We start from the raw sequence: 72,089 nt of genomic DNA on the forward strand, positions 1-72,089 counted from the left end.
CAGCACCATTATTTTGGAATAAATAGCAAGCCCATTATTTTGAAATAAATGTGAAATAACGGGCTTTCTTACCCTGACTTCTGTAAACCTCATTGTATGAGGAGTAAGGGGAATTGGAAAAGAGTGCTCTATTTTGAAATAACTACACTGCTAAGTAGACAGTGCCAAAAGTCGAAATATAAGCTATTTCGACGTAAGCTATGCAATTAGTGTTGCTGAAATTGAATAGTTTATTTTGAGTTTAGCCCTTTGTGTAGACTTGCCCTCAGAGGCCAGTCTCCAGCCTGAACTCAGATGTACAGTCAGCAATTTTATAGCTGTGTATTCTGAATCTTGAGTCAGCTGACTTGAGCCAATCAGGGCAATGTTGTAGATCATTGACTGCAGAACAGACATACCTCTGATGAGTTTCTTAAAGCCTTGGTTCCTAAACATGCAAGCTTTACCTTTAAATAAAAAAGGAAAAAAAATCTTGTCATTTTTGTGGCTAGAAGTTGAAGAATATTAATGATCAGAATATATATATATATAAAAAAATAACAAAACCCAACCCAAAAACCAACCCTGCTGTCAAAGAAACCTCCCACTTTGTTAATTTAATTATTTCAACCCATTTTGTCACTATTGAGAATGAGGCTTGATTTATTTTTGAAAGTGCAAGTTGGCAAAAGTCCTTGTGTCCAATCAGGCCAGACTACACAAAATAAACTGCTACTAACAAATAATCTATATACCAAAAATTAGTTGTAGAATTTGGCAAATGTTTTTTTAATATATTTGCAGAAATTTTGATCTGTAAACAATATCAAGAGAAAAAATATGGAAAAAGCATATAATAAATATTATACAACTTATTCACACTGCTACAATTTGTTCACGTGTGCTTAAGAATAACATGAATAAAATGGGGGAGAAAGAATGAAACTACAAATGAGGTTAACTATACATAAGACTTAGGAGCAGTTTTATTCAGTGTCCCTAGCTGCATGTGCACATCACTTATCATGATTAAATACACTCTCAGTTGTCCTGATCTACTGATGAAGAGTGCAAGGTAACAGGTATTATTATTAAATTGAACTCTTGTGCTTTTTAAGAAACCAGTTCTCAGAATCTTTAGTTACACCTTAGCTTTATCATGTATATAGTAATAGTTGCATCTAGTAATGTCTCTTTTCACATCAGAACGTTGGTGCATTCTCATTACTGATAAGAAAGAAATAGGTGTTTATGTATATACAGGAAAACAACTTTTCTTCAGAGTAGTGCAGAAGAAGTGTACTGGGCCCATAATCAGGAGATTAATTGCTTTTAAGCATCCACTGCTAATTTATGTTTGGCCTTTATTATGCAGGTAAGAGTAGATGATCATAACCACAGAACAAAAGCACCGCTTATTGAGATTTTCAGGACAATTGCATTCAAGTAAGGGATCCAATATTTGAATGGAAATGACAAGATCCTGTTTTCTTCAATCAAGATCAATCAAAAATAGCCTGAGATCACTAGGACAACATACAGTATCAGTTGCTACAAAATGTGATTGTGTCACACAATATGACCCTAAAGTCATACAAACACAGAAACCATGGTGTTTGGCAGGGCATTATGAATTTATTTTTAAACGAGCTGACTCATTTTTTAATAAGTTGCCATTTTAACACTGAATTGCTAAGGACTTTGGATTGTTGACAATTTTCAAGTTGTCGACAGTTTACAGTTCTTACAGGTTCTGAAGCACTTCCCCAGGGACAACTGAAGAGACCAAAATGATTTCAGAGGTTAGTATTTTTATGTGACACTTGTCCACTTCAACATTACTTTAAAATATGCACAGTATAATTGGTGGCCATTAATAATACCGTATTTTCCGGCGTATAAGACAACTGGGCGTATAAGACGACCCCCTAATTTTCTAGTTAAAAGATAGGTTTTCATCTTATACTCGCTGTATAAGACTACCCCCCTTAAGAGGCCAACCGGCAGCACCCCAGCGCCCCCGCGCCTCTGAGGCTTTGCCAGAGCAAAGCCTCAGAAGTGCGGGACCCCGCTGCCGCTTCGGCTTTGCTCCCGGTGCCTCTGGTCTGCTGGGGACCGTCTCCAGCAGACCAGGGAAACCGGGAGCAAAACCTCTGAGGACGCCGGCAGCGGGACAGCAGCGGCACGCCTGGGCTGCCCCACTGCCGGAGCCCCTCCACGGCTTTGCTCCACGTCCCCCTGGTCTGCAGACCAGGGAGACGTGGTGCAGCTTTTCTCACCCCGGAGTACACGGGCGGCGGGACCACGAGGTCCCGCAGTCTGTGTCCTCCGGGGCGAGAAAAGTCCCGTTCGTACCTGCGAGTCGGGGACTGCCTGTATACCCGGCGTATAAGACGACCCCCGATTTTTGGGGGATGTTTTTTAGCATAAAAAGTCATCTTATACGCCGGAAAATACAGTAAGTTTATTTTAAGTACACACACACACACACACACACCAAGTAATTATTTTTCTTAAGTAACTTCAAAAACTCAGCAAAAATCAAACTACTATAATTAATAATACATATAAAATATGACTTTGTTTCTTGCATGAACTCCTCATCCAACCCCAATATACTTGATAGGCTCATGAACTGCCAATCATAGTTAATCTGAGGTGAGGGTGTGGTAAAGGATTGATCCAGGACACTCTCTGCTAATACTAGTCTCTAAGGCTAAGCATTATATTCTTTGTACATATCAAACTTCCAAATATATCAACAAGTTGACTCTCAAGTGACTACATGTTGCTTGATCTCATATTGAAACGAGAGGAAGAAAAAAACATATCTTTGTTCTGTGGAAATCTTTAGTTTGACTTATTGCTTTCAAATCACATTTTCGGCTTCATAAATACTTATTCCAGGAGAGGAAACTACAATATTTTGTGAACAGTTAGGTGCTCTCCTAACTGACTCTCTAAACATTTGGGCTACTTCTACACTGCAGGCTTCTTGCACAAGAACTGTTTTGCGCAAGAGCAAATCCACACTGCCATGTGCTTTTGTGCAAGAGATGTGCTTTTGTGTAAGAGCATCCATGGCAGTGTGGATACTCTCTTACGCAAGAAAGCTCTGATGGCCATTTTAGCCATAGCGGTTTCTTGCGCAAGAAACCCCTGTTGCCCGTCCACACTGCCTTCTTGCGCAAGAGCGCTTGCACAAGAGGGCTTATTCCTTGTAGGGGGAGGAATAACTCTTGTGCAAGAACACGTGTGCAATGTAGATGCTCCGCAAGTTTTTGCGCAAAAGCAGTTGTTCTTGCACAAGAAGCCTGCGATATAGACATAGCCTTGGAGTTTTACCCGTGACTGCCTCGAAATATTGTGATATTGCATTGTGTGGCAGCAAAATGCTTTGTTTCAAACACCTCATACTAACAGCAGTTTTGGAAGAGAATGAGCTAGTGTGATAGGGCAGAATTATTTCTCACAGTAATCTCACATGGAATGCTCGAAGTATTATTTGTTGCTTTAGAGGTAGGCATTTAATATTTTATTCTTATGTACCAAAGTGTTTTGTTTAATGGGTAGCTGTTACAACACTGAAATCTCTACTACAATACATAGGTTCAGCTGCTTGCAGTATATTAACAAGCAGCCTTGGAATATGCTGTATCACACTAATACCATTTTCTGAGTTCTAAAATACTTCTTCAAATAATTTCTGTTATAATTTTATTTACTTGCCCTTACATATTCTGAGTCAATTGAAAACCACGGTTTCAGTGTTTTCATAAGAAATGGTGTTATTAAAATGTGGGATCCAAACAAACAAGCAAGCAAGCCAAACCAGCACTTGATTTCCAGGAAGTCTCTGACAAAAACAATACGTTTAAAAATAAAGTCAAGGAAAGTGTGCTGTGGGTACTGCTTACAGTTTATTATCTGCAGCTTCATATTCAAGTTATTTTATCAAAGACCTGGAGCTGTAGCAGTAAAAGATAATGATTTCTACAGCTTCCCAGTCACATGATCACACAGGTTCCTCCAGATGTCTCAGTAAATGAAAAATGTTGCCCGTTACTTAAAGTAGTTCCATTTAAATCTCTGGGCAGATTGGATTCTCCACAAAGAATCATCACACAAATTATTTTCCCTGTTGCTTTCTTAATTCTTATCTGTCATAACACTATAGTTGAAGAGGGGTTAGAGGTGAGGGAGGGAGTTTTCCTTGCACTGTACATCTAATTCTAGTGTTTTCAAGACTGACATAAACCAGAACTTATCTATATTCATGGTTAATTAAAATCTAAATTCCGTTCAGTCAGGCTCTGGCTTAGAATTTTCCAATAACGAGAGAAGGTATAGAAAATGTTCCACTTCTAAAATAAGTTCCCAATTAGGACTCGCTGGCAATCAAATATTCTACTTTATATTACTTTTGCTACCTTACATTCTTACATACACCCATGCACAAAAAACTTCCATTGATGTTTTACTTTTTTCCTTTTGTTTTCATAACTATTTATATATAATTGCATTTTGCTTGTAAATGTCTTTTTCCTGCCCAAAGGGAGTAAAAACAATTTGTGTGTTAATTTTATCTCACTGGTTTTGTTCAGCTTCAGTAGGTCTGTGTATAAAAGAAGAGATTTACATTAAAAAAAAGAATACATGCAACCTGTGTTTGTTAATGTAAAGAATATTAATTGTGGAATGTTGCTAATTTTGCAATAATTCAGGTACAATATACCTACCCATATATAGGTGTGGAGAGTAGGCAGTTCAGTGTTTCTCTCCCACTCTGCCCCACAAGATATTGATTTTATTTAGATTCTGCTGTCCCCTACAGAATAATTGAAAGCATTTCTGATTTTACATACCTTCGGATTGTTGTCCATTCCTTTTGTGACATTGTCCAGGTCTATAAATGCAGGATTCTTGTAGTCCTCTATGGATCCAGAGCTATGTTTATTATCTCTACAGTGGTTTGAAGTCTTTTACATAAGTTAACACTCATAAAAAGCTTACCACTTTAAGTGATTTATTGCTAAATAAAAATGGAAATGGTAGCTGCTATTGATTTAATGAACCTCTAAACTGTAGTGTCTACCATAGTCTAAATGCTCAAGGAGAGTAGAAAGGAGATTCACTAACCTTTTAGTGTCAGGAAGTAAACCATTTTGATACCTTATCAACTGCTAGACGTGCAGTATTCTTTCTATACTTATTGACTGTGGAAAACAGCAGTAGATAAATACAGCACTGCAGTCATGGGTCTAATGGAAAACAGATTGGCAATAAGATTGCTGGGATTAGAAAGCACTGTTTTCATATAAATCGTACGCTTTAGCTTACAGATCACAAATGCTTCAGTCTACTCTGAATCAGAATATTTATTTCAATTGATGCTTCTTAATTATTAATTAATCAGATCATACTATATAGATATGTGCCTAAAGGAGACTCTGCACATAGATACGTTTTGTCTGTCTCCTTTTTTACCATTCCTCCTATCTGTGGGCTCATGGATAGCTCTCCATCATTCAGTAAACCATCCATAGGGAGGGGACCATCCCACACATCCTCACCAAATAACCCTTTGGGAAAGCCACAGGAACATAAGAACATAAGAACATAAGAACGGCCGTACTGGGTCAGACCAAAGGTCCATCTAGCCCAGTATCCTGTCTACCGACAGTGGCCAGCACCAGGTACCCCAGAGAGGGTGGACCGAAGACAATGATCAAGCAATTTGTCTCCTGCCATCCCTCTCCAGCCTCTGACAAACAGAGGCCAAGGACACCATTTTATCCGCTGGCTAATAGCCTTTTATGGACCTAACCTCCATGAATGTATCCAGCTTCTCTTTAAACTCTATTATAGTCCTAGCCTTCACAGCCTCCTCTGGCAAGGAGTTCCACAGGTTGACTACAAGCTGTGTGAAGAAGAACTTTCTTTTATTAGTTTTAAACCTGATACCCATTAATTTCATTTGGTGTCCTCTAGTTCTTCTATTATGGGAACTAATAAATAACTTTTCTTTATCAGCCCTCTCCACACCACTCATGATTTTATAGACCTCTATCATATCCCCCCTAAGTCTCCTCTTTTCTAAACTGAAAAGTCCCAGTCGCTTTAACCTCTCCTCGTATGGGACCCGTTCCAAACCCCTAATCATTTTAGTTGCCCTTTTCTGAACCCTTCCAAGGCCAAAATATCTTTTTTGAGGTAAGGAGACCACAGTATTCAAGATGTGGGCGTACCATATTTTTATACAGGAAAGTTTATACAGCCCAAGCATGTTTTCAGTCTCCTTAGGTGCCTCCCTCAAATGAGGAGTCTCCTCATGGGGCAGCTTTTGGACAATCACCAACCTATATTACATAAGAGCCAGATGCTGGAAGGGAAGAACAGAACCCAGTGATAACAGGGGCTATAACATTCTTGTCAATGTGCGTAGGCCCCTTTGGATCTGCGGAGAAGGATGCCCCAAAATAGAATCCACTCAGTACAAGCTCTGCTGCTCATTACAGAGCTATTTTGGACAAACTCACAAGGAGGCTGTGGACAATTTTCCTGCCCCTCCTCAGAGTTCTCATGGGAGAGTAATTTTTTTAAAAAACACCTTGCTTTTGGATATTTCTTTTTACCATAAGTGTTCCAACTAGAAAAAAAATAACAAATAATAATGTCTAGTTCTTATACTCCCATAATTCTTGCAGTGATTTTCAGAGGTCTGTATCACTATTCACATTTTAAATATGGGAAAACTGAAGCACAGATTGGTGAAGTGATGAGCCCACAAATCACATGTAGGACAGTGACATAGCAAAGAACAGAATGAAGGTGTTCTGCAGTGTTACTTTGGGTTGGCTTAGAGTGGGACTCAAGTTCACTACAGAGTTACAATTTACACGGAAATTACTCAGTTAGACGTATCAGACGGGTAGCGGAGTTAGTCTGTAGCTAGAAACACTTAATAAATAATGAATAGTCTGGCAGCACCTTAACGACTAACAAAACATGTAGAAGGTATCATGAGCATTGGTGGGTACAACCCACTTCATTCATACTATCCATTCATCTGAAGAAGTGGGTTGTACCCACAAAAGCTCATGATACAATCTACATGTTTTGTTCATCTTTAAGGTTCTGCTATGCTATTTGTTGTTGTTTGTTCAGTTTAAAGCAGTGCTTCATCTCTTTCAGTTCTCATTTTTACATCTAGCTGATCAATGGGCTTTCTGCCCTCTTACACTGGACACCAATTAGTAGTCACTTTGCTGCTTATGTAAGCGGGGGAATGGTCCCGCTATTGTGGGGAACTTTCCTGGCTTCTATACCACCCCGGTGAAATGGACCAGCGAAAGGATCTGAGTCCCCGCTCCCACTTCCTTTACCCCATGGCCTCCCTGATCCTGAGGGCTCCCCCTCCACTCTCCTGAGTAGCAGAGCCCTCGAAACCCCAACAAGGCTGGGCCCAGGTTTCCTGGGGCTTAATCCCCGACCTTGTAGTCACTAGGGGCAGGAGTTAGGGTGTCCCCACTCCGAGGTGCTCTCTTTACACTGCAGGCCTTCTTGGCCCAGTGATCACTTCATAAGGTTCAAAGCAAATACAATTTATTAAACATCAACTGATTAAAGAGAATAGAATAAGAAACAATGAGAATGGTTAAATGAGAACACACATGACATAATTTTCTTGGCTGGTCCAAGACTGTGGAATGAAATCCCCAAAGAATTAAGGGTCATTGCAGATCTCACCACCTTCCATTCTATGTGCAAGACATATTTCTTTGATCTTTCCTTTTTTAACAAGGCCAATAAGCATGTATTTAAATAAACAAAGAAAAACTCCTAAGAAATCCTACCCTTCTTCTTCTGGAGGGAAAGAATAAGTGAACAGTGTGTGATATTTGGTTTTTTTTACCATCATCCTTTGCTAATTTGAAAATATAAATCTTGTATAATGAGACTTTGTCATAGATACACTTTAATATGATGAAACACAGCTTTTCAATCTGAGAAGGCTTTTTCACACATTAAATGTTTGGGGTCAGACAGCCATAACAAGCAGTATACCAATAAAAAATTTAAGACACCCACTTAGACATGATTTTTTTTATTTGAAACTGCATTACTGTATGTCAAATTGGCGCACTGAAACATTTTTATATGAATACAGCAATTGCAGGATTACATACAACTGCAATAGCTATTAATGACAAACTAAGTCAACTTTATGTGTGTAATAAACAATATGTGCACAAGAAGCTGATTAGGCATAAAATGTTTCTATGCATTTGCAATATTATTTTATGAGGTAAAATGCCAATTTCTGGTGCCAGTATAATGACAATAGGGATGAGCTTCACTCAAGGGGAGATTCTCTATGGTTCAATGCTTGAGTAAAGAGTAGAATTCTTCTATAAGGACAAGATTCTTGGCTTCAATGCCTTTTTTCCTCTTGTCTGATGCTTATGGTGGCTCTTGCTTCAATATCTTCACTGTATCTTGCTGTACTTAGTAATTTTAGCCAACCATTACTTGGTCATCCCTCTGCTCCCACTTATTTCTTCAGTTTGACATCAATGCCACCATGAAAGGAAAAATAGAATTATTTTCTATTGAATCTCATTCGGGGCATGGCATTGCCTAGAATTTTCTGTCTTGGCAACGTACTGCCATACTAATCTTATGATAAAGGAACAAAGAGTAATTCAAAAACCAATGCTCATCAATCAGAGGTGCATGCTTCCATGGATTCTCATTCATATTCTATTAAGATCAAGTAGCTTGTGGATATCTGAAGAATCACTATTGATAGTGACAACAGATAAATATAAAAAGGAGGGGGCACTTGGAAGTGGCAATGGGAGGATGATTGGCACTGTTAGGGCAGCATCCAAAAGTGTAAGTGTTTGCATGATCCTCTCAAAGACTTATCCTGAGCCAGCTCTTTGCTCACAGCAGCACAGGAGTTTGTTAGCCCTCAGGTCTAGTATGCACCAGCAATTCTATCCCTCCTCCCAGCACACTTTCCTATATCCCTATAATTGTCTGTTATTCCTGGCTGGCAAGCACACTAACTACTCCCTCGCACAAGACAAACTGTCTTTGGTGCCTTCCACAGCAATGATAAACACTTCACTGCATCAATACTGCCCTGCTATTGTGGCTATATTTTTTACTTGTGACTTTTCTGGTTTCTTGCTGAGGTATTCAGCAGCTCTAGAAAAGGGTCAAAAGCCCCTTTGGTCTGGCCGGTCAGGGAATCATAGCCATGAGGCGTACAGATAGTTCGGAATGGCTTGCTAGTTCGAACTATCTAGCCCGTGCCGCGTGTAGCCGCGCGGCATGGGGTTCGAACAAGCCGGCATTTAAAAAATGGCGCCGGCCGGCTTATGCAAATGAAGCCCGGGAAATTCAAATCCCGGGCTTCATTTGCAAGTGCGGTATGCCTACATTACCCCGCTAGTTCGAACTAGGGTGGTAGTGTAGACATACCCTATAGGAAGTGCTGTCAGAATGGATCCATGTTGCTTCCTCTCATAGTCCCCAGTAGACAGGGTGGCTGGCCTTTCTCATCTGTGGGACAGCTTCTAGGGGTGTGTGAGAGTGGAGGATAATTCAGACCATCTCTGAACTTGCTCTGACTTATGCCAGAGAGTAGGCCCAGAACATGTTCCCTTCATGAATTTGAGGAGCTAGCTCAAGAAGTTAGGGTATGTCTACACTACCCTCCTAGTTCGAACTAGGAGGGTAATGTAGGCATACCGCACTTGCAAATGAAGCCTGGGATTTGAATATCCTGGGCTTCATTTGCATAAGCGGGGAGCCGCCATTTTTAAAACCCCGCTCGTTCGAACCCCGTGCAGCGCAGCTACACGGGGCTCGAACTAGGTAGTCCGGACTAGGATTCGGACTACCGAACTACCTAGTTCGAGCCCCGTGTAGCCACGCTGCACGAGGTTCAAACCAGCGGGGTTTTAAAAATGGCAGCTCCCCGCTTAAGCAAATGAAGCCCGGGAAATTCAAATCCCGGGCTTCATTTGCAAGTGCGGTATGCCTACATTACCCCGCTGGTTTGAACTAGCAGGGTAGTGTAGACATACCCAGAGCTACTTACATTTTTTTACATTTAAAGGGAAAAGAAATCAGGACTACATTTGGCCATGTGTCTTTTTGATTATGCTGTCTGACAAGTGATGTCAATTTTAAGATTAGTAAAAAGAAAATAGAGTACTTGATGTGCACTTGAATTTTTTTTCAAAGTTAAAACCTTAAACCAGAGCAAATGAGGTGTACATGACATGAAAGGTGGGATTTGGAAGTTAGAAAAAGAGGCACAGACCAGGAGGAGTGGCCAAACGTACTGAACTCTGAGCAGCACATAATAATCTTCAGAAGTTTGAGAGCAGCAAACCAGGCAAAACCTGCCCCATGAGGCAGTGCCTGCCAAGTTGCGGGGCTTCTTCTCCAAGGCCCACCAAAGGGGCTAGCACCATTATAGCCTCCCCTGCAGTACAGAAGCCCCTAGTCCACCCCATCACACAGGGCAGAAGTTCCCTCTGCTCAGTTTTGTAGGCAGTAAATGGGGGGGGGGAGGAGGGAGACGTGCAGGTGGGGCTTTGGGAGCCACACTGTAACTGTAAAAGTGTCACATGCAGTTCACAAGCTACAATTTTGTACACCTGTTATAAACAGTGAGCTGATCTATATTTTAATAACAATCTACAATATGATAAAGTACATGGAATCACTACAGGAACTCAGTCCCACAATATAAGACCATTATTTGGAACAGAAATCATTTATTTTTAACATAAGCTTCTTGACATGTTCTTTTAAGTAGTAAATTTGAGCTGGGAGGTGTGATTCCCTACTTGTGTCAATATAGCCATGCTAGCACTGCTTGAGTAGCACCTAAAATAGCAACATGTCCAAGTTAGCACAGGCAGCCACTAGAATGAACTAGCCTGAGTACAATCCCATTTAACCCCTGGGTATGTATTCTGTCAGCAAACCTGCTGTTGCATGTGCCATCATGGACACACTGCTATTTGTAGATGCTAGCTTAAGCACATTTGCACAAGTAAGGTAATCACATTTCCCAGCTCGTATTTAGACTTAGCTGTAGTTAGAGGTGTGCTTTTTTTCTCCTTAAAGCAAATGATCTTGTGCTGAACTCTCTCTTTTTCCTTTTGCTGCGTGCAATACTCATAGGTTATTATTACAAAGCAAGAGCTGAATTAAGAGATAATTTCAACGTAAAAAAATGAGCAGTTTTCTAAAAAGAAGGAAGCTATGTTATAGTTCTTTTTTCTTTTATTTGAATTTGATCCCTTCTTTTGTGGCTAAAGGCTATTTAACATTTTCTAATTAGGACTGTTGTATACTCATTAGAATTCACAGCTGTGGTGGCTGAGTGGTTAAGGTGTTGGACTAGAAATCCAATAGGGTTTCCCTGTGCAGGTTCAAATCCTGCTCACAGCGAGGCCTGAGTTTTATTGGAATAAATTGCCAAGGGAGGTGGTGGAATCTCCCTCTCTGGAGATATTTAAGAACAGGTTAGATAGACATCTGTCAGGGATGGTGTAGGTGGAGCTTGGTCCTGCCTTGAGGGCGGGGGGCTGGACTCGATGACCTCTCGAGGTCCCTTCCAGTCCTATTATTCTATGATTCTATGATTCAAACGTCAAAATAATTGACTAATTACAGTACATCAAAACAAACATGAATTGTTTTAGATACTACAACCAAAAGAAGCAAAAATAGTGAAAACAAATCAAATCCTGAGGATACTTTTTGAACTTACGTACTTTGGTTTCACAGTAAGTATACTAAATCGATATCACTGGATTTATTCATGACTTGTGTGACATGGTATAGCTCTATTTCTGTATGTTGTATTTTAAGTGTGTCAGAAGTCTGTTGTCACCATACCATAGCAGCCATTTTGTGTTCAGTATTCTGCAGTCTATTACAGAAGGGACATATGCACATGAGGCATATTCTTATGTACACTTGACTTTCCTTGTTTTTGCTATCTAAACTTAATATGATTCTGATTCAAATTAGCAAGACAAGGTGTGTCTTACCTTTATTGGATCAACTTCTGTTGGTGGAAAGAACAAGTTTTCAATCTTCACAGAAATCTTCCTCAGACTTGGAGAAGATAACTAGATTCTCTGAGCTAAATGGAAAGTAGGATAAGCATAAGCAGTTCACTGAAGTTGTAGAAAACCACTTAAATTGGCATTGGCAATGAACAATTGAGCTGTGATAAGACAAGAGAGGGTTAATAGGAATCAGAGTGAGTTATAAATTATTTTACAGCCCATTACAACAAGAGCCTCTGTTAAGTCCATGGTTTTTACTGTTATGCATTTAAGTCCCCAGGCTTGTCTTTTTTTTGATGACGTTGTGCATGTTTCCATCAAGGACAAGGACCGAGAGGTCAGATATTGAGTCAACCCTTTGTTCGTCTCTCAGAATCTTGCTGTCCTTAACAGAATCTTGCACAGCATCTTTAAGCTTATGCTAAACAATCTTTCCTAATTTGTATTTAATTTGGACACACCGGTTATTTTCTCCCAATCTTAGTAATATCTCGGCAAAGCTCAAAAACTTGTCCTTTCTGCAGATAGCATCTTTTTTTGGAGCAAATTTTTTCTCACCTACCTTGTCTGTCTCATATCCTGAGATCAACACAGATACAGCAATCAACAATTTGGAGAAGCATAATTTATTACTAGTATAATAGATGAATAGAGTTTAAGGTTGGAAGGGACTTGCAATGGGGTGGACTCACCACCATGATGACTCTTGCAGGTCGTTCTGGGAAATAGCTCAGATCTTCTGCAGGAACAGTACTTCAGCTGTGCCCTTCTTGGTTCCTTCCCCTTTTCCAGGGGACCAACAATCCATAGTGCTGCCACTTTCCTCAGCCACCAACTGCAGATCAAGGTCTGTCCCCTCACCTCAGGAATAAACTGCAGTCTGGACTGGCCACTCTCCTCATTGACAAGTGAGTGCAAAGAGAGGGAACTCAGCCCCAACCATTAGTGAGCCTTTCTCTCATTAAGCTGTTCTGTTCAAGCTCTCTCTGGTCTGCTTTAACCTCCCCTCCCCCCTTTCCAGTATGGGGCAACCTTTCCACCACTGAACTATTAAGTTATTTAATTTAACTTTGTATCACAGACTATAGAATTTCATTCAGTGACTCTTGTATGGAGGACCATAACTTGTTTGACTAAAGCAAAATCTTCCAGAAAAATGTTCAGTGTAAGTGTTGTTACTCCTTAAAAACTCAGCAGTTAGTTAAGTTTCAAGGTCTTGTGGGTTGATTCTTCTTGGAGAAGAAATTGATTATGGATATTTCTTTGACCTAGTTGGACCATTAAAAGACTGAGCCCAGGGAGAACTTCAGGACATAGAATCATAGAATCATAGAATAATAGGACTGGAAGGGACCTCAAGAGGTCATCGAGTCCAGCCCCCCGCCCTCAAGGCAGGACCAAGCTCCGTCTACACCATCCCTGACAGATGTCTATCCAACCTGTTCTTAAATATCTCCAGAGAGGGAGATTCCACCACCTCCCTTGGCAATTTATTCCAATATTTGACCACCCTGACAGTTAGGAATTTTTTCCTAATGTCCAATCTAAACCTCCCCTGCTGCACTTTAAGCCCATTACTCCTTGTCCTGTCCTCAGAAACCAAGAGGAACACATTTTCTCCTTCCTCCTTGTGACACCCTTTTAGATATTTGAAAATCGCTATCATGTCCCCCCTTAATCTTCTTTTTTCCAAACTAAACAAGCCCAGTTCATGAAGCCTGGCTTCATAGGTCATGTTCTCTAAACCTTTAATCATTCTTGTCGCTCTTCTCTGTACCCTTTCCAATTTCTCCACATCTTTCTTGAAATGTGGCACCCAGAACTGGACACAGTACTCCAGCTGAGGCCTAACTAGTGCAGAGTAGAGCGGCAGAATGACTTCACGAGTTTTGCTTACAACACACCTGTTGATACAACCTAGAATCATATTTGCTTTTTTTGCAACAGTATCACACTGTTGACTCATATTCAACTTGTGGTCCACTATGACCCCTAGATACCTTTCCGCCATGCTCCTTCCTAGACAGTCGCTTCCCATCTTGTATGTATGGAACTGATTGTTCCTTCCTAAGTGGAGCACTTTGCATTTCTCTTTATTAAACCTCATCCTGTTTACCTCTGACCATTTCTCTAACTTGCTAGACATATTGGACTTATACCACAGAACTGGGTGTTTGTGATTGTAGGTGACTCAAACAGAGAGCTGAATCAGTAAAGATTTGCCTGACAAGCATAGTGGCCAACAGGAGGAATCATGAGCTGAGAAACTGAGGAAAAACTGAAAGCACACACACACACACACACAACCAGAGGCACTCACACAAGGTGAGTACCACCATCCGAAAACAAATCCAGAGTGGGTCATTAATCTTACCTAAATATATTCAGAAAACTACTCATTGAGTGTTTCAAGTCTCACCAAAATTAAAGTTACAGAAAAAAGGGACTAAAAATTAAAAATAGCACAGATATGTAGTAGCATGTTCCACCTTTGTTATCTGCAATGAAACAACCATGGAGTTTTGTTTCAGTGAGGAGAGAGGAAGGGGCCAGAAAGCAAGGGAGACAGAGAGCTTGCATGGCCCTGGAGAAAAAGTCACAGGAAACAAGGGTCCAGGGCTCCGCTACCCTGCATCATTGTACCTCTGAATTTTATATCAGTATAAAATGTTATCATGCCAGTGTGATGGAATTTTACAACCACTTTGCATTAGGTGTAAATGCCTGTGTAAAGTGCAGGACAATGGAGTATCAGGTATTTAAAGTGAAACCATGGCCCTACAGAAGTTAATGACAAAACTCCACTTGACTCCTGTGCAGCCAGGATTTTGCCCTCACTATTTACGATTTGTCACACTTCAAGATTCTGTTCAGTAGACTTTATTTTCCCCATTCAATACTTTTCATGGGGATTGGAATATGGATGATAATTTAGGTTGCCTCGGTTAAACTTTTATGTTACGTAACATCTTTATTAATTATCAGATCATGAGATGCCATAGAAATTGGGGATCAGTTAAAGAACACAGGCCCTTTGGAAATAGAGCCCTATGATTGTGCACCCACCTTATTGCAGGGACCTTAGAGAGAAATATTGATAAACTTACTAATTTAACTTCCAGATGCTACTAAATGGGGTGAAACAGCAAATATCAGCCAGGACACACAACTACAAAGACTTTGAGAGAGTCAAAATATTGGTATAAAAGTTAATTTAATATTAATATTCAATAATATCAAATACTGAATTTGGTGAGAAAGAACTCAAAACACACATTATATAAAGACTTCCTTGCTATGTCTTCAAACATTATGATAGGTGCCAAATTAAGAACCAATATAAAGAGATACAGATGTACCATGACATCATCTCCCATGAAAAGCCACTCACTTGAAATTAGCCTACATCAAATACTAATATGTGTGCAATATGAGATAATGATGCTATAATGGCTGAATGGACTGAAGAATTAAATCTCTCTCTAAATGATTGTGTTAGTGGGTGAGCAGAAAGGAAGAGATGGAGCAGACAATTTTTGGAACCACATAATCATCATTGTCGTCATCATAGAAGAGGAATAAGAAGGAGTAAGAAAGAAGCCAAAGCAGTATGCACAAGACTTCTCTCAAATGTTTTGTTTACATTATAAACTGAAGCAAAGCAAAGAACAGCAATAGTAAAGTCTGCTACTGGAATAGTAGCAACATCAGTACTAAGTAATGTCCATCCTTTCTCCAATAATGAAGCAGAATTGCCTTCACTGAATTCTGCTCTTTGAAGGGAAATGTCACTGTAAAAATCTGTATCACCATTTGTGCCTTTCTTACCAGTCTGCTCTACATGCAGCTGGATTGATGAAGGAACTTCAGTCACTCATTCGTGTCATTTTTATGAGTGGCTTACTCATTAGTCAGTTTATGGGACGCTGTGTCAACTTCAGTTCCTGGTCTGAGCTGCTGGTAGACCTAATGAAAAGTATTTTTGGTATCACAGGAACAAACTGGATGGATGAAATGAGAGTTTTGCTGTGTCCTGGCAGTGAAGGTAAATTGACTCAGTGACATTACTATGATGACTATTCTTCAAAACTTCATTTTGAAGTTGCTTACTTCAAATGGAAGCTTTCGGCATCATGCAATCCTAATTTTAAAGTGATGTTTCAAAATAACTTTCCAATCTAAACTTGTTTAGAAATAAATAGGGAAAAATGATTTAGTTAGAAAAATGTAAACATGCCTACACTTTTTTACCTGTCCACTGAACAGAAACACTAGATCCAGTCCAGTCTTAGGCTATGTCTAGACTGCAAGCCTCTTTCGAAAGAGAGCGTCTAGACTGAACGGAGAAATTTTGAAAAAGCGGCTTGCTTTTTCGAAAGAAAGCATCCAGTGAGTCTGGATGCTCTCTTTCGAAGAAGCCCTATTTACATTGAAGAACGCCTTCTTTCGAAAGAGGAACTTTCGAAAGAAGGCGTTCTTCCTCGTAAATTGAGGTTTACCGCCATCGAAAGAAAAGCCGCGTTCTTTCGAATTAATTTCGAAAGAACGCGGCTTGAGTCTGAACGCAGGGGAAGTTTTTTCGAAAAAAGGCTACTTTTTTCAAAAAAAACCCTGAGTCTGGGCACAGCCTTACTGAAGACAAAGGCTAAGGACAATGTGGTCGAAAGGTCATTTCTTGTAAGCATTTCTTGTGACTTCTAGTTTTTGGGCTAGTCCCAGGACCAAAATGATCCACGGTATAAATCATAGCAGACCAATCTGGACTATCCATGTGATTTAGTGCAGTCCATCCCTTGCTCTGTCTTCAGAGACTGAAGAGGAGGAAAGCATAGAATAATTAAGGTCCTATCTTGTGTTTGTACTTGTGGAATTCTGTCCACAACCAATTGTAGCAACAAAGGGATAAATATGCCTCTGGAGCTTTGGCTAAGGCCAAAATCTCTCACTTTTTTTGAGTCATCTTCCTTTCCCAAAATAGTTGGCAGCTCCCACTTTGCAAATTCTATACGCTATGTTGATCTCCATAAAATTTTTAAAAAGGTTCTCAGTACAACTCCTCAGTACAAGTGGTGAGAACTTCCTATAATTCTGTTTGTATGGTACCTAGGATAATGATAGACCAAGAATGGATTCTAGGCACTAAAACAATAGTCAACTGTGTAGCCCACATAAAGAGAAGAAACTCAGCCTTGCACTCTGAGAAGTACAGGAAATGTTGCTCATTATTTCCTGGAGATTCCCCAAATATACTGAAGAGGCAGGTATAAATCAGAGCTGTTGAACCTTTTGTCATTTCCTGTCTCCCTTCCACTCTCTGTAATGACCAATGAAACTGGCTGATCAAACAGGAAGTGAAGAAGAAATATATTACACCTCTTAAATAGGTGTGCAGTCTCTAACTACTAAACAGAACAGAATGTGCATACAATAGCTAAGGCTATGTCTAGACTGCAGGCCTCTTTCGAAAGATCGCGTCTAGACTGCAGGCGGATCTTTCGAAAAAGAAATCCGCTTTTTCGAAAGAGAGCACCCAGCGAGTCTGGATGCTCTCTTTCGAAGACGGCCTCTTTACATTGAAGAACGCCCTCTTTCGAAAGAGGAACTTTCGAAAGAAGTCGTTCTTCCTTGTAAATTGAGGTTTACCGCCATCGAAAGAAAAGCCGCGTTATTTCGAAATAATTTCGAAAGAACGCGGCTTGAGTCTGGACGCAGGAGAAGTTTTTTCGGGAAAAGGCTACTTTTCCCGAAAAACCCCCTGAGTCTGGACACGGCCTAAGATGTGCCTAAAGAATCTTCAAGGAGGGAATATATGGAATTAAATGCAGATTGCTTTTAATACACCTGAAGCTGCAATGGGAATTATGTATATCCCTAGATGGGATGTGTAAAAGTTCCACTAGCAAAACATGAATAACTACTCTGTTTTTTCTCATGTGTACATAGTACCAAGAAAGACAGAGGAAAAATTGTTTGAAGACAAGCAAAAGAGCATAGCAGGGGTTGTAGGTTATTATATCTGAGGACAAGGCTAACTCAATTTGGCAACGCACAAAGGTAACTAATAGAATTGTCAATGAGATGAAAAAGTGAGCAGTGAACTGCCACCTCCTTGTGATGTATGCAGATGAAAGATGGTTTGAGTGGGCATTAGGAAGGTGTTTCATGGCTTGCAAAGAAAGTAGAGGGTAGTCACAAGCTGGATGGAACAACAAGCTAATAAAGTAGATAGAAGGTATTTGGATAGGAATGGGTTCAAGGCTGAAGAGAAAGGTGCTTCCTGTTGTAGCCCTTCATTCAGTAGTGGACTAGAAATGGCTAGTAAATGTGTTTGCAATGCATTAAGTGTGCTTGTCACTTAATATGATCTTTGCTGCCATCACATGGTTCACTCTGTTTATGTGTTATACCCCTTCCATCATCCTGGGTCTGTGTTGCCTATTTAAGTTGTAAAGCTTTTTTTGGCTGAGGGGGACAAGGATTGTCTACTACTGTATCTGTAGAGTGCTTAGCACAATGCATCCCCATTTCTTAGTTGGCCCTGAGGCACTACTATGATAAACATGGTTAACTATAACATCTTTACCTAGAGGGGGAAAAATACCATGGTTCCGGCCCCATCCACGGGCACTTATAATTTAGGTGAGAAACAATATGGTATGAGGCGGGGGAAAGCTCCACTTGGGAAAAGCAATGGTTGTAGAAAATAAAATTTTCAGATTTGTTTCACAGGGATATGATTTGGTTAGATTAGGAAGATAGTGGGGGCCTAGTTTATGTAGTCTGTTTCCATCACATTCCTGAAAAATACTCAATCTGTATAGAGGTGTACACGGCAAGACATGGTCCAATTGATTTTCAGATTATGATTCTTTCTTCAATTTATTCCCCTGGCTTCTTTGATTAGTTTTAGATATTAGAAAGCAAGATATAATTCTCAACAGTTTTGGACATAAATCTTTTACTCTTAAGACAGCTGTGAATTCCTCCAAAGTCAAATAAAGCCTTAAACATCATCTGTGCTAATATCCTTTGACATCTAATCACATCAAGGAAAAACTCCTTTTAACAATAATATATAAATAGCAGAGTTTTCCATTCTCCCTTTAGTCCTCATCCAGGAAGGATTCTTATTAGCTTCAATGGGAGCTATCAGCAGGAGACATCCTAATGAGCTATTCAATGTTTAGATTTTGTGCTTATGTGAAGTGGGAGACAGAGAGAGGGCAAATAGTACATGTGACCTCCCGCAATCCTTACCGTCCTTTCAGTCATCTGGTACAAGTGCAATCCTGAGGCTCATGGAAACAAAGGAAGTGACCCCATCTTTCACACGGTAGAGCATAACCCAATAAAGAAGAATGAAAAAGAAGTTGAGGTTATGCCCTTATAAGAAAAAAGTTTAGAGTTTAAAACTAAAGTGAACCTGCATGTTTTTGAGCCAAGCTGTAGAATATCAACTGCCATCAATTTGTTAAACAGACAGTTCAAAAAGCTTATAGGAAGAATAGTATTTGCTGAGACGTTCTATGAAGTTTTAGAGTGCTGTCTACAGAAACAAATTGGTTTCATCCTTACCCTGGCAAGATATAAGAAGAAAATACAGTTTTAGAGGGATTCTGTACCATGAACTCTTCCTTGTTTGAAGAGAGATTGCATATGCTAACACCAACATATAATGCTCCCACTGCAATGTCTTGCCAATTTTGTTGTAAATAATATTGCTTTCCAACACATAGTATTGACATTAAAACAGATTATTTGTGTGAACTATGATTTTTTTTCTAGGAAAGTTTTCATATGATTACCATGAAGAGATACCTGACTATGATCTAGGGCAGTTGTTCTCAGTAGGTCAGAGGGCTCCAGGTATACAGAGTTCCCACATATTTCCTCTAGAAAAAACAAAATGGTATATCAAGGAATTTTGTTAAATAGCCACCAAGGTATTTGCTGAATATTCTTTCTTTGCTTGTTTATATATATTGTTTATAGCTGCAGTGACCACAGTTAAAGTTGAAAAGCAGTTTTTATTCTCTATTTTCAGTTTATTATAATTGTGTGCTACCATTTACTATGCCTAGTTTCCGTTAACATTGGAAGTTACAAGCCAGTATTATTATGAGATTTAGCAATTTTATTAATTCTATAAATGACTGAATAATTATCTCTGTATGAGTCACTGGGAATTTTGAGGTAAACTGACCTTACAAGATATTCAATGCAATCATACCTTCATGCTCCATTGTTTATTTAAGACTTTCATTGCATTTTTAAATATCCAAACAAGTAAATCATGTCAGCACCTTTCATAGTTATATTGATTAGAGACAGAGTAACAACATATGTACAATAAGTCTTTGTTCAAAACAATTAGCTGTACTCACTCTGACAAAGGTAATTAATTAGCTAGATTACAATAGGCTACATTTGCATCCAAAGATCATTATATCTACATCTTAGTATTATTGATTCAAGAATGTTTGAAATGAAAGACTACTTCCCAAATATTTCATCCTCTTGCCATCTTTTTCATCTGCTGATTGTTCGTATTAGAAACAAGGCCTATGAATGTAACCGCTTACTGAAGTCCAACGGGATTACAATTTCTCATTCATACAGTATTAATTTAACAGCTATTGAATGCATATCTTCTGTGACTTAAATTGCAGTATGGTGTGTCACTATCTTTCATAGCATCTTCCAAGTAAGCTATATTCCCAAATACTTAGCTCTGAAAGTAAACAAATTCAATTAAATAGAAGCTGAAAGATTTAGCTCTTAAAGTACAGCCCTTACTCCAATTTGTCTATTTTTGTAGCACTGAGCCAACTGAGATAGTGGTGGATAAACTATTCCACATAACAACCTTTTGTTGCATCCTGGAAGTAAATGGTTGAAACGAGGCACCAAATTAAATCACAATTTGGTCCTTGATCTGCTCTTGGGACAGAATATAATTGCACTCCCCCTCACACAAGACTTGTGGCAGTCCCATATTTGAACCCTATAGCTTTAGCTCTTTTTTATTGATACCATTTAAGGTTTTGGAAGCAGCATCATGCAAAAAAAAATCATACATAGTATGTAAATCAGTTAATATGCTGCCACTCTGTGGCAGCAGATGGTGAAGTAATATTATTTAATTTGAAACACATTATTCCTATGAAGACATCAATTCTCAAAAGCTTAGTGGAAAAATATGAGAGAATAATCTGCAGAAAAACGGGGCTATTGTTGAAAACTAGATGCATGAAAGAACTCTGAAATTCAAATACTACACATAATATTTACTAGGCTTGCATTCAGACCAAAAAGAACATACCCAAATTAAAATAAAAAATTGACACAAAACATATTCTATCAATTAAAGAAACCAGATGAATTCAGGGGTAGGATCTGATGGCAGAAATATGGGAAGAGAATAATGTCTGGGAAAGGAAAGAAGATGCAATATATATGAAAATACTGGAGGGCCCAGAACCAACTATAAAGTTTTTTGCATCATTTTCATTTCTTCTTCTAACTGTAAAGTATTTCTTTATCTCTGTGATTATTTTCCACTTTTTGGATAATAGGTAGGTTGGATTGCCACTGGCTATTCTGACTCTAGCACTCTAAAGAAACACAAATTAAATTTGTCTCAAGGGTACATAATTTCTCAAAATGGATTGATAAAAAAGTAAACTATAAAGCATAATATTTTAGTGAAAGACAAGATTTTCCTACTCACCAAATTTAAATTTGTCCTCAAACTCCTTAGGGAAAGACAGATGGGTTCAACTATCCTCAGATGATCAGAGGAGAGAGAAATTTGTGCCAAAGTAGTTGGTAGCATATGACTAGATGCATAGATTAGAGCCAGGCTATATTTCTGAAATGCAGTAATGAAAATGAGGTCCTGCTAATGTTTGAATTAGAATTTTAGAAACGATCTATGCCAACAATACTGGGAGGGATAGACATTAATAACAAGCAAAAAAATTATGTGGAACCCTAGGAAAAAATCAGGTCTCCATTACAGCATTGTGAAAATCCCTTATATTTGTTTTCTGATACCTGTCAGGTTAGTTTTCTGCAGTATATTTAGTGATGTTTTATTATACCACTCGGGCTTGGGCTCTGGCTTGGGCACTGGTGGCTATAGTCTAAAGTTCCACAGCATTACCTCTGCCATTTGATTCAGATCTAGAACTGATAGGAACACTAAAAGACCCAGGAAAATAACGCATACAATTGTATGTACGAGGTCTAATATCTGTTATCAGTTTTATTAACATTACAGCAAAAGTTATGAATATCACAACATATACAAAGCCTAGTTATATCAATGTGCCAATTATCATAGAATCATAGAGCTGGAAGAGACCTCAGATGGTCATCAAGTCCAGCCCCCCGCCCAAGGCAGGATCAATCCCAACTAAATCAACCCAGCCAGGGCTTTGTCAAGCTGAGACTTAAAAACCTCTAAGGATGGAGATTCCACCACCTCCCTAGGTAACCCATTCCAGTACTTCACCACCCTCCTAATGAAATAGTATTTCCTAATATCCAACCTAAACCTCTCCCACTGTAATTTGAGACCATTGCTCCTTGTTCTACCATCTGTCACTACTGTGAACAGCCTCTCTCTCTTTGGAACCTCCCTTAAGGAAGTTGAAGGCTGCTATAAAATCCCCCCACACTATTCTCTTCTACAGACTAAACAAACCCAAATCCCTCAGTCTCTCCTCATAGGTCATGTGCTCCAGCCCCCTTATCGTTTTGGTCACCTTCCGCTGGACCCTCTCCAATGCGTCCACATCCTTTCTATAGTGGGGGACCCAGAACTGGACACAATACTCCAGATGTGGCCTCACCAGAGCTGAATAAAGGGGAATAATCACTTTTCTGGATCTGCTGGTAATGCTCCTCCTCATGCACCCTAATATGCCATTAGCCTGCTTGGCTACAAGGGCACATTGTTGACTCATATCTAGCTTCTCATCCACTGTAATCCCCAGGTCCATTTCTGCAGAACTGCTACTTAGCCAGTCAGTCCCCAGCCTGTAATAATGCTTGGGATTCTTCTGTCCCAAGTGCAGGACTCTCTACTTGTCCTTGTTGAACCTCATCAGATTTCTTGTGGGCCAATCCTCTAATCTGTCCAGGTCATTCTGGACCCTATCCCTGCCCTCCAGCATATCTTCCTCTCCTCCTAGCTTAGTGCCATCTGCGAACTTGCTGAGGGGGCAATCCATCCCCTCATCCAGGTCAATAATAAAGATATTGAACAAAACTGGTCCAAGAACAGATCCTTGGGGCACTCCACTAGAAACCACCTGCCAACCTGACATCAAGCCATTGATCACTACCTTTTGGGCCTGACATTCTAGCCAGTTTTCTATCTGTCTTACCATCCATTTATCTAATCCATATTCCCTTAAATATTGGTAAGAATATTATGGGAGACCGTATCAAAAGCTTTGCTAAAGTCAAGGTATATCACATTCACCGACTTTTCCAAATCCACAGAGCCAGTTACTTCATCACAGAAGCTAATCAGATTGGTCAGGCATGACTTGCCCTTTGTGAATCAATGTTGACTATACCTGATCACTTTTGCCTCTTCCAAGTGCTTCAAAATAGATTCCTTGAGAATCCCCTCCATGATTTTTCCAGGGACTGAGGTAAGGCCAACTGGTCTGTAGCTCTCGATTGTCCTTCTTGTCTTTTTAAAAGATGGGCACTTCATTCGCCTTTTTCTAATCATCCGGGATCTCTTCCGATCACCACGAGTTTTCAAAGATAATGGCCAAAGACTCCACAATGACATTTGCCAACTCCCTCAGTACCCTCGGATGCATTAAATCCAGGCCCATGGATTTGTGTATGTTTTTCTAAATAGTTCCTAACTTGTTCTTTCCCCACCAATGGCTGTCCACCTCCTTCCCATACTGCATTGCCTAGTGCATTTGTTTGTGAAGACAGAGGCAAAGAAAGCATTGAGTACTTCAGCTTTTCCCACATCATCTGTCACTAGGTTACCTCCCTCATCAAGTAAGGGCCTCTCTGATTATCCTCTTATTGCTAACATGCCCGTAGAAACCTTTCTTGTTATCCTTCACATCCCTTGCAAGTTGCAATTCCAATTGTGCTTTCGCCTGCCTGATAATTCCCGTGCATTCTTGAGCAATATATTTATACTCCTCCCTAGTCATCTGTCCAAGTTTCCACTTCTTGTAATCTTCCTTTTTGTGTTTAAGCTCATCATGGATGTCCCCGGTAAGCCAATCTGGTCGCCTACCATGTTTGCTTTTCTTGCTGCGAATCAGGATGGTTTCTTCCTGTGCCTTTAGTAAGGCTTCTTTAAAATACTGCCAGTCCTACTGGACTCCTTTTCCCTTCATGTTAGCATCCCAGGGGATCCTGCCCATCAGTTCTCTGAGAGAGTCAAAGTCTGCTCTTCTGAAGTCCAGGGTGTGCATTTTGCTACTTTCCTTTTTTCCTTTGGTCAGGATCCTAAAATCTACCATCTCATGATCACTGCTTCCCAGTTGTCACTCACCTCTACTTCCCATACTAGTTCCTCCAAGTTTGTGAGCAGTAGGTCAAGCTGCACATGGCCCCGGTCAGTTCCTTCAGCACTTGTACCAAGAAGTTATCCCCAACATTCTCCAAAAACTTCTTATAGTCAGACCCATATTTTCCTGGCTAATGGTAGTGTCTGAGAAGTCTTATGGATTGAACATAAACAGATGGATGCTGTTGTTTCCTGTAAGAGAACTCAACTTTCCCAATCTGGGCACCTTCTTTTTGTAATGTGACAAGAAAATTTACCCAGAGTTTCTCAGGTTCTTAACTCAATTTTTTTTTAAATGAAATGAAAATGTACATGCTTTATTTGAATCATTGCTCTTGAGTGGGTCTGGAGCTGAGGGGTTCAGTATGCAGGCTGCCCCCGAGGAGAGGACTACCCCATCCCTCTCTCACCACAGCAGCTTGAGTTCAGGTGAGAAGTACTTCTCCATGACTACTGCAGTTCCAGCAGGCACAGCTTGGGAGGAGGAGTGCATGGACTCCAGCTAGAGCAGGTCCATCTGCTCCTGCACTCCCCAGCCAGAGTGAAGAATGCAGAAAACTGTTAAATTTCCCTTGTAATGTACCCATATGAATCGGAGTGGGAGGGAGAATGGGTAAATGTCACCCCTCCATCTTCCCTAAAGGGTGCCTTGGGGGGGGGGGGTTAGGGTGAGGGGGAGAGAGATTCTGTTCTCAGGTCCAAGTAAATCACTGCAAGACATCAAGAATGACCAAAAGCAGTTGAAAGGCGAAGCCATGTCACAAGGGAGCATGTGCAAGGGCATCATGCTATGACAAGCAGGAAAATTCATGGACCAAATTATGTCCAGTCAAATCACTGGAACTCCAGCTAAATCAGCAGGTTGCAAGGATAAGAGTGTAGACATAATTTGCCTACCTCTTTTTACCTACCCATTAATTGCAGCACCAATCTCTAATTCACCAATCTGCTATCTCCTTTCAATAGTATAGTGTATTAATGAAAGCGGCATTCTGTTTTTATTATTGTTCTGGTTTTATTTTTGTCATATATTCTCTGATATTCTAAGGCAGAAGTCAAGGTTCACTGTGTAGAAGAGTTGGGTAACTATACAAATCAGTATGGTGCCTCATGTACATCAGTGTTATAACTTCACTATTAATAACTTGTGACAAATAGTAATGGGAAATCTATAGAAATTCCATTCCATTCTGAGAAGTACCCAAAAGTTTAGATGCTTATTTGACAGTTACATAAGTATTCACCACAAATGAGTGGGGTCTCATGATAATCATTATCCTTTGAGATGCCAATACTTAATTGTAGTCAGGCAGAAATACTGTAGTAGGTATTCTGATGATGCCCTTTGTGATTCAGAACTGGTTTATGTTAAAATGGAAACTAATAAGATTGAAACTATCAAAAATTAAAGTATTCAATCTGAGTTTATTGCATAGATTTAGATTGTCCGTGCCAGTTACCATGTTTTGCATATTTTCAACATTTTAAAATGTTTTAGAATGTTTCGTCTTTACTGTTAAAGAAACTTGTCCATTCTTCAGTGAATAATAATAAAATATATAGTTTTATGTAGTTTTGAAACACACCAGAAAGAAGAGTTATGTTATGCAAGAATTCAGACTAAATTACAATAAGAGATATATTTTAAATCCAGTATCAGAGGGGTAGCCGTGTTAGTCTGGATCAGCAAAAGTAACAAGGAGTCCTGTAGCACCTTATCGACTAAAAGATGTATTGGAGCATAAGCTTTCGTGGGCAAAGACCCACTTCGTCAGATGCATCGGAGGGTATGTCTACACTACCCTCCTAGTTCGAACTAGGAAGGTAATGTATGCATACCGCACTTGCTAATGAAGCCCGGGATTTGAATTTCCCGGGCTTCATTAGCATAAGTGGGGAGCCGCCATTTTTAAATCCCCGCTGCTTCGAACCCCGTGTAGCGTGGCTACACGGGGCTCGAACTAGGTAGTTCGGACTAGGGTGCCTATTCCGAACTACCGGTACACCTCGTTTCACGAGGAGTAACGGTAGTTCGGAATAGGACCCTAGTCCGAACTACCTAGTTCGAGCCCCGTGTAGCTGCGCTACACGGGGTTCGAAGCAGCGGGGATTTAAAAATGGCGGCTCCCCGCTTATGCTAATGAAGCCCGGGAAATTCAAATCCCGGGCTTCATTAGCAAGTCCGGTATGCATACATTACCCCGCTAGTTCGAACTAGCGGGGTAGTGTAGACATACCCGGACAAAGTGGGTCTTTGCCCATGAAAGCTTATATTCCAATACAACTGTTAGTCGATAAGGTGCTACAGGACTCCTTGTCGATTTTAAATCCAGTAATTCTTGTGATTGAAGTAGAGTTTTTAAAAAAACATATCCAATCTCATTTTAAAGACAACTGAAGGGTAAATCCTATATCTGTTAGTAACTTTAACTGCTAGGATAAATAAGGAATTATATTGATTCTGAAATCACTTTTGAATATGGGATCTGTAATGCCTTTGACTTGAGTGGATAAGTACTTACGAAGAACTACTTACATGCTTGTTCCCAAGATTTGGATTATAGTCAGTATAAAACAACCTGGGTTGCTGTTTGCATTAATGTTGATTGAACTCTATTTTGGTCATTTGATTAAAACGATTAAGTTAATTTGTGAAATATTTAATATTCTTTTCCCTGTATTTTCAAAAAAGGCTGTTTCTACGCTGCGTGTTATTTTAATGATTTGTACAGCCTGTACCAAAGTCACTCCACCTAATTCTTCCTTGCTGCTAAAGCCTTTCCTTCCCCAGGAAAAGACTCCAGCATCATGCAGGCAATAGGAAATGGCTTTTTTTCAATTCCCTGATGCTAGAGTCCTTTTCAGCTACAGGGACAGTCCCTGGCAGTGGAGAAAGGCTGGCAGCTCCCACAGGCAAATGCTCTAGCAGCAGGAAAGAGTTGAGAAAATGGCTGAGCTTTTTGCCATTGCCTCCCTTCTGCCAAAAGTTTTCATCACCAAAGTGAAAAGCTCTGGTAGCAGAGAGCCTTTCCCCACTGCTTGCACTCTGCCAGAGCCTTTTGTGGACCCATGTAGTTACTTGTCACAGCATAGGCACAGTGTTCTTTTCTCGTGGTTTGTAACTATATGTATGCTACATGCTGTTGAAAGTGGTATGTAGAGTATAGACATAGCTTAAATGATAGAACTATATATAAACATATGCACATTCGGAAAATGTATAGAACTTGCACGATTCTTCCACCTTTTAGCAGCATCTGCTATTGCTATGATGAAACATGTTGGAGATTTAAAGGTCTGTTCACATACTATCTGCACTCAGGATCGTATGTTACTTAAAATGGTACTTATGAGTCCATGACAACTACATCCAACCAGCAGAATAAGAGCCAGCTGGGTGACATTCAAGTCCAAATTGAGAAAGTCAGCTCAGGATTAGGATGAACTAGAATGAATTGTGGTTGACTAAGAAAACACCCACTGTAGAATGGACGAATCTCTCTCTCTCTCTCTCAGATCTGAGAAATATCAGCATTAAGTAATTTAATGTTACACTTCCCCCTTTTTATTGAAACTTGATATTGTTAACTTACAAGCTGTTGTGCTGACATCTGATTACATTTTTATAGCACCATGAAACTAAACATGACAGGATTTACTTTTATTTTATGCCTTGCACATTAAAGGGCATTTAAACCTGCAAAATGGATCAGACACAATGCTATATGTATTACCAGCATGTTCTGCTAAATAAAATGTTATTGACACAGCCAATTAGTTTCCTTACTAAATGGCAAGCATCTTTGTTTTATGTTTGGGAGTTATGTATTCCTTAAATATATAATGCTGGTTTGTCTTTGGGATTAATATTTCAAAAATAAAGAAATTTTATGGGAATAATAACAACTGCTAACTTTTTTAAAAAACATTGTACTATGCACACAGTTTCCACAAAATCTACATGTTGAATCATTGAAAATAGATGCAATTAAATATTTCTACTTTCCAAATTCTGCACATCTTTATTTAATAGTCTTTCCCTTTGCCACTTCACCTCTTAGCTTTTGTTAATGGTTTTTTCCCCTATCATAAAAAGGGGTATTATTTATTATTATTATTATTATTATTATTATTATTATTCCATAAGCAGTACCTTATGCTATTAGGAAGATTATAGCAATTCAATATACACTAGTCATTGAACTTGCCACCCACTTCTATTTGCAACTGAAGTAAAATTACCTATCAGTCACTGGTAATTATTAGCTCATTTATTTAAGTTTGTATAATCATGTTTAAAGAGATGCTTAGTAGTGTTGTGTGAATAATCAAATGTTTTGTTCATTGACAGAAAATATAAATTGTGAATTGACCTGAAAATGAACACTTTTGTGTGTCAGCAAATATAAAAACAAAAATTCTGAATACTAAACAATTTTAGAACCCTGGCCTGGGGGTTTGGAGGTGTCAAACTGAGTTGTTCGAAGGCTACCGAGGGGACATCAGTAAAATATTTAGTTTGACACAAAACAAGAAATTGTTTAGATTTTGTGCATTTCAGCCACACCTAGAAACGTGATTCACAGAGCCATAGGAGAAAGTAGCAGCAGTGGTGGATAGGTAGTCATTGAAGTAGGGAAAGGAACCCATGTGTTCCATCCCTACCAGCTGAGTGCCCTAACTACCACACTACAGACTCACTGTCCTATGAATATGTATTGATATAAAATGGAATAGCTTCAACAAGAGAGACAGAGAAGACTTCTACCGCAACTATCCAATAGCCTAGTTGTTAAGGCACTTAAAGTATAGGAGACCCAAATTCAAATCTTTTCTTTGAATCTGCTAGAAACTGTGGGAAATACATATTGAATTCACATGCGGTTTTGGTTGATCCCGAACTGCATTTGTTGGTAAATAAACTACAGGTTGGCCCTCCCTGGTCCAGCACCTTCAGATGAGGGGAGGTCATCTGATAGACCAGAGGAGGTCATATCTGGCCCCCCTGATACTGGGTCCCCAAGCACTAGACCAGTTGCAGGCCCTGCTGCTCTGCGGGTCCCCATCTCCTCTTGCCTGACATGCCAGGCAACCCAGCTCGCAGCACACTGGGTTCCCACCCCACTGAACTGCCCATCTGGGGCAAATCAGGCAGCCTTTCTGGACAGCCCCACTGTGGCACACCACTCATGGACTTCTCCAGGCAATTTAGCTCCGGTGTGCAGGTCCTTCACAGGCAGCCTAGCTAGGGTGTGCTGAGCAGCCCAGCTGAATAGACATGCTGTAGCATGCTAGGCTCCCAATCTCACCAGAAGGCCCTGATGGAGCATGCCTGGCTTCTCAACTGTGGGGATCTAGGCTCCTGGCCCCGCTGGAAGCTCACTGTCAGCAGCCCGCAACCCTGCCAGTCCACAGGGCTCCTAGGCACCAGCGCTCCATTGGGATTCTCTTATCCTGGAATATCTGTGATTGTTCCAGACCACAGATATTGCCAGACCAGAGAGTCCTGGTTTACAGAGGTTCAACCTGTATTTGAAAAATTTCTTCCATTTGTAATGCTTTGCTAGAGCACTGAACGTCTGTACTATATACCAAAAATACTAATATAAAAGTTTTATCTTTCCTTAAAACTGGAAAATGGGTGGTTGATACATTATCAGTCACTAACCTCTGGCTAATTTGCATGATCCTAGAGCAGCAGAGGGCAAATACCAGCCCATCAGTTGCAGATGATCAGGGTCAGTCCCTGGCGAACCACTGCAACTATATTTGCCTGCACCTCCAGGGATACAGCACTTGCAGCTCCTGTTGTCTGTGGATCTCCGTTCATAGCCAATGGGAGCTACAGGAAGTGGTGTGGACTGAAGTATTATTTCCCACAGCTCCTATTGGCTGGCAATGGCAATCCACAGCCAATAGGAGCTGCAAGTGCCCTTACCACCAAGGACTAGCCCTGGCGAACTGCGTCCATTTTATTGACAAGCCCTAGGCTAGAGCCACACTAAGGCTGTGCATTTGTTGTTCAGGATAAGAAGAAAAAATTCTGGCTGCAAGTGATGATAGGTAGCTGAGTTTGAGAAAAGGAACCAATGATTAATGGAGTTTGAATAAAGAATTGCATGCATTCATCCATACGGATTGGAAATCCATCAAGTTCACAAAGAAACTTGCACAGATCCAAACTGACATCATCTTCCTTTCCAAGTACAAACAGATGGACATCATATCTAAAGGCCTAAGGGCGAAAAACCCACTACAATCTACATATCCCATGGACTACAGCCAGAGATTATGCCCCACTACCCCTACAAATATGATTTAGTTCTGTGGAGGTCTGGAATCCTATTTTCGCTGCCTCTGCCTGAAGGAATACTTCCAACACACTTATGTACAACACACTGACCTTGCTGCCCCCCCCCCCATCAATCCCACAAGAGGAAGGCTTCTATGTGGACCCCCACTAACGGTCATAACAAAAGTCCTGTTGAACATATACAGTGTGGAAATCCATCAACTTCCTTGCTTTTGTTTTTCATGATCATTGTCCATGGTTTTGTATCCTTAGGCAAAGATAATAGAGATGTTGGTGTGAGTAGCGTATATTACAATCAGTGGGAAACAGAAGGATTTGGCAAATTCATGGTCCATTTTGATCAGTTGCATGGTAATAGGATTTTAAAAATTGTACATTTCATTATTTCAGCTATTTAAATCTGAAATTTGCATGGTAGTGTAATTATAAGGGTCTTGACCCAAAAAAGGAGTTGGGGAGGGTCACAAGATTATTGGAGCAGAGTCACGGTAGTGCTCCCTTACTTCTGCATTGTTAGTGGCAGTGCTACCGTCAGAGCTGGACAGTGTGGTGCCTACAGGCAGGGAACTCAGCTCTAAAGACAGAGCTGATATCACCAGCAGGGCAAAAGTAAGGACAATGGGGTATTGCCAAGCTGCTTGTGCCTGAAGAGCTTTCTCTCAGCAGCTGCCACACTCTGACCACCCAACTTTGATGGCAGCAGTACAGAATTCAAGGTCCCATGGTATGATATTGTCACTCTTACTTCTATACTGTTGCTGGTAGGGCATGAGCTGAATTCCCAACCAACAACCAACACTCTCCAGCTACTCAGTTCTGAAGGCAGCAAAATAAGAATAGCAATACTGTGACGCTACCTAAAAATAACCTTGCAACCCCCCTGCAACACCCTTTGGGATCAGGACTCCCAATCTGAGAAATGCCAGTATCCCTGTGAAATCTGTATAATATGGGTTAAAAGAAGCATACACAAGACCAGATTTCACAGGGAGGGTATGTCTACACTACAGCACTAATTTGAATTAACTTAATTTGAAATAGTTCATTCGAACTAAGCTAATTCGAAGTAGTGCATCTAGACCTAAAAACTAGTTCGAATTAGCATTTTGCTAATTCGAACTAGCATGTCCACATTGAGTGGACCCTGAACCGAGGTTAAGGCTGGCCGGAAGCAGTGCCGGCAGGGCATCAGATTAGGACTTACAGCGTGGAGCTGCTGTCTCAGGCTAGTCGAGGGCTGTGCTTAAAGGGACCCGACCCCCATCCCGGACAGACAGTTCTCAGGGGTTCCCCACTTGCAAAGCAGTCCTGGCTTGGAGTGCCCTGAGTGTCCACACTTGGCACATCATAGCACTCAGCCATCAGCCAGGCTGCACTTGCCGCAGGCTGCCATCTGGGGGGTTCACTCGGGGGGCTGCAGGAGAGCTTCCACCCTGAGGAGCCTGCAGAGTAACCCCAGTCCTCCCAATCGGGGGCTCGTACCCCATTCCTCCCTCACCTCCTTCCACTTACCCCTCCCTAGCCCCTTCCTGATGTACAAAATAAAGGACACGTGTGTTCAAAATTAGAAACTCTCTTTATTGAACAAAACTTGGGGAGACTGGGAAAAGGAGGTGGGAAAGGGGAAGAGAGAGGGTGGGAGAGGGGAGGGCAACTAAAATGATCAGGGGTTTGGAACGGGTCCCATATGAAGAGAGGCTAAAGAGACTGGGACTTTTCAGCTTAGAAAAGAGGAGACGGAGGGGGAATATGATAGAGGTCTATAAAAGCATGAGTGGTGTGGAGATGGGGCATAAAGAAAAGTTCTTCATTAGTTCCCATAATAGAAGGACTAGAGGACACCAAATGAAATGAATGGGTAGCAGGCTTCAAACTAATAACGGAAAGTTCTTCTTCACAAAGCAAATAATCAACCTGTGGAACTCCTTGCTGCAGGAGGCTGTGAAGGCTAGAACTAGAACAGAGTTTAAAGAGAAGTTAGAGAAAGTCATGGAGGTTGGGTCCATGGAGTGGTATTAGCCGGGGGTAGAAATGGTGTCCCTGGCCTCTGTTTGTGGAAGGCTGGAGATGGATGGCACAAGACAAATGCCTTGGTCATTGTTTCGGTCCATCCCCTCCAGGGTCCCTAGTGTTGGCCACTGTCGGCAGACAGGCTACTGGGCTATATGGACCTTTGGTCTGACCCAGTACGGCCATTCTAAGCTCAGGGCTCAAGGTCGGGGGTCTCACTGGACCATCCTGATTTTCATGCAAACCTTCTCCTGGGTGGCCAGGCTGGCAGCTCTCCTGCCCTAGACGGCCACTTTCCTGTGCCTAGTGCGGACATCGTGGATGAGGTCCACGATCTCCGCACCAGACCAGGTGGGCGCCCACCTCTTGTGGACCCGGGCAGGCTCCCAGGAGCCGCCAGCCTGGTCCTGGGAAGAGACGGAGGGCTGGGTGGCAGCGGGTGGCTGGTTCGTGCCGTGCCAGGTGCAGGGTCTGCTGGCTGGGTGCTGGCAGGCTTGCACCTGGCATAGGCACCGTAGCCAGCCTGTGCCCCTTTAAGGGCTCCGGGGCCGGGAGGGGTGCAGACGAGTTTCCCTGGTGGTGCCCAGAGTGGCCACCAGGGCAAGCTGGGGAGGGCTAGCCTCCCACGAGTTCGAATTAAGTGGCCACACGGCCCTTAATTCGAACTGCTTAATTCGAACTAGGCATTAGTCCTCGTAGAATGAGGTTTACCTAGTTCGAATTAAGCGCTCCACTAGTTCGAATTAACTTCGAACTAGTGGTTTGTATGTGTAGCACCTATCAAAGTTAATTCGAACTAACATCTGTTAGTTCGAATTAACTTTGTAGTGTAGGCATACCTGGAGAGACTAGACTTCATGGTTGGTGATGCATTTTTCATGGCCATGAATTTGGTAGGGCTCTAGCAATAACAATGAAGCAGGATATTGGATTGATATACTTCAGCCAAGATTAATTGGAAGGTAATATTAGAATTTATGCTAGTCAGGATTAGTGCTGGAATATAATTGTCTATAAAGAATAATGACTTTTTATTGTCACCATAACACACATTTTTTGATCATTTAAAACATTTCTCGATTCTTTTGTTCTCCATTCTTCAGCTGTCAGTTTTCAGCACTTTGAATTATCAGCAACAACATACTTGATGGCTGGATTATGAAATATTCTTTCCAATTATCTGTAATTATTTGTATTCTTATTTTTAATAAAGAGGTCATTGCTTGGAGCTACTAAGCCAGTATTTGTCATGTGGACTGAATATAGGCCACATCAGTTATCATTAAAATGAATTTCTAATTTTTTTTGTATGCACTGTTGTTCCAGTTATTAGATAGATGAAATAAACAAAAATAGCTGCCAAATGATTTTAACTACGAATCTATTTTTGGTTTATTTTCTATAATCTATATTTTCTCTGTGCTGCCAGGGAGCCACATCTATAGCATGGCATCACTCTGCAGGCACCCCACCCTCATTTCCTTCCCTTTTTTGCAACCCAGAGTACTTGAGGAAACCTTTTTCTTGTGATCTAATGTATTGTCTGAGGTGTAGAGATAATCTCTCAGCTTTTTCATGAAGAAGTTGCTTTTTAAAGTCTCCATTTCATCCCAGGTGTAAGATGGGAAAGGAAACATCCAAAATCTTGAAACATTTTATTGGACAAACAAAACATTCCTACCCCTCTCTAGTCGCAACTTGGTTAAACAATTCCACAGCCCCCTCTTTTGTTATTCAAGCAGGCTTCCCTACTCAGCTGGCTAGGTTCCATCTTTGCTCCACAGAATCTTCCATGGACCTTGACTAATATGCTTCCTGCCATTAGCACAGGCAGCCCTGACTTTCCTTCTTAGGGCTGTGCCGGGATTCAGGCAGACTTTCCTAGCACAGGAATCTCCTTCTTTGTTCTGAGTAACAGAACAGGAAACCTCTGATCTACCTTACTACTTTCTAGGTAAGACATTTTAATATGTTCATAATCACTGTCTGACCAGCAACACCACACAGCTGTGTGTTATCATGTTCAGGAGGAAGCGATGTGATTAACACTTGGCCCCCATTCTCTAGTTCATCTGCTGGTTTCTTGATCACTGATTTACTTAAATCATCAAGCTATGGAACGTGATTAAGCTGGCTTCTAGCCCCACCTAACAATGACAGGCCACCCTTCTAAAGGTGGAATATGAACCTTCAGCCACTGGTTGCCACGATTTATTTTAGGATGTGGTGTTTGGCTGCTCCACTATTTTTTATTACTCCTTACTACATATAGTCAAATATATATATATATATATATATATATATATATGTATATATAGTTTTGCTGGGAACAAATAATAAATAATGCTACATTAATTAAAGTTGAATTTCAAGGAAAAAAATTGGCAAAAGGAGTTATGAAGTGAAATATGCATTAAAGCAAAATGAGTTTAACATGATTAATTTTATTGCAATAAATAGAAAATTATTTTAATTGCTGGGACTATTAATTGCAGCTGTTGCCTTACTGGTAAGCATCTGAACATGGCAAACTTTCAGCTGAATATGCTAGTTGTTGGAGCCATAAGCATAATGAAGACATTAGTTTTATGGCTCATACTTCCTAAATATCAGATAAGGTTACTAAAATAAATAAAAAACAAATAAAATACAACTTTGATGTATACATAATTTAGTTCACATTCAATTTTTTAAAGTGCATATATGACCATGATCACATGCAATTTGGTGAGCAATCCCTAGGATTTTTCACTTCATATAACCACTGGAACACCTTGGCATTCACACTATCCATTTACTGCCTGAAATTGAAATCAGTATTCAGGCTGATGGCACCTATCCAATCCAGACACAAAGACTTTTTTTAAAAAAAAGAATAAAGCAATATTTAGCTCAATTCTCAAGGGAACTCCTTATACAACTAGAGAAGAATGATGACTTAGGGTTTAGGGTGCTGGCATATAATTTAAGGGACCCACTTTCAGTTTTATAGTCCAGTATGTGGTTTCTGTTTTACCTAGAAATGACTCACTTAATCTCCCTGGCCCAGATCCACCAAGGTATTCAGGTACCTACATTCAAAGTTTTGATACTACCGTGATTTACAGAACTTTCATGTGATTGCTATCTAATCCTGTAGGTACCCACTCACTGCCTACATTTTCAGGGCTGAATGTGGTTTCAGCAGCAGTTCCTATTGTTTCATCTGTCTTACTCCAATAAGGAACTTAGGGTATGTCTACACTACCACCCTAGTTCGAACTAGGGTGGTTGATGTAGTCAATCGAAGTTGCAAATGAAGCCCGGGATTTAAATATCCTGGGCTTCATTTGCATCTTGCCGGGCATGGCCATTTTTAAATCTCCAGTAGTTCGGACTCCATGCCCGCAGCTACATGCGGCACCGAGTAGGTAGTTCGAATTAGGTGTAACGGTAGTTCGAATTAGAAAGCCTAATTCAAACTACCTACTCCGTGCCACATGTAGCCGCGGGCACGGAGTCCGAACTACCGGGGATTTAAAAATGGCGGCGCCCGGCAAGATGCAAATAAAGCCCGGGATATTTAAATCCCGGGCTTCATTTGCAACTTCGATTGACTACTTTAACCACCCTAGTTCAAACTAGGGTGGTAGTGTAGACATACCCTTAATGTGCTAGTTGGATTATCCTGAATGAATGGTGGCTGTCATACTCACCACCTTCAATAAGGTGTCACCCAATATCCATTATAATATAACAACATGACCAACCAAAAAAGTGGAGATGTAAATATTTGACAAATATGGGGTATATGGCATCAGATCATGCTGCTGAGCTGTGTAGTTTAGACCTCAGAAGTTCCATTTCCTAAAGATGCAGAGATAAACATGCTGTTGAGGCAAATCATCTAGGGAGTGATCCATTAATTTCAATGGGTTTTGAACTGAGCCGTTAGTCTCCAAGACAAAGAGTGGTACATTATCTATGCAGAAATCAGCTATCTTCAATATTAGAGGTTTATTATTGGGGTTCTAAATTCTCACTCAGGGTTCTGAATTCTCAGTTGTCATTATGAACTCTAATTTGGCCGTGTATGTCATTTTGAGCAGTAGCCTGATCAGTGGAAAATTTAGATTCTGAAAAGATGGAATCTAGAATTCCTCCTGGTGGAACATTTACTGTAGTGGCCTCACCAAGCATACTATCTCCAAAAGATATCAGGCCATTTGATTATAATAATACACTGCACAGTTTTGTGACAGTACCAATAAATAGAAACATTTGATCTGGAATTCTTCATTCTTTCTTAAATAAAGAAAGCTAGTTCACGTGCATGCCTCAGATTAAAATCAAACTACTCAAAGTTTGCTCTGCTCTAATGATGACTAATTTAGCTAGTTAGATAACCATGGTTAAGGCATCCTTTTTGTAGCAGGAAGAGGTCAATTTGAAATGGCATGTTTTGCTTTTATTTATCAATGCCATGTCTTCTAACCAGCACTGAGTGGCATTTAAGCTTGGCTTGTTCATCTGTACAAAGAAAGTCAGGTATACCATGTCTATAACTTTTCTATAAAATTGAAGAAAAACCCAGTTTAACATAATAATGGATTTTAAATAATGAAGCACAAAAATGCACACGACTTCCTCTATTTCCTTCTTTAGGCTACATATTTTCTAATACAAGTTCAAATGTTTCTTCTCACTTAATGACACTTTATAGAAATAAGTGTGCATGCATGCATGCATGCATGGACAAGGACAGTGCACATGGGAGAAATCAATGCTTTGTTCTAATACTGATGCTGATACAATCACCTTCAATGCTGAGCAGAACATTACTCCACTGGTAATCCCAATTAAATATATAGATTGACTTACACAGTATTTCATGGACCTACTACTCGGTCTCCGAATCTGCCCTATTACATTTTAGTCATTTGTACTAGCATGAAGAGTTACTTAATTATGGAAGGTGAGAATATTTTTGTCTTTTTATCTTGCTATATTTTAATTCTGAATGAGCAACAGCAAATTACTTGATGAAAATTAATGATTATCTGTCCTTTTTTAAAAGAATTGACCTAATTATAAATTGTATATATAATGAATTAGTAATTCATTACATAACAAGCTGTCAAAGTTAGCTCATTAGTGCACCTTCTGTTATGGTTGGCGAAGCTTGCCATACATAGCAATTCAATTTATGGAAATATATTCTGTATTTTAGGATCCTTCGCTAAGACCATGATGATAAAGTTAACTTCATTTAGCCCATCCATTCAAAATTACATTTTTCAGCATTTAATTTTCCAATTGTTTTAAATATTATGTTATTAAACTTGGCATGCAAATTTAGCGCTCAACTGTTTTTTTTTAATATCCCAGACAAAACACTTGCAGTGATTTGTTATTTCTCTCAGAATACTTTTTTCTTTGTTATGCTCTGAAAAAAAGACACCACTGGATTTTAAAATGAGAATTTTTGAGAAGTTTCAGGATGGTACCTAAGGTTAACTTGTCCATTTAGGTGATAGGATATGAAGAAATAAACATTGAAATGTCTGCAATATGAATTTTGGAAATTTGCCACTAGGCTTACACAGGTACATTTTTATAACAGTTCACTAATACATCATTCATTTTCACTCTGAAAATTTCACTACTTACCAAAATTTTACTTATATGTTTATTATGGACCCTGGGGTTTCCTAATGGTATAATTAGAGATTATTTTGCAATAGTTTTCATTATGTTAAAAATTATTCCCAGGAAACATATTCCTCATAGAAATACAGTACTGTTAAAAAGATCTAGGGGATTAAATGCTAGGGTATGGAGCAGAAAATAAAAATGTTATTACTCACACATAAAACTCTAAGCATGATAATAAAGACAAATGCAAAGTACTCCACTTAGAAAGGAACAATCAGTTTCACACATACAAAATGGGAAGTGACTGTCTAGGAAGGAGTTTAGGTGTCATAGTGGACAACAAGTTAAACATGAGTCAACAGTGTGATACTGTTGCAAAAAAAGCTAACATGATTCTGGGATGCATTAACAGGAGTGTTGTGAGCAAGACATGAGAAATCATTCTTCCACTCTACTCCACTGATTAGCCCTCAATTGGAGTATTGTGTCCAGTTCTGGCACCACATTTCAAGAAAGATGTGGAGAAATTAGAGACGGTCCAGAGAAGAGCAAAAAGAATTATTAAAGGTCTAGAGAACATGAGCTATGAGGGAAGACTGAAAGAATTGGGGTTGTTTAGTTTAGAAAAGAGAAGATTGAGAGGGGATGTAATCGAGGTTTTCAAGTATCTGTTAGCTGTATGGACATTGTAAAATCAAAATGAAGTCTGTACATGTAAGAACAATTCAAAATGGAACCCAAGTGACTTCGCTGTCAAAACACCACCTTTGCACACCGCATGTGGCTATGCTCACAGCACCACCAAGCTGCACATGGCACTGAATCTGCACAAGGCCCCAGAGTTTTGTACTTGGTACGCCTTGCTTTTACACTCGGGACCTTCAGAGTTTTCCTGCCTTGGGCTCTATAAAATCCAGATTCCTGAGGAGATCAGGTCGGCAGTTGCCCCTACCATCCTGGAGGAGAGTCGTTCTGTCGACGAAGACCATGGTGAAGGCCCAGTCCAGTTACAGACCAGACCCAACTCCATTGCTGCCCACTGGGTGCTTTGGCCCACAGCTGTAGCAATAGCTCAGCTCAGTGAGCCTCAATTACCTGCTTCTCCCCACACCATCGAGATTGGGACCACAGAGCTCCTTCCATTGTTCTGCGTCTGCTGTGGCGAAGGCCATTTAAGGCACCCAGAACTTCTCTGCCTGCAATTCACAAATTGTACGCTGGTCTGTTGCAAAGGCAGGAACTAAGCAGTGAACTGAACTGTTTGCCATACCACTGCTAACACTGGAAGATCAGGTTAGTGTTCCTCCCCTGAAAGCTACCATCAGCTAAAGGATTGAAGGTCCTGAGCTTCAAGCTGCCTCAGACAGACTGAGTATTAAGTTCTGCTGCTTGTTATATCTATTCTGTCTTCTATTATATCAGAGGGTGAGGGATTGTTTTATCTGTTCAGTGTTTGTAATCCATTGTTTTAATTTACTTATCTGTTGTACTTTACAATATATTGTTAAATTTGAACATCATACGTGTCTAGGTTTATTTGGACTTGAGCTGAGAAATCCGCCACTGACAGATACAGTGGTTTCCAGGTTGGACCATCTTCTGGGACAAAGGCATTTAACATAATTTAAGATCAGGCCCATTAAATTTAGTTTACTAATTCACCTTTGCTGGTAACATATCTAAAAGGGTGTTACAAGAAGGAGGGAGAAAAATTGTTCTCCTTGGCCTCTGAGGATAGGACAAGAAGTAATGGGCTTAAACTTCAGCAAGGGAGGTTTAGGTTGGACATTAGGAAAAACTTCCTAACAGTCAGGGTGGTTAAACCCTGGAATAAATTGCCTAGGGAGGTTGTGGAATTTACATCAGTGGAGATATTTAAGGTCTGGTTAGACAGATGTCTGTCAGAGATGATCTTGACATTGCTTGATCCTGGCATGAGGGCAGGGGACTGGACTCAATGACTTCTTAAGGTCCCTTACAGTTCTATGATTCTATGATTCTAAGTGGAAGCAAAATATTACTGAAAGATACCATTATGTTGTGTCTTGGCATTTTGATATATATTGTATTCATCAACATCACCCAAAAGACATTGATTACCATTAATTATCTCAATAAACAGAAATAATCTATTTCAGTTTGAGCCATATTTCTTTAATTCAAGTGGACTTAGTCCATGCTTGATTAAGAGATAGTTTATAACTTTATTTCTTAAACAGCCTTGAAAGTTTGAGAAGTTTTTAAAAATCTCAAAGACAGTTGCAGCTGACACTATTACAACTATTTTTAAATAGGTATATCTATTAGAGGGGAATAACACTATATTATTTTCATGATAGCATAGTCACCTGGCATCAGCCCAGTCTTTGTGATTCAAAAGCTGCACTATCTCTTTTTGGAGGTCATCTTACTTCCTGTGGATAATTGATTTTAAAGCAGACAAAGACTCTAGGAGTCTAGGAGCTAGAAGATTATGTACTCTTACCTCTGAAAAGAGGGCTTATAGACTCATAATATGTTAAATACACTGACAAAAGATCAAGATTAAAATTATAGATATAAATAGTGATGGAAGATACCTTTCTTTCTTTCATACCTTTTGTAACATATTCATCTAAAAATGGATAGAGAACTACAGTGTAGGTATGGGTTAAGCCTTCAAGCAGATAAAATATACCAAGCACACATTTCCCAGAAAAATCTGGAAATTTCAGGAACATACATAGAGTTCAGAACAACAGTTCAGAGGTTTACTACAGAAGAATCATCTTTATGAAGTAAGAGAGCATGTATTTTTTTTTTTTTTGGTTTATCATTCAGAGACTGGGGTCCTTGTAACTTCTACTGTAGTAAAGAAAAGATTTAATCATACCTTCAGCTACAAAAAACAGATGTATGTGATACATGTGAGTAAAGGATGTACAACAGTTTTTTCCCCTAGAACATACATTTGAATGTGTGTGCGCGCATGGGGGGGTGTTACCTTCTGAGGATAATTAGGGATTTTGTGCGTTATTTCTTAAAACAATATGATATACATGTTATATCAAAGGAAGCTTTAGGGAGGAAGTTTAACCTTCCCCCTCCCCACCCTCCGCTTTCATGAGGAATGTCAAGAATCCTGGAAGAGACATGGGGGAAACTATTGATTGGGGAATAACATCTACCTGAGTTCATCAAAACAAGAAACATTTACTCTTCCCAAAGGAAAACCTTTAGGAGGATACTAAATAGTTTTAGAAGCCTGAGCTGAGGAAAGGAAAGGGGAGGTCAAGTGAGTTGTTAGAAAGCTACTCAAGAGCCATCAGGAAGAGCTGCCAAAGGATCAAGGACACACAGGCTATGCCTACACTGTGAGCTAGGGTTATGATTTCCCTACTCATGAACATGTACTCCCATGAAGTTAATCAGTACAAATAACACTGAGACCATGAAAGCGAGGCTTAGTCATACCTCTGCTACCATTACCCACGGTACTCTGGCTTCAATGATACTTATACTTCTTCTAGCTCAATGAGATCCAGGGAATGTGTACACTCAAATAGGGGAATCGACCCCCTTGTTCAGAGTGTAGATGTAGACATAGAGAGATGAAAGAACTGCAGCAAGTAGGCTGGCTTGTCCACTCCAGAGATGGAAATAAGAAGGACCTACTTAAGCTATGGATAGAGAAGTTAAACTTGGGTAAAAGGTGTCTTCATTTGTGTCAAAGAAATGCTACTTCTTTTTGAATATGCTGTTTTTGAGTCATATACCTCAGCTACTGCGATACGTCCCTACTGTAAAAAGGCTTCTGAGTGACATGTTACCACAGAAGTGAATAGGTGAGCTACAGTGTTTGGACTACATGGCTCCATGCAGAGAGGCAGAATACAGCTAAACCTGTCTCCAAATGGGTGCATTTGAGAAAGGCTAAACCGAGTCTAAGGTGCATCAACCCTGTAACTGTGACAGCTCTGGATAAAAATAAATAATCCTTTATAAAAATCAAAGTTATTATGCTGTTATCCTCAAGAAATACCCCAATTTTTTTGCCATTGAGATGTACCACCTTCAAATACCTGACACTTCCAACTGTAATGAGGTATTTATCAACAACTGAGTTGCTCCAGTAGTATTTTGTGATGGTTCTGTCACCAGACCAGTGGACTGTGACCAAGAGTTTAGCAATATAACATCTACTACTGACTGTTATGCCTGAGTGGACATGGATTTTGACATGCCTATACTTACATTTTTTTCTTATGTGATTTGCTTTAGGCTCTGATAGTATTGGATTTAACTGGTTTGTAGGAATCTGCATCTGTCACTAACCAAGAGATATGTTAGTTAAGACAATGAGTAACTGTTGGCCTATTTATTCAAATATTACCTGAAAAGAGATTTAACTAACTATTTTACATGGTTTTTTTTTTCTATTTCATGACATCATTTTGCCTAATAAACAAAGGTCCTATAAACCTTGTTCCAGGATTTCCTTGGGACCATTTCCCACCTGAAAACAAGAATTACTGATTATGTTTCTGATTATTATAAGGCAAATATTAGCATACCTTTGACTAAACAGCTGTCTCATCTCTCCCTGCATTATGAATCTCTGTACAGTGTTTCTCCAGAACTGTAACACCAATGGATATGACCAAGGCAACACAATCAGGAAGCATCATTCCAGCATTCTTTGTTATGAGCTACTAAATTTTTAGCCCTGGGAACGGGACAGAGATGGACCATGGATCTGTTCAGCAGTTGAAAAAGTCAGTTCCTCCTTGCTGTAGTTTAACATGTACATCTTGAAAAGAATTCAAGAGTTTGCAAATGAAAGAACACCATTGCATTCCAATAAAATAACCCCTCCTTCCTGGGAAACAGTAGGAATTTCCTTGAACCCAAATGATGAATGGTGCAAAAGCATATGCCTATTTTTCCTCTGTTTTTACCAGAAAATCCTGTTTGAGTATATCCATGTTAAATAGCTTGGCAGTGGTATGGAGAATTTAGGATTTAAATTTATCAGGGGACAATAATTCCAAAGAACAAAGACCAATAGATACCAAATCCTCTAAAGTAGAGTAATTCCATGAATTGCATTGGAAACAGTGATTTACAACAGCTGAGGTGCTGGCCCATAGAATTTATCAAGCCCCTCAGAGTTCCTGTTTTATCCAATATCACCCCTATTATTGTGTAGCTCAGCTCTGTGTTTGCCATTCCTTATTTCCTTATCTAAGACCAGAAAGATTTTAGTGTATAGATTTAGATGCCTTCACACTCAGGAAAAAACAACAAGGAGTCCTGTGGCACCTGAAAGACTAATAATTTTGTTTGGGCATAAGGTTTCATGGTCTGGAGCCCACTTTGTGAGAGGCATCTGACTGACATGGCTACCCCTCTGAAACAGTCAGGAAGTGGATCTTTATCCCGGAGGTATGTTAGTCAGAGGCAGGGGTGGCCCTAGACTAGCCGCCAGCAACTGGTGCCCTAGGCGAACCATGCAATCGGTGCCCCCATCTCCAAACCCCTCAATGATCTTGCCATTTAACTTGGAGCCCTAGGTGTCTGCCTAGTTCGCCTATATGGAGGGGCCACCCCTGGAGAGGTCTCTAATAGGAAATCTTAGCAGTAGAATCAGGAAGGAAAGTCTGAGGTTTGGGGGCAGTCCATGTCAGGATGTGATGGCCAAAGAAGCTTCTAGGGAGAAGGCACATGTATTGTTTTGGACCCGTAAGCTCTTTTTTAACATAATATATTTGGAAAGGAAATCCTCCCTGATACACCATGGGGCTCTTCAAGAAATCCTTAAATATTGTTGTCTTGTTCTTCCCTGCTGAGGTAAGCTTTTGTTAGTGGTGGACTGGGCCCCCAGGCATGGAAATAATTTAGTCAGACATATGTCTCATAGGCAGAGGCAGCTTCAAGATGTTCTGTATAGTTGTCCATTGTGGCGCCTGTCTAATTCTCTTGGAGACCTGAGTCTAGATCAAAGCAATTCTCCATGACAGGGATCTGCTGAAATTAGGTTGATAAGGTAAGTTGAATCAGTATGAATAGCTGACACAGAAAGTCTCAGGTGAGGGGAGGAATGTCTCTTTTCTCTGTATGAAGTATCACCATGTGTCAATTAAAACAAAACAAAACAAAAATATTTCACATGGGATCTAAGCTTTATTTATAGTGGGGAGGACTGCCAGCTTGTTAATCACAAGGGACTGAATGCCATCTTCTGATGCCAAGACATAAAGTGACACTGATTACCCAGTGGTAGAAGAAATATGGTATTACTCCCAGAGGTATAAAGAATAATTTTAATTATTCAACCTCTTGAAGATTGGGTAGCTGTACTTTAAACACTTCTCATGTTTCAAATTATGATTTTCTATGCATTATTCAATTTCAGCTAATTTTTAAAAATTCATTTTCCATTTCTTCGGTGTCTGAATTAATGTGCTGGGGAAGTTGCTGAGTGCAACAAAAATGAGAGCGGTACTATACAATTTTACAAGCTGCAATGTTGTTGGCTATTATATCCTTTTCCTTTACAATAGCCTTTGAAATGAAAGATTCACCCTTGTCAAGACCCTTCTCTTTTGAGACTGTGTTTACACAACACCACTGTGAAATTCAGCTTCAAAGAAGACAGAAAAATCAATTCAGACTTCACAGTTCAGTTAACAATTTAGAGCTTTGCCTCTGTTGGAATGGGAGGGAATAAAAATTAAATTTCAGGTAATAAAATACATGTAAAAAGATTACTGTCATGAGAGATTAATATAAGTAAGGTTTATACATTTAATGTTGGACTTAGCCACCAAGGTGCCTGTGAGAGAGAGAAAGAGAGAGAGAGAGAGTGTGTGTGTGTGTGTGTGTGTGTTTTGGTTTAAAGTCAAGAAGGCACTTAACTGGTTTCCCAAATGTTTTTCTGAATTGGGGACCAAGGGTTTGATTCTGCACAGTGCTAACAATTCTGGTTCTGCACTTCAGCACATTTGGAATACTTCCAAAGGTAGTATTTAAGCAAGTTTCTGTGAGGGACAGATTGCCAACTGTGACCATGTGCATGTGAGGTGGTGATCCAGGCAACAAGTTTCTGTTTGAGATTCCCTGCTCCCATGCTTACCACGCCCTTCCACAAACCAGAGTTTCAGGGGAGTAGCTGTAACTTATACCTCTAGGCTATGTCTACACTACGAACTTTTTGTGGAAGAGGCAATGCAAATGAAGCACTCATTAGCATTTTCTCTCACTTCATTTGTATAATCTCTTCTGATCCATTTTGTTCAAGAGGTTTTTGTGCAAAAACAAGTAGTGTGGACGTGCCCATTTTGAACAAAAAACCCTTTTTGCAAAAGATCCTTATGCCTGTAAACTGCCTGTAATAATTCTTCTTTTAGCGCAAAAACCTCTTGTGCAAAACGGATCAGAAGAGATTATGCAAATGAAGCATGAGAAAATGCTAATGAGCACTTCATTTGCATTGCCTCTTCTGGAAAAAAATGTAGTGTAGACATAGCCCTTGTGTAAGGTCATATATCCTTAAGGGTATGTCTAGAATACACGCTTCTTTTGAAAGAAGCTTTGTAGAAAGAATCTTTTGTAAAAGCTTCTTTCGAAAGAGATCGTCTAGACAACCACAACTTTTTTGAAAAAGCCATCCACTTTTTCAAATGAGAGCACCCAGGCAATCTGGATGCTCTCTTTCAAAAAAACCCTGTTTTCAGTCAATAACGCCTTTTTTCGGAAGAGCTCTTTTGAAAAAAGGCATTCTTCCTCGTAAAATGAGGTTTACTACTGTCGAAAATACCACCTCGTTCTTTCAATTTAATTTTGAAAGAACGCAGTGTCAGTCTACATTCAGGTGAAGTTTTTTCAAAAACAGGCCACTTTTTTCGAGAAAACTCTGTAGACTAGACATAGCATAAGGATCTTATATCAATGGAGGATCTAGTGCAACTGCACAATACCTCCACCTTAAGAATGCCTTTCACATCAAAGGCAAAGAGAGGCATTGGCAAGGGAAGTGACAGATCTCTTCCAGTTTTGTACCAATGGAAAGTTCTCCCAGATGGGGGGATTCATCACTAGTCTTCTCTGACTGCTTCAAATCACTTTGTGCACATTACGTGTTCCTAATGATCAGTTCTCAGATGTTTTAAATATTGAATTCACAAAAAAATTGAATTGTTCCTGTGATATAATGGGGCTACTGAGGTGTGATATAAACATGAGAGCGCTCAATTTCATTACTGAATTTTATATTGTTTATGCTGTGACAAACAGCACCATAGTATAACAAATTTATTTATGATGTGATATTAATTCTTACCTGATTTATATAGCTCACTTATGTGTTTTATGGCATTTTATTTTCTTGGGAAGGAATTGTATTATGTAAATGTCTTCTGATCCAGATGAATAGAGCCTTTGATGTGTAATTTGGTGTCTAATTAATTACATAAGTTAATATGAAATTTTATCAAAATCAAATATCCATATCTTATCATCCACAATTACACAAAGTAGAATTCCATGATATTGTTTGCATGATGAGGAGGAGAGGGATTCTGCAGTTTATAAGTATTTTTAAGGGATGGTTAATATCAGGTTGTTATTGAATAAAACCACAAGATTCTCACCTCTCATAAAATATAGCTGTACTGCAGTGAGTCCATCATTAAGAGCCTGAGTAATAGAATTTCCTTGAAAAGTGTATCAAATCTGAAATGTTCTCAGAAGGAGTAGTACCTTTAATTTACTCATAAGGCAAACTTCAGACTCACCTTTGTACACATTGTAAGATGTTAATATGCTCCTCCATGGTTTGTTCCATCTAACCATGCTTCACTGCTTCTGAATTAGACCATTGTAAATTCAGTCACTGTGCTGAAGACTGAATACAAGTCCTCTTCTGAAGAATCTTTCTTTTCTTTACATTTTAATAATTATGTAATGTGAAGGTAGTATATCTTCAGCTACTTCTGAAGGGTTCTTTGTGAAGAATTGAAACCTGTGATATGATATTCTAGAAGTAGATGGAGAAAAAACAGCAGAGGTTGAGGATCCTAGCACAGGCCTTCTACCAAGCTTTACACAAGAATAGATTGTTATATATTCTACTTAACTTTATAACCCTGTTATTTAGATTTAAATATTTGTTTCCCTTTACAGAACTTCTGTTGCAAAGATAACTTGAATTAATAATTTAAGTTTTGTCACCCTGAGCCAGTTGAGCATCTGGCTTTAGTTATGCTCCTGAAACACACTGAAGTCATAAAATCATAGGGCTGGGAAAGAACTCAGGAGGTTACCAAGTCTAACCTCCTGCCCAAAGCAGGACCAGCCCCAATTAAATCATCCCAGCCAAGGCTTTGGCAAGTTGGGACTTAAAAACCTCTAGGGATGGAGATTCCATCACCTCCCTAAGTAACCTATTCCAGTGCTTCACCACACTGCTAATAAAGTAGTTCTTCCTAATATCCAACCTAGACTGACCCCATTGCAACTTGAAACCAGTGCTCCTTGTTCTGTCTTCTGTCACTGCTGAGAACAGCCTCTCTCCATCCTCTTTGGAATCTTCCTTCAGGTAGTTAAAGGCTGCTATTAAATGGCACAAAAGTCGCAATGGGTTAAGTTTGACTGTGCTGCAATTCCTTTAATTTCAATTAAATTATGCCCTGTTTTAGGAGAACTAAATTTGGCCCAAAAGTTTGTCAGGGATGCAGGAGCTTAAATTAATATTAATACAATTACAACAATAGCCTGGAGGCAGACTTCCAGTTTTAGAATCATCTCCTGAGCTGTTTCAGTTTCAGAGTCATCCCCGGAGGCGTTTCAAACTAAAGTAATTGCTTTGGTAGCTGCTTCTAATCCAGGAAAGGCATACCTTAAACGTCAAGCCTAACCTTTCAAAATCAAATTGCCTAACCTTCAGCTGATTTCTGAATCAATTCAATTGTTTCAATTCAAAGAACTATTTTTCAATGTACAAAATGCTGTTAAGCACAATAACCTACTTACTGGGTCCTACTTACTGTACTATACATTAACATTCCAGGATTGAAATAGCACTAAAAATGAGACAGTATAACAAAACAAACTTTTTAAAAGCATACAACAATGGTGCAAAAAAGGAGCTAATAGTCCTCGGAAGGACATCTTGGATCTATTTCCTGCAATGTTGCACTTTAATAGCTATTTAAACCTATGAAGTGAAAGTAAAGAAGGTATACAATGCACCAAATCAGAGTGACAGTGTTTTATACCAATTCTTTTCTACTCTGCACGGGTATAAATGACTACAGATGGTGCAGGAAAATGAAGTCATAGAATCATTGAAGAATAGGGTTGATAGGAATCTCAGGATGTCATCTAGTCCAACTCACTGCTCAAAAAAGGGACAACCTCACCTTCATTCAGCTTGATTTGGTTGGGCCATTCCAAATGATCTAAAAGAACACATTCTCTCTCCCCACCCCTATTATTTTACTTTTACCAACATTTAAATCAATTTAATTAATACTCTTAGAAAAAAGGTGGATGTAGGTATGAAAGTTGAGGCAATTTCCTGCATATTCTTAGGAAATCTTATCAAATTAATTTTAATATTTTAAAACAATTTCTATTAAATGCAAAATGTAAGTATTATTGTGGGACAGGATTGTTTGCAATCCCTCTTGGGAGGAGATATGAAGTGAGTCCTGGGAATTCAAAGGACCTTGCCGAACAATGTACTATGCAGGAAGGACAATACATGGGAAAGGGTTTCTCTGGGGAATATCTAAGGAGAGGCTAATGCAAATTCCACACATCCAGGGTGACAGGGAAAAGCAAGATGCTTACTAGAAAATAACACAAGACAGATATATTAACTTTAGGCTGAAGAAATCCATGTTGCCATGGCTGCCAAATGGCAGTTATTCCAGGTTAAGACACTTGGCCCTGGTCTGCATTAGGGAGTTATTTTGAAATAACCCCCTTTATTTCAAAATAATAAGCAGAACATCCATACAACCAAACCCGTTATTTCAAAATAATGGCTTGTTTATTTCAAAATCTGTACTCCTGTTTTCTCAGGGAATAATGCTTATTTTTAAATAATTATTTCAAATAGTGTTAGTGTGGATGATCTGCAGCTTCTATTTCAAAATAGCTACTCACCAGAGTAATTTGAACTGATTACTAGAGCTTTAAGTCGAGGTAGGGCATCCATAATAAGGGAGCCTGCCTTGGGATAATTTCGAGGCTCCCCCATAATGGGAACATGCTATTTCGATTTTGTTATTTCGGGAGTTATTTCAAATTGAGTTATTTAAAAAAATTACCTAGTGTAGACATGCCCTTGGACTCAGTTAAGAACCTCCTAGAAATCCACTGAGGCAGTTAGGTTGATTGAGACAGCTGGAACCAGTTAAGGGCTGTCTGAAACTGATTTAAAAAAAAAACTTCCCATTCAGTAGGGGTGAGGTGTACCAAGAGCTATGTCAGGAGGCTGTAGTGCAGGAGAGCTCAACAGAACAAACACTGTCAGGTACCAGGAACGAACCCTCTGGATACACCGCCCAGTAGATAGAGCTTCGGGTCAAAAAGTGATGGAAAAGGTGGACCCCACCACCAGGGGGAGAGAAACTAATTTGGGCAGTCTATCTGGTTCCTCCCTACCTAGAGAGGCCTTCAGAGCCTAAAAAATTGCCTCCTTCCCTTTGCTTGCTAGCCATTGATGAGAGTGGCTAAAATATATTGTTCCATGCCCCTGAAGTAAGAGGACTGACAACTGTAATGAGCCACTGAGATGAGCAGTTAGAATCTGAAATTTCTGGTTTCCCCAGAAGGAGAAGAAAATTCTCAAACTACTGACACCCAGAAATGCTGGCCATCTCAGTGAATGGGAGCTCCATCACAACTATTATATAAAGACCCAGAAGCTACCCATTAAGAAGCCTACTGATTACCTTTTCCCAGAGCCTGGAAATCAAAGATTGGAGCTGTATAAAAAAAATAGCTGAACAGCTCAGCCCGAGTTCTGGATCTGCATCTGAAATAGTTATGAATTTGTAACCATGGGGAAAACCCAGATGTGAGTTTTGAAGGACTGGCCCTTACCAGAATTTAAGGTTGGAGATGGGGTGACATGGTAAACTTTTTAGCATATGTGAAGATGCTTGCGATGGGGCATATACACCCCGCACCGTTCAGGAGGGGGTTAACTCAGCCCGGAGGGTAGGGGAGGCCACACCCTCTTTAGTTTACTGGGCATGCTCTGGTTGCACTAGTATAAGAGAGAGTTGCTCAGCTCAGTTGGGGAGGGGGATCCAGAGGGGAAGGAACTCAGGACAGAGCTTGGGAGCAGCCCCAGCCCCAGCCCCAGCCCCAGCCCCAGCTCCAGCTCCAGCTCCAGTTCCAGCTCCAGCAACCCCGCCCTCCCCCGGCCAGTGAAGTCATCAGGGAGACATCAACTCGCTGAACAACACCACGAGGTCCACACTGTTTACTGAGAACGATAGGAAGTGGTCCAGGGCACACGATTGTTTTTCAAGAGCTCAATACGCTTTGACTGGAATCCTCGCTGAGCTGGCAGTAGATCTTCCACTGCCAGCAGGGCCCTAGGCTGGGACCTGGTAGAGTGGGAGGGCCCGGGTCTCTCAAACTTCCCCAACCCCACAATAGCAGAGCTGCTCCTAGGCTCCTTGGGGAGGCTCCCCTTTGAACTGGGCCTGCAGAGCCATCCGTACCCTGAGAAAGGGAACTGTACTTTTGGAGTAGGCTGGTGAGGCTGTATTTGCCCTAGTAGAGAGAACTGTTCTTTGGGACTAGACCAGTGTTGCTGTATTTGCCCTAGTAGTGGGCACTGTATTTTGGGACTGGGCTATATTTACTCTAATAGGGGAAGTTGTACTTTGGGAGTACTAGCAAAAGGTGCCCTGGGGACGAGGATACCCTTTGTCAATGCTTCTATTGTTTAAATATTCTTTTACTTTAATGCTTTTTTCTTAAGAATAAATGTAGTTGCTTAGAAAGAATGGTGTGGTAACTTGTAATTGCAGGCAAATACACTGGTAATAGCCTCTGAGAATGCAAAGCACAGGTGATGGCCTTTTTGATAATCTGGCTTGCTGGCGATAACACATGGATAAATAGGGAAATGCACAGACTAATCAGGAGTGAGTGAGACACTCAGAAGATGTGCAAGCTGGACTCAAAGAAGCTAAAATGGATGCCCAGGGTGGACCACAGAGAAGAAATAATAGATGCAGTTGCTCAGAACTGGGACAATGGGTTCAGATCTCAAGGTAAACATTTATCTTGGATAGTGGCTTAGAGTATTGTAATACATATTTGATGTAATTATTTTACTGAAAAATATAGAATACAGCTCTGCCAACTGTGAGTGAGACAGAAAATAGTCATCTCTATACATTTCTATAAATTAAACAGATATGGGACAATTATTTAGAATTTAGTATTTGTACATTCCAGGTACATAGCAACACAACTATTCATGATAGTGGAATTAAATTTGGGTTCAAAACTTTGATTTTTAGATTTCACAGGTTGTAAGGCCAAGGAGGGATCACTATTTAGTCTTGCCTCCTAAATAATAAAAGCCTCAACTTTCTTTCAGCAAAATCATGCTCCTGGCTGTGCTAGAGCATATATTTTAGAAACATGTCCAAAACTGATTTAAAGTGAATCTGAGCTATAGAATTCATGTCATCCTCAAGTGGGAGGAATCTCTGGGGTGTGGATAGTATCTCAGCTGGTGACAGTTGACATAGCCTGTTCCTTCACAAACCTTCTTAGCTGCCACACACCATACATTGATATCATGAATGTGCAGGGATATGTTGGTGGCAGGAGGCTTCAGGCCTGCACAATACACCTTCACAAATGTTATAGGATCTTCTAGAGACCATCACCAATCAGTGTAAGTTAGAGAAGCTCTGAAACTCAACTTCAGCATTAGAGTCTGGGAAGTATAACTTGTTCTCTAAGGGTACGATCCCAATACAGCGTTATTTCAAAATATCTAATTTTGAAATAGTTAATTTGAAATAAGATATTTCGAAATAACACGTCTACAGAAAATGCATTTCGAAATAGCGTTTTGCTATGCTGATTGAACACTGAATCGCATTTAAGGACAGCTGAAACCACTTCTGGCAGGGCATCAGGTCAGGAGTTACTTTGTGTGGCTGCTGCCTGAGGCTATCTGAGACCTGTGGTTAAAGGGGCCCCCTTGGACAGCCGGTTCTCAGGTTACCCTGTTTGCTTGCCTACCTCATTGAGGGACAGTAAAGCATTTTTTTTCTCTGTGTGTTCTAGTTGCCCTCTCTTGGGACACCACAGCACTCTGCAGCATGGAGCCGGAGCTGACTCTGGGCACTCTCATGTTTCTTTTGGATGTGTTGCTGCAAGCCTGGCAGCAGTTTCTGCAGGCTGCCTCGCAGCATCTGCTGCAGCCCAACCCCCAGGCCATCATCCGGCCCCTCCTGGGGTACATGGAGGAGCAGCTGCAGCTCCTGGATGACATTGTGGCCCGCTGCATCTGGTGTCTGGACACCAGCAGTGACTGGTGGGACCACATCATCCTGGAGCGCTGGGGAGACCAACAATGGACCCAGAACTTTAGGATGAAGAAGGACACCTTCATGGAGTTCTGTGAGTGGCTCACTCCTGTTCTGCGGTGATGGGATGCACCATTCCCCTCCAGAAGCATGCGGTCATTGCCCTCTAGAAGCTCTCCACACCCAATAGCTATGGATCCGGGGGGAACAAGTTCGGTGTGGGGAGATCCACCATCACATCAGTGCTCATGCAGGTATGGCAGTCTCCAGCCACTGTGCCAGGAGTGGGAGTGCAAGGAGGGGATGGGCTGCCCTAGGGAAAAGATGGTGGTGAAAGTCCCCTCCCTGAGAGGGTTTGTTCTGTCCCACCCACACTAAGGACTGCCCGGTGGTCAGGGTTACAGAGGGGGTTGCTCCTGGGGAGTGGGGGAGTGGGGCAATGGCAGGGAGAGGCCACCCTGGCACCCCAGTGACTCTCAGTTTTGTATGTCCCTCTGCAGGTGGTCAAGGCCATCAACAGAGTGCGGCTCTGTAGAGTCATCCGCCTCACTGATGTGGACACTGTAATCGAGGGGTTTGGTGGCCTGGGCTTTCCCAACTGCGGGGGGCAATCGACAGGACACACATCCCCATCTGTGCCCTGGACCACCACGCCTCCCTGTACATAAACAGGAAGGGATATTTCTTCATCATTCTGCAGGCTTTGTCTGACCACCGAGGCCACTTCGTGGACATTAACGTGGGGTGGTCTGGCAAAGCACACGACGAGTGGGTTTACTGCAACTCCTCCATGTGCCAGAGGCTGCACGCCAGGACTTTCTTCCCCGAGTGCCACATCAGTGGGGTGCGGCTTATCTCCTACAATCTTGGTTCATGAAGCCTACACGGGACACTTCAACCCTTCTCGACAGGTCTTCAATGCTAGGATCGACAGAGCCTTCATTGTGGTGGAGGGTGCCTTTGGCCCACCGAAGGCCTGTTTTAGATGTTTCCTCACCCGCCTGGACCTCTCCGAGTGGAATATTCTGCACATGGTGGCAGTGTGCTGCACAGTTTGTGTGAGAGGAAGAGATGTTCTGGTGCCCCCGAGCTGACTTCTCTAGTGGGTCAACTAGGTCCATCACGATATGCTCAAAGGGGGCCTTGATAATAGGCAGGGGCACCAGGGCTGCTATCAGGTGCGGCCTGAGTCCATGCAGTTGGCACTCAGGACAATAGGCACAATATTTTCGGACCTCCATGTACACTCCAGGCCCATAGAACCTTCTTAGGATCTTAACCATGGTTTTATCAACTCCTAGGTGTCCGCCAATCAAATGGCTGTGAGCCAGGTCTAGCACCACTCTCCGGTGGTTCCGAGGCACCAACAGTTGTTCCACTACTGGTTCCTGGCCTGGTACAATTCGGTAGAGCAGGTCCCTTTAGAATATATAATATGGTCCTGGGCCCCTTGCTTCTTCCTACTACCGGAACCCCATTTACTTCTACTACTTCTTTGCGTACATTCTGGTACATGGGATCATTGGCCTGGTCCTGCTGAAAATTCTCAAGAGAAGCCCCTATCTGCCCAAGCTCTGGTGGGCCCTCAGCCTCTTGCATCCCTGGGGGCTCTGCTGAGCTGGGCCCAGCTTCAGGCTCACCTGCCTCTTGTCTCACACCTCTGCTGTTTGGCTCCACCTCCGGTCCAACTAGAACTGGGCTTTGTTTTGGGGCCAAGATTCGCGTGCCCAGGCACTTGGTCGTCCTCCTTTCCCACCTTGTTTTCCGTGGCTTCCCAGGCTCAGAAAACAGGTCATGTGAAAACTCATGGAAGGCTGGGAGTGGGCTTTCTTCCTCTCCCTCCTCCCTAGGGAGTAGATTGCTAAACCTAGGGAAGTCCTGCCCAATCATGACTAGATAGGGGAGCTTTGGGACCACCCTGGCTGCCACTCTGGTGCTGGTCCCCTTAATTTCTAACATCATGGGAGTAACAACGTCCCCATGAACACAGGATATCCCTGTATGCTTGGCCCGGCACAGCTGGTCCTGTCCCATCAGTTGCCCTGAAACCAAAGTCATAGTGCTCCCTGAGTCCACCAATGCCATGTTCTCTATGCCATTCATATTTACCTGCCGAGTGTACTGATGGGGGGCCATCGCTACCCCTGCCAGTGTTATCAAGCTGCAGGGGCCCTTCAAATCCCCTAGGTCACACTGCATAGGTTCCTCGATATTTGGACATTGTGCTGCTATGTCCCCCACCTCCCCACACACATAGCACCAGTACCTCATGTGGGGCATCCCCTTGTCCCTGGGGCTGCTGAGCCTCACCCCTGGCCCTTTCTTACCCCCGTCCCCAGGTCCTTTCACAGGCTCCTGCGACTCATCTGTCTCTTTCCTCCCAGAACAAGCCCATGATCTCCGCACTGGACCATGCAGGCGTCCACCTTTTCCACCCCCTGGCAGGCTCCTGGGAGCTGGCAGACTGGTTTTGGGGAGTGGTGGAGGGATGGCTGCACTGGCTGCCTCACTCATGCTGGGGCCACTGGGTCAGGTGCAGCAACTGCTGGCTCTAGGCTGGCAGGCTTGGAACTGGCACAGGCACTGTGGCCAGAGTCTGCCCCTTGAAGTGCTCTGCGGAAGCAGGGGAGAGGAGAGGAGTTTTCCTTGTTGGGGCCAGAGTGGTCAGCAGGGCACTCTGGGAAGGGCTGGAGGCCTCCTATTTTGAAACAAGAGTCTACACAGTGCTTATTTCGAAATAGCAATTTTGCAATTGGTGCTATTCCTCGTGGATAAGGTTTACCAATTTTGAAATAAGCCTGCCACTATTTCAATTTAATTTCGAAATAGAAGTTTGGCTGTGTAGATGCTGGTAAAGTTATGCTGTGTAGACAAACCCTCATGCTCATCTTGATGAGAATGGAATCTGGGCCATATATTTAATCTGTAGAATGTGCGTGTTTATATTAGAATATGTTCTGTTTTAACTGATATGTTTCTAGTATTTGAACTGCATTTTCACTTACTTGGAAATATGATAAAAATGAAATATTCTGGGAGATTTTCAAGTGTAAATATCCTTGGTGATATAGTGTAGTGTGCCATTTGTCATTTGATTTAGATCTAATAAGAAATTAGATTATCTCTGCAGAAAGCTATATTATAAAAAAGAAATATTAGTATCCTAGCTATCTGCCTTTAATTTTAGAATCAATAAGTGAAATTTAAACAGACATGTTCTTCATATGCTCCCTTAGATGTGCACAAACATCTTGGTTTCCAGTTTAAACTAATCACACTACAGGACATTTTGCTGATTAATGGGCACATGATTGACTAGAATCATCTATAATTATATATTTGTCTATTGCAGCTGCTTAGAAAAAGTGCATTCATCACAAATGCCATGGTTTAATTATTTAATTTTCACTGAGATTAAACTTGGCATTCAGGGGAGAGGGTGTTTTAGATTTGATTTTGACAAATAGGGAGGAACTGTTTGAGAATTTGAAAGTGGAAAGCAGCTTGGATGAAAGTGATCATGCAATGGCAGAGTTCATGATCCTAAGGAATCGTTGGAGGGAGAACAGTAAAATGAATATAATGGATTTCAAAATGGCAGACTTTAGCAAACTCAGGGAGCTGGCAGGTATGATCTCAATGGGAAGCAAGACTAAGAGGAAAAACAACTGTTGGCAGTTTTTCTAAGATTCATTGTTAAGGCTACAAAATAAAACTATTTCACTTGGTAGGAAAATAGGAAGTATGGCAAGAGACAACTGTGGCTTGCCCAGGACATTTTCAATGATCTTAATATATTTTTAAAAAGGCCTACAAAAATTGGAAACTACAGCAAATTACAAAGAATAAATATAAATAAATAATACAAGCATGTAGGGCAAAAAATAGAAAGGTCAAGTCATTAAATGAAATCTAACAAGCTAAGACATAAAGGATAACAAAACATTCTACAAATATATTAGAAGGGAGAGGAACACCAAAGATGAGGTAGGACCTTACTCAATAAGGAGGCGGAAAACAATAACTAAAAATGTGGAAATGGCATAGGTGCTTAATCACGTTCTTGTTTTGGTTTTTACCAAGAAGGTTGGTGGTAATTTGATGTCTAGCACAGTGAATGCCAATGAAAATGGGGTAGGATCATAAGCTAAAAAAGAGAAAGAATAAGTCAGGTATCTTCAAGTCACCAAGGCCTCATGAAATATATCCTACAATACTTAAGGAGTTGATTGTGATGATAGCTGAGCCATTAGCTATTATCTTTGAAAAGCCATGGATGATGGGAGAGATTCCAGAAGACTGGAAAAGGGCAAATAAAGTGCCCAATGATAAAAAGGGAAATGGGGACAACCCAGGGAATTAAAGCCCATTCATCTTAACTTCTGTACCAGGAAAGATAATGGAGCAAATAAATAAGGAATCAATTTGCAAACATCTAGAAGAGACTAAGTTGACAAGGAATAGTCAGCATGGGTTAACAAGAGAAAATCATGTCAAACTAACCTGATAGCTTTCCTTGACAGGAAAACAAATCTAGTGGATAGAGGTGGGTGGAAGATACGGTATATCTAGACTTTAGAAAGGCTCTGGTACAGTTTTGCATGATCTTCTCATTAAAAACTAGGGCCGTGGTCATCAACCCATCAATCCAGATCGGCTGGTCAATCGGAAAGCCCCGACCAATTGATTGCGAGGCATTCAGGACCCACTCCCATTTCCCCCCATCCTGAAGAAGCCGCACTACCTACCTTCAGCAACAAGGGAGGTAATGCCGGCTTCCTGAGGGAAGGAGTTATTTTTTTTGCATTTCACTTGTGTGGCCCCAACTGACCTTTCTGTGGGTCAGTGACACTTGACTCAAAACAGATTCCCCACCCTTCTCATAAATAAAGACTATGCTGAAACTTTTTATGTTTGACATAATATTTTATTTAAAAATGAAGCCTAGACAACAAACCCCCAGTTGGGGCCAAGCCCCCATCTGTCCACAACATTATAACACTCCTGTACCCTCCTCCCGGAGCCTAGACCTGAGCCTATCATACACTGGAACCCCCTGTCCTGAGCCTTTCACATACCCAAACTCCTGCAGCCCCACATCCTCAGTCTTCTGCCACAACACTCCTGCACCATCCACACACCTGCAAATCTGCACCATCCACACACTGCTCATTTTACTCCCAACTTCCCTGCCCTGAGCCCCTCACATACTCCAACCTAAACTCATGCACCCTCACATCCACAAGCATGTGGCTTTCTCAGTACCCCAACACCAACACTCCCCATCCTGGAGCCCTCTTCCCGAGCCAGCATCCCCTTCACCACCTCCTCCTGCATCCAAATTCCCTCCCAGACCTTGTACCTCTCACTCCTTCCCAGCCCCAAACTCCCATTTCCACCCCAGAGCCCACACATCCTGTCTCAACCCAGTGAGGATATGGCTAGACTGCAGGAGTTTTTCTGGGATTTCAGAGGTATCCTGGAAAAACTCTTCTGTGTCCAGGGATGCATTTGTTCTTCCTCTTTTTTTAGCAGAACAACAAACATGCTCTTTTGGTAATCCCTGCATTCCTCGTTCCATGAGGAATAAGGGGGCTTCCGAAAGAAGGGTTTTTCTGACATTTGGCCCAGCCTAGACAGAATTTTTAAAAAAAGCTGCACTGTAGCCATACCCTGAGAGTGTATAAGGGCGGGGGATAGCAAGTGATGGAGAGGAGGAGAACAAAGGGCAGGGCTTCAAGGAGGGGGTGGGGTTTTGGGGGAAGGATGGGGCGGTAGATCTTGGCTTGTTCTGACATTTAAAAAGTGATCAAGAACATAAAAAGGTTGGAGACCACTGAACTAGGGAAATACAACCTAGATCAGTGATCAGCAACCATTCAATTGCATTTGACCGGTTGATTCTAAGGAATCTCCCAGTTGATCATGATGTCCGATGTAGCAGGACTGCTGATATGGCAGGATCTCTGCTTGCCCTGGCCCCATGCTGCCAGCCCATTCCAAGAAGGAGCCAGCACAGCCCTCCAGCCCCATGGGTGTAGAGGGGTGACGAAAGGGGACAGGAGTCTTGGCACACTGCTCCTGCCTACAACCACTGTCCCCAAAGCTCTCCTTGGATGGGAATGAGAGACTGTTGCCAATGGGAGCTGAGACACTGATGACAGAGAGGGACAGTGTCCAGAGCTACATTCCCAAGCCTCCACCAGCAGTGCCACAGGGGCACATTGACCCCTTCCAGGATCATTGTGGCCCTGAGACAGGCAGGGAGCCTGCCTCAGCCTCACTGCATCACCAATCGCTAACTGCCAGTTGTAAGTGCCACCCAGTGAGAGGCCACAGCCCAACACCAGTGACTTCCCATAGCTTCTTCTGCATCCCAACCCCCAGCCTGACCCCATTCACAGAGCCAGCATTCCTTACTGTCTCCTGCACACTGAACCTCCTCCTGTACCCAAGCACCTGCTCCAGCCCTGATCTCCCTCTCAGAGTCTGCAACCCACACACCACTCTCAACCATAACACTCTGCCCCAGCCTGGAACCCTCTCCTGCACCCAACACCCTCCCAGAACTTGCACCCATCACCCCCTCCTGCATCTCTAATTCTTCCCCAGACTCAGCTTGGAGTCCCCTCCTACATGTACACCCCTCAACTCCAGCCTAGAGCCTGCACCTTCTCCTGAATTCCAGTTCCAGCCAATGGGTCGGAGGACGAGGGCAGCACTTCGACCCTCCAGGCGGAGGCCCTCTCCAGCAGCCCCGATGTCTCCCGTGTTTCCTCGGAGGCTGAGGAAGGATCCACCGGTGAGTGTTGCACTTTGCACTCACAAGGGCGGGGGGGAGCCAAGCACCCGGAGGCGGTTGGGGGAGAGCACGTCACTCAGCGTGACCTGCACACTGTGTAGCAGTATGCAGCACGTGCAACCATGTTCAGCCTGGTAACCAAGGGTATGTCTACACTACCCCGCTAGTTCGAACTAGCGGGGTAATGTAGGCATACCGCACTTGCAAATGAAGCCCGGGATTTGAATTTCCCGGGCTTCATTTGCATAAGCCGGCCGGCGCCATTTTTAAATGCCGGCTTGTTTGAACCCCGTGCCGCACGGCTACACGCGGTACGGGCTAGATAGTTCGAACTAGCAAGCCATTCCGAACTATCTGTACACCTCGTTCCACAGATAGTTCGGAATGGCTTGCTAGTTCGAACTATCTAGCCCGTACCGCGTGTAGCCGCGCGGCACGGGGTTCGAACAAGCCGGCATTTAAAAATGGCGCCGGCCGGCTTATGCAAATGACGCCCGGGAAATTCAAATCCCGGGCTTCATTTGCAAGTGCGGTATGCCTACATTACCCCGCTAGTTCGAACTAGTGGGGTAGTGTAGACATACCCCGAGTGACACGTGGCCATGGCAGGCAGCTCCGGGGCACACCTGGGACCGTGCTGCTCACACACATCCGGCAGGACCAGGGGAGATCAGTGGATGCAGGCTGGAACCAGCCAGGGCCCCAGGGGCTCAGGCCAGAGCCTGCACCTCCGCAAGGGTGCAGTACGCAGAATGGCACACTGTTCTATGCCTGGCTGTGAGGCACAGCCAGCTGCTCCTAGGAAAACAGCAGCGTTATAGCCCTGTGAGTGTGGCCCCCACTGAGCCCCTCACCTGCTCCCGGTGCCTTGACTGGCCCCCCGAGGGAAGTCCCCACTGTGGCCACACATGTCCATGGGCTACATGTCTGAGGCCTAGTGGGAGGTGTGGGGGGAAGTGCTCGGGCTGGCCCTAGGGCCACCTGAGTTTTGCTGCAAGTAGACTCCTCAGTCACTCTCCTGGTTCCGTCCAGGAGACATCCCACATGATGGGGATCTGAGAGCCCAGATCACCACTGCCATATGTGCTCCCAGGCACTGTGTGAGTATTCATCTTGCTCCCTGTCAAACATCATTGATTAGCCCAAAGCCTCACAGCCTCCACCAGCAGGGAGTTCCACAGGTTAACACAACACAAGCGCCCTCCCACCCCCCAAGGGGCCAGGATATAGATCAGTGGTTACAATACATGGAGGAGGACCCTACTCCAGGGGTGGTCCTGTAGGCAAACATACAACACAGGAGGGAGGGGGGTAACCGAGTGGGCCCAAGCCACACTACTGTGCAAGGGAGGGACGCCCCAAACCCCTGGGTGATCCAGCCTGGAGTCTTGCCTGCCTCTGGGCATGGAGTGCAGCACCCTCCTCCCCGCCCCATTACCCTGGGACTTACCTGCATGACGACAGCACCGACAGTCAATCTTCCCACCCCGAACTGGTGTGCCACCGATCGGTAGCTGTCTGGGGTGGACAGCTTCCATAGTGCAATGGCGACCCTTTTTTTTACTGGGATGGGTGCCCGCAGCCAGGTGGTGGTTTTCTGGAGTGCAGGGGCGAGCCAGGCACACGGCTCCAGGAACGTCCGCTTTCGCATGCAAAAGTTCTGGAGCCATTGCTGGTCGTCCCATTGCCCAAGGACCAGCCGGTCCCACCAATCGGTACTGGTGTCCAGTCTTCACAAGGACCTCTTCACGGTGGGGTGGGGATGGCATAGGGATGCCATGGCCTCCCTGGTGAGGGAGTCCAGAGTGACCTGTGCCTCGAGGTCCTGTATGAGGAGTGCAGCAGCCTGGAGCTGCAGCAGCAGGCACTCCAAAATGGCCGAAAGGGGCCAGAGCAGGCACAAGGCCATCCCTGGCTCCATGGCACAAGAAACACGCTGAGATAAAAAAATCAGCCAAAGGCACTAAAAGGCACAAGACAGTGGTGTCCAAAAAGGCAGAGGGCAGCCACAAATAGAACTGCTATGGCTGTCAGTCCCTGCAAGAGGTCCTATAATATGCAGCAGGAGAGAAACAGCTGTCCGGGGAGATCCCTTTAAGCACGTGTCTCAAAGGAGCTCCAGCCCCCACCCCCAGAAAGGGCTGGTCCCCTTTTGCCCTCTTCAAAATGGTTCGGGGCTTCTGCTTTTGTGCAAAAGCGCATCGTTCTTACGAACATATATCGATGAGTCCTGGACCAATATAGAGCTCTCTTGCACAAATACTTTTAACACAAAAACTCTTGCATTAAAAGTATTTGCGCAAAATCATGCCAGTGTAGATGTAGCCTGAGAATATAATGAAAAATGATTTGGACAAACTAGAGAAATGGTCTGAACTAAATAGTATGAAATTTTATAAAGGCAAATACAAAGTACTCCGCTTAAGAAGGAACAATCAGTTGTGCACATACAAAGTCTGAAATGACTGCTTAGGAAGGAGGATTTAAAGGTCATAGTGGAAATCAACTAAATATGAATTTACTGTTACATGGCATAAAAGGCAAACATAATTTTGGGATGTATTAACAGGAGTGTGATAAGTAAGAAGTGAGAATATTTCTTCTTCCACTGTAATACATGCTAATTAGGCCTCATCTGGAATGTTGCATACAGTTCTGGGCATCATATTTCAGGAAAGATGTGGACAAACAGGGAAAAGTCCATAGAAGATCAACAAAAATGATTAAAGATCTAGCAAACATGACCTATGAAGGAAGACTCAGAGAACTGGGATGGTTGGCTGGTTGGTTTGTAAAAGAGAAGACTGAGAAGGAACCTGGCGATAATTTTCCTGAATTTACCTGAAGGGTTGGTATAAGGAGGAAGGAGAAAAATTATTTTCCTTTCTCTGAGAGGACAAGAAGCAATAGGCAAATTTCAGCAAATGAGTTCTAAGTTAGACATTTGGAAAAACTTTAATTAGGTTTGGGTAGGTTTTAAATTACCAACTAATTATTTCTATTCTACACTGATAATGCCTCATCTGGAGTAATGTGTCAAGAAAGATGTGGAAAAATTGGAGAAGGTCTAGAGAAGAGCAATAAAAATGATTTAAGGTCTAGAAAACATGGCCCATGGGGAAAGCCTGAAAGAACTGGGCTTGTTATTTTAGAAACAAGATGACTCAGAGGAAACATGATAGTGGTTTTCAAGAATCTAAAAGGGTGTTATAAGCAGGAGGGAGAAAAAAATTTCTCCTTGGCCTCTGAGTGTAGGACAAGAAGCAATGGGCTTAAATTGCAGCAGGGGAGGTTTAGGTTGGACATTAGGAAAAACTTCCTAACAGTCAGGGTGGTTAAACACTAGAATAAATTGCCTAGGGTGGTTGTAGAATCTCCATCATTGGAGATACTTAAGAACAGATTAAACAGACACCTCTCAAGGATGACCTAGACATTGCTTGGTTCTGCCGTGAGGGCAGGGGACTGTACTCAATGACCTCTTGATGTCTCTTCTAGTTCTAGGAGTCTATCCCTTTTCTAATAAAGCAATATCCAAGTGCCAGTCATGTTTAATGCACTGCAATATATTGCATACAATTCCATAGAGGAGCACTTCAGTTTTTAATGAGTGGTTCCTCAAAAAAAAAAAAAATCCACAACCTCACAACCTTCATTACAATATGATTTTCTGTCTGTCTGTAAATAGAATGTTTGTTCTAGTTTAGGTGATATTCTCTTCTCAATGGAGCATTTTTTCAAGGGCAGTTCTCTTACTTGATGGTCTAGGAATGGTCTTTAGATTGCTATGATGGGGTTGAATCATTCTCCCAGCACCTCCAACTTTGGATACAGAATACCTGAGGTTGTAATCTCTTTACCCCTGCTATGTCACCCTTAACATATATATATATATATATATATATATATATATATATTTTAATGTGATTAATTTCTTGCCCAATTACTTTATTTGCTTGAAATCATTATAAAAAATGACTGTACAAAATACAAAATTGGAAGGGAAGAAGGAAACACAAAGACTTCAGTATCATCTTCCCAATAACCATATAACATTTAAAAGCAAATAAAAGAAGAACTGCTCCTTTTAACAAAAAACAGGAGAGTGTTGCACTTTAAAGACTAACAAGATGGTTTATTAGATGATGAGCTTTCGTGGGCCAGACCCACTTCCTCAGCTCAAATAATGGAAGAAAATTGTCACAACCATATATACCAAAGGATACAATTAAAAAAAATGAACACATATGAAAAGGGCAAATCAAATTTATGAACAGAAGAGGGATGGAGGGGAGGGGTGTTAGTCGGTGTAGATATTTGTCTTGAGATGAGATTCTCTAAGTTTGAAATGTCATTCTTGATGTTTTTCTGTTTCTTGTATGAAATACTTATCAGGTGGTTCCTTAATTTCTTGGATAGTGTGAGGCAGAGTCTTTCACGGTAGTCAGTATAGTATGTTAAACCATCTTGTTAGTCTTTAAAGTGCTACACTCTCCTGTTTTTTGTTTCAGCTACACCAGACTAACACGGCTACATTTCTACCACTATGCTCCTTTTAAGGAAGCTATACTTGCTAGCACTGAGTAGGCAGTTTATTTCTAGCTATTATTGTATCCGAAAACAATTCACGTTGCCAACATATTCAACATTTTTGTTTGTTTGACCTACTGGTGAGAGGCTTGATCCTCTATTAACTTCAATTGAAACAAGACCTGCTCAATAATGGGAGGATCAGCCTCACATGGAAAACCTAATTCTGGTGATGCTATTATAATTCCACAGAACATTACCACACTGCTGATTTCCATTTGAATACCTTCAATATAATTTCATTAATATAATCATTGATGCTCTTATTGAAATACCAAATATGCCAATAATTACCAGCCAATAATTAACCAACAACAGAAAAAAAATTGAAGTACAACTGGAGATAAGAAATAGTAATTAACAAAGATATTTTCATACCTACAACCCGTCTTTCATTAAGGGCATGTCTACATATCAGGGCTAAAGCCAAAATAAGCTACGCAACTCCAGTTACGTCAAAATAGCTTAAGTCAAAATAGCTTTTTTCGGCTTTTGGTGCTATTTACACAGCTGGAAATCTGAGAAAGAGCACTCTTCCTTTAGCTTCCCTTACTTCTCATAAAACGAGGGTTACAAGAGTCGGAATAAGAAGTCCTCCAGCTCAACAGTATTTTGACATTATGTCGAAATAACTGCTGTTATTCTGAAATAACACTGCTGTGTAGATGAACCCTTACAGGCCTTCAGTTTGTATTTCCTTGTGATTTAACAAGGTTTGCTTGTATGCACAAAGACTGCATTATGTTTGTCACAAGATGTTGCTTCTATTATCGTAAATAGAGAAAACTGAGTGTGGGTGTGCTTCTACATGCTGACAATTCTTTGCAATTATTTCCCTTAGGCAACTTAAAACTATGTTGAACAGAATTATGATATACATGTTAAAGCCTGAAATTTACTCAGGTTGTAAATTAGAGCACACATTTTCTTTCAAACTTTAGACTATTGCTTGGTAATGCAATTGATATTGGGGCTGACTAAATGAAGAAATAAGAAAAAATGAAATAAATTGCAAAAATGTTTCTTTGCTACATATATTATTAAATGCTTTGCGGTTTGAAAGTCTTTAAATTACCTGCATAGTATCCTTCATCAAAGTGCTGAATCATAACAGTCTGTCCCTGACAGATGAAATTCTGAAAGAACTCTTTCCAGAGCCTATGAGGATCATCCTTAGAGTTACTCTGGAAGATTTACATCGTGTCTCTGAGGACTAAGCACAAACACCTAGCAGCACTCCTAGTTTCCACTAGATCAACTATGAAGAAGCATGATAGTTTTGCTCCCCATAGAGTATAGTTTGAATACTTCTGATACCAGATTCTCTAGTTCTGCTGGACCCAGAAGGCATTTTCAACAAATTCTGAGACTATTAATGTGCCTCTTTTCTTTAATTTATTTACCTTAACTAGTGAAAGTTTTACAGTGCTGTTAACAATACAGACTTTTTACCTCCAACATTTTATGAGCAATAACTTACTACTTTTGAGGTTTTTCACACTGAAATCATGACTGTAAACAAAATCTCCCAATGGAACAAAGAAACTGAAAGGAGAATGATACATAATGGGTACATCTAGACTGCAAGGCTCTATCAGTAAAAGATATACAAAATGCACTCTGCATTTTGCGTATCTTTTTCCACAATACTTTTGTCAGAAGAATACTTTTTCAAAGAATGAATTGAGAGTGAAGTGTTATTTAGTGGCCTGAGCAGGATTGTAATGCAGGAACTTTCAAATTCTACTTACAAATTTTAACATTTCTTCCTCACCTACCCCATCTGTGAATTAGTAATAAATATATTTTGCTCCAAATCTGCACACTGATGCATGCAGATAGCAACCTACATCTGCACAGTAAATTTTAGGTCTTATGATTTAGGATATCATAGTTTTGTGGATGAATGTTTGTAAAGGAAAATGGAAAAAGTACCGTAGAAATATTCATATGCTGGTGTAGCAGGTACATCTGTATACTTATAGAACGTACCTAGACTCTGCCTCACTATTTTCTCCTCCAGTGTGAAGCTGGCCTGCAAGCTCTTGACATTTACTACCACTCAGCAGAGGGGTCATGTTGATGTCAGAACAGGACACTGATGTCAGGAGAAGAGAAAATATAGTAATAGAGAACACTTACATCGAGTTTTGTCAAAAAAAAGTCATCATACTTCCAAACTATTTACATTGTCATTAGTGTGTGTGATCAGAATATGCCTTAGCTATCTTGTCCTCTTTTACAATTGTCTCAATAGTATTGAATTTTTAAAATTGTATTGTTGAATGTACAGATAATCTTTAAAATAAGTCAGTTTTATGTAGAGTTTCTATTTCATGTCTCTGCAGAGCACATTAATACTAGTCCCAAACACTACTTTATGAAGGGGGGGGTTGAAGGCCAATGAACAATGTGAGTTAGTGTACCATAATTGCAGAAACACCTGCACTAAATAGTTTTGTTCTCATCCACTGTGAAAAATAGTAGTGTTCAACAGCCCTGAAAATTTCTCATTTCTTACCTGTGGTGAGGTAGCTTAGTTGTTGCAGATATACACACAGATTAAAGAGCTCTGCAAAATTGTTACAGTGCCTGCAAACTATACCTTTTTTCAACTTCTATTTTTTTTAAATTGTGGTAATTTAATTTGCACTGTATTTAATACTCACATTTGGAAACTGTGTTGAACTTGGCAAATTTAAATGAAAAATTGAAATCCCTCATAAGTCCAAATATGAACAGAAAGTAAAATATTTTGGGGGACTAAATATATATTTACTTTTATTTTAATAATAAAAAATACATATACCTATAGAATGCCCTAGGCATTCATCCTGACCAACACAATTAGAAAATAAAATCAAAACAGCAAGTAATGTTTCAAATAGGAATTCAGAAGGCCCATAATCTACAAAATACTCCTTCCTTTTCCACCAACTTCAACATTCAGAATGCTCTTAACACACTGGAGAAAAATGGTCTGAATTAAATAGGATCAAATTTCAGTAAGGATAGATGTAAAATATTTCACCTAGGAAGGAATAATCAATTGCATGAATATACAATGCAAAATGATGCCCAGGAAGAAATACTACAGAAAAGTATCTGGAGGTTATAGTGGATCACAAACTAAACATTAGTCAAAAATATAATGCTATTGCAAAAACAATGAACATAATTTTGGGATGTATTAGCAAGAGTATTCTAAGCAAGACACATGAAATAATTCTTCTGTTTTACTAAGCATTAATAAGACTTCACATCATATGCTGTGTCCAGTTCCAGGTACCACAATTTGAGATAGATGTGGACAAACTGGAAATAGTCCAGAGAAGAGCAACAAAAATGGCTTAAGGTCTAGAAAATATGACACATGAGGAAAGATTGAAAAATCCAGGGTTTATTTAGCTTGGAGAAGAAAATACTGAGGTAATTTATGATAAGAGTTTGACTCCTACTTAGACAACTTTCATTCACCAAATCTCAGGTCTTACACTCAGTCCTGCTCCTCAGCTTCTCCCTCATTCTTTATAGATGTCAGGCATCATGTGACCCTTTTAATTAGGCACTATCTGGCTCTACTTTGTTTACCTGGGTCAGCCACCATGCAGTAGCAATATAGAGCTTAACCTTCTCTAATATGCAACTATTGACTAAATAATATTTCCAGGCTAGGAGGCCAGATCCACAGATGCTGTAGTGTGCAATAGAACAGCGGTACATATGATTTTTTCCATGGACTGTTTTCACCTGAGTTCAGTGCTTAAATTTGGGGAGTTAGAAAGAAGGAAATGATAGTAAGTTGCAATTTTCTCAGTTCTTTTCTCCCATTCATTTTTTTCAGTCATAAGCAGTGAGAAGTGGAGTTGTTATAGCTTTGAGAGGAGTGTCTTGAAATTCATATTATTTAATAAAGCATGCACAATCCCTAGATTGGGAATTCAAATATAACAACGAGAGACTAGATTTAATATAGTATTATGACTGAGCAGTGTAAATAAAATGTAATGTCTAGGAAAAGATTTGATATTTGGTGGAATTAGTATTCTACATCGTTGTACAATGCTACACCAGACACTGAAACAAGTCAAATACAGTAAACAAATTAATGTAGGAAAGTCACTCAGTCTAAAATTGTGGTTTCCCCATAACAGAAAAAGAGCTAAAATGCAAATATCTGAATATGTAAACTCCAGTAAAATATCAGTGTGTGATGGATAATATAATTCATTGTTAAATAGTAAGTGTAAGAAAAGCCACTTTAGGCGGTAAGTAAAATCCTTAATATGAAACTGCTGGAAATCAATGCCAAGACTCCCAAATATTTCATTTGAGCTTTTTCAATGTGCTTGTATCAGTCTCTTATACAGAAAGAGAAAAACAAACTTATCAGAAAGATTAATGCCAACAGGACAATAAGCAGAGATGATTCAAGCCAAAAAGGGAGATCTAAGCACTCCTACACTTTGGAGTTTAAACTTTACAGCTTATGTTCCTAATATTGGCCAAAGCAAGACTGCAGATCTGGATGTTACCTAAACAGTGAGAAAATCTGTAACCAAACTGCAGCTCAAATAAATCTTTAGTAGTATGAGGCCATAGTCTGACTCCCTATCCAGGTTCAAGTAGTTCCTCTGATTTTAATTGTGCTGTTTGTCCACTTAGGTCTTACTCAATAAATAAGATTAATACAGTCAGGATCACAGTAACAGGTATAATTTAACTAAAATCAGTATGGGTATGTCTGCATAGTAGTATTATTTCGGAATAACTGATGTTATTCAGAAATAACATAGTCTGTATCTACACTACAAGCAGTTATTTTGACATAAAGTCAAAATAATGTCAATCTGGAGGACTTCTTACTCCAACTCCTGTTGCTGTCATTTTACGAGGAGTAAGGGAAGTCAGAGGAAGAGTGCTGTTTCTACACAGCCAAAATAAGTGATTTTGACCAAAATAAGCTATTTTGACTTAAGCTATGCCATTGACGTAGCTCAAGCTGCATAGCTTATCTTGACCTTAGCCCTGATGTGCCCTAATGATCTGATCCGAAGCCACTAACATCTGTGGTAACATTCTCATTGATTTTGATAGACCTAAAATATATCACAGTAAAATTAAGAAGAAAAAGGAATAATAGAAGGCAGTATACATTCTTATTGGTTAAGTATTCATAATTTATAGACTATAAAACCAGGATAGACTACAGTGATCATCTAATCTGTCCTATCTTGTATAATAATGTTTGTTTTCATGTAGCAATGTGAAAGTGGTTTGCTATTGTTTGTGTGTCATATTATTTATTGTTTGGAAATAGTCAATAAACTGCTTGTGACATTTAAAAACCCTATCAGTTTTAAAAAGGATTATGTGTCTGAAATCTTACTGACAATTTGTTATTAACTATTTTTCTTTTCTTTTCACCATACTTTATCTCTAATTTCAAATGCAGAGCGGAAACATGTCATTTTTTGTGATCAATTACATACCAACAAATAACAGTTACTAATCAAAGTCAGTAGTTTGAAAATAACTTACTATGAGAAGTTTCTTCACCCAATGTATTCATTAAATACAAAAAGAATGCTAACATTTTATAGAAGATTGTTTTACATATTTCACATTTTTTTAAAAGGTGTGGAGGCACTGCTATTGTAACAAACGCTATTTGCACAGAATAATGTTATCAACTCAGCCAAATATCAGGTTCTACTCTTCTTTCATGTATTTTGCTCAGTAGGAATGATCCCTTGTGAGTTGTACCCATGAACACTCATGATGCCATCTGCATGTTTTGTTAGTCTTTAAGATGCTGCTAGACTATTTATCATTTTTCCTGTTACTGACTAACTTGGTTACCTAAGTTCTTATATATAGGTTTAAATTCCCTTACATGTATAAGTACGGAGGATTTCAGAACTGGTCACAAATGTGACTACTTATCTCAGAAGTTTTCTGTGCAAAATTGTGAAATGACAGAGTCCTCAACGCCATACACAAATTATTTCCTGATTAAGGAAATTCTGGACTATCATAATATAAGGAATCACAGCCATTCTTGATATACGTATTACAGTAAACAGCTAAAAATAGATACACAAACAAAAAGATTTCCAGAGAGCTTGAGTTCCACTTTGTCTCCTTTGATCTCCAGGGACTACACCCTCTCAAACTCTGCAACACAGAGAAATCTAATGACTGAATAATATACTACAAGTAAACATAGCATTACAAGGTCCTACATATTCACATACGACAAAACTGGTAAACAATAATATTATGCATCAATATATTTTATATTATTTACTTTTATAGGGATTGATTCTCTTGCCAATTCACTTACCTTATTCCCATTGAAGTCCAATTCAATTCAATAGGAGTTTCATATAAAGTAGCTGTGGAATAAATTAATAAGCCTAAAACAAACGTAATCAGTTATATGATTACCATACGCTGGGGTGTACACTGGTAGTAAAAAGAGCAGCACACATTCTATAACTCTCCTGATAGATCAGTTTCTGTAAATGGAAGTGGGTCCATGGGATTTGGCTGCTAAATTCCAATTTCAAGGGTAAGTTTATTTTCTGCTGTTTATAAGAAGATAGAATTCTATCATGATGGTCTAAAAATACAAACAATCATTTAACTACCATTGTCTCCGCATCCTCTTGGAACATCAGGAGACATTGGACATCAATATATAGCTTGTGATATGAACTTTAAAGTAGTAAAGATCTTAATTTGATGTGCCAAATGGAAACAGAAGAAACAAGCATGATCAAATCAAACAATTTGTCTTACTTTTTACCTCAGAGACAAATGGAAATGTCAGTGAAAGCCTCTGCTCATATTTGTAACTTACTAACCTATCATTTCATTTAACGTCTGACAATGTAAGAGCTGCAATAATAGACCACACAATCCTTTCTCCTTTCACAAGGGCAACACAAAATGGATTCTAAAGAAATCACTGAAGTACATTATCTTTAAAATTCTGCTACTGCTCATGTGCACCACTGCACATGGAGCTATATGAAATGCAGCAGTTTCATCTCAATATTTATTTAGCTTCTCTTTGCATGAGTTCACACCCCAGAAGTTTCACTTTGACTTTTATGTTCAGACAAAGCAAAACAGTACAAGCTTCAGCCAAAAACTTCCTCTGGTGCTTGTGCCAAAACCACAGAGCTTCTACTGCCACTCAAATACATAAAACAATTCAAGTTTGCTCAAGCCTCAGGCTAAGTTTACAGAATGGTCATTCCCTCACTGAACATAGATCCTCTTGTAATGCTTGATTTGAGAATGTGTTACCAAGATGTGATACAGCTCTATTTGTATAATAGCAAATGTTTATTTCCCACTTGGCAGTGATGTTCACAGTATTTTATCTCTCCACCACAACTGATGATCTAATAATTATGCAAGCTATTCCCACTAATTATTTTATTATTTACTTGTATTGTGACACAATGCAAGAATCCTGGAACACTATTTTGCTAGGTGCTAGAGCAAATATATGGGTCCATATTTCAGT

At 40.8% G+C, this 72,089-nt stretch overlaps 1 long non-coding RNA gene and 1 other non-coding gene across 2 annotated transcripts; both read left to right on the forward strand.

The window, feature by feature from the left end:
* Window positions 1–11,378: 11,378 nt before the first annotated feature.
* On the forward strand, window positions 11,379–11,460 carry TRNAS-AGA (transfer RNA serine (anticodon AGA)). The gene has a single exon. It is a non-coding gene; the product is annotated as a tRNA-Ser (tRNA).
* Window positions 11,461–11,671: 211 nt separating this feature from the next.
* On the forward strand, window positions 11,672–56,325 carry LOC142827840 (uncharacterized). The gene is made up of 3 exons (XR_012902610.1): window positions 11,672–11,798; window positions 52,916–53,411; window positions 53,658–56,325. It is a non-coding gene; the product is annotated as an uncharacterized LOC142827840 (long non-coding RNA).
* The last annotated feature ends 15,764 nt before the right edge of the window (window positions 56,326–72,089 follow it).

This window comes from Pelodiscus sinensis, chromosome 3 (assembly GCF_049634645.1).
Source record: "Pelodiscus sinensis isolate JC-2024 chromosome 3, ASM4963464v1, whole genome shotgun sequence".
Lineage (NCBI taxonomy): Eukaryota > Metazoa > Chordata > Testudines > Trionychidae > Pelodiscus > Pelodiscus sinensis.